The sequence below is a fragment of the Mesoplodon mirus genome, assembly GCF_964341445.2.
Source record: "Mesoplodon mirus genome assembly, chromosome: 1".
Lineage (NCBI taxonomy): Eukaryota > Metazoa > Chordata > Mammalia > Artiodactyla > Ziphiidae > Mesoplodon > Mesoplodon mirus.
In genome coordinates, this window is record NC_138976.1 from 50361684 (window position 1) to 50433772 (window position 72089).

A 72089-nucleotide genomic window follows, 5' to 3' on the forward strand; every position below is an offset into this window, starting at 1 on the left:
AACAGCACTATGACTATCTCAAGGCCCCTGGCTTACTGGGCATTGACTACCTCAAGGATTGTGGCTTACTGGGCATGGCTTCCTGGGCATTTGTATGATAGTTTTCTTTCTTCTTTCCCAGACATCAAAATTATCTTCCATACTTGGCTTTCTGAAGTGTAAGGGAAAGGTATTGGGCTTTGATAAACTTCAAGGAATTAGTGAAGATTTATAAGCTTAAATCATCATCACTATTCACTGATAGCTGGTTTGGGAGAGGAAAAGACTAGCTAGGTGATCTCTTTTCTCAATAGCTCTAGAGGTTAATATGACGAGAGAGAGGACCATCTTGAAAGCCCTAGGCTTTGGTGAACAAGGAAAGGAGAAAACTAGATTAATGGAACCAAAGCCAATATTTCCAACTTTATAATGTTGCCCATATCCCTAAATCAATTCTCATAATTCTTTTATGAATAAAACCCTTTTTTATTATATTAAATATATTTGAGAGAGGGGAAAATAGCTTTACAGTGTTAGCAATGAAAATTTAAACTGTTAAAAATGAATTTAGGGCTTCCCTCATGGTGCAGTGGTTGAGAGTCCGCCTGCCGATGCAGGGGACACGGGTTCGTACCCCGGTCCGGGAAGATCCCACATGCCACGGAGCGGCTAAGCCCGTGAGCCATGGCCACTGAGCCTGCGTGTCCGGAGCCCGTGCTCCGCAATGGGAGAGACCACAACAGTGAGAGGCCCGTGTACCAAAAAAAAAAAAAAAAAAAAAAAAAGAATTTACAGTGCCTGCCAGAGTTTACTATGCTGCCTTAACAAATTATAAAAGGATCTTCTGTGCCAAATATGTTATGTTTGTCCTCTAGAACCCCTCTTTATTCTTCCCTACCTTTCTATAAACCCTAGAAGTCTGACGTGTGGTTCCCTTTCCCTTTGACTTTCTGAGTTTAGACAATGAAGAAACCATCAAGATATGAAAAGGGAGGAGAAGAGTGAGGTTGGGATATTTAATCCCCAGTTCACTTTCTGCCAGGCCTTCACAGAGTGGATTTATCTCTTTACTAAAGGCTACAGCTCCTATCAAGTGGCCCTGTTCATAGAGGCACCTATGCTTTCAACGTCTCAATAACCATTTCTTAACCTTTGCCTTTGGGAAAAGTTTTGTACAGTAAGGAATTCCTGCTCTTGCTAGCCCTGAAGTGCTGCACTATCCCTTGTTTGTTCCTCACACCTTGTCACACATCTATAAATATTTTTTCTTATTTATTTCTCCCATCAGACCATCATGCCTGTTTCCTGCCAGGGGCCTGACTAATCCAGTCACTATCCAGGTGTTATGACATATGTTTAGATCCAAAGCTAATAATCAAAACTACTAGGTTACAAAGGTCTTGGCAGAAATGAATCTCCATTAAAATTTCATATTCTTAGGCTCCCAAAAGTTCCTATAGAGATCAAGATGATGAGAGACAGGGTCATCATGAATAGGGATCATCACTATTACTTCAAGACTGAATTTAAGTCCTGACTTTACAAAATTAAATAAGAAATATTTGAAGTCCTTGCAATTGCAGGTTGTTTATATGGATAATTCATTCAGAAGTTTCTGAGATACCATAAAGTGGGCTATTTATTATGTTAAGAACAGAAAGAGGAACTAAGCATTAATAAAACTCCAAGTTGAGAAACTTGGTAGCTGTTCTCTATGGTGGATCACTGCTGACAGACACAGACAGAATCCCTCAGGATAAAATAAGTGGCAAGAATGTTAAACAACCTGTCAGTCAGTCACTAAGTATTTACTCCTCTGAAACCTCACATGCTCCCAGTCCACTACTTCTATTGATTTATCCAGAACTTTTCCAAGTTTTGTTCCTTCTATTACCTTTTATATTGATTTTTATTACTCTCTATTGACCCTATTGCACATAATAACTGCAATATTACTGGTCTTTTGTTGTATTTTCTCCTTAGTCATTGCTCCATTCTCCAAGGAGTGAGCCATTCCATGCACAAAAGTTCATTAGTCTTCTGCAGAAATCTTTTTTTTTTCTTTGCGGTACGTGGGACTCTCACTGTTGTGGCCTCTCCCGTTGCGGAGCACAGGCTCCAGAGGCGCAGGCTCAGCGGCCATGGCTCACGAGCCCAGCCGCTCTGCGGCATGTGGGATCTTCCTGGATCGGGGCACGAACCCGTGTCCCCTGCATCGGCAGGCGGACTCTCAACCACTGCGCCACCAGGGAAGCCCCTGCAGAAATCTTGAAGTGAGTTGGAATGACAGCTGGACATCAAACTTCATGACTGAGCTCATCAGAACATTTGTGGACGACTTGTGTTTTATCTGTTGTCTCATTTAGCATTTCATTAGACTTGGAAGATGTGGCATCACAACTTTTGCTAATTTAGGGATTTTCTTGGCTAGCAAAGCACAATAGCCCTTCTTCTTATGTATAATGATATCCCTGTTGTAGATGTGATAGGTTCTTAGGTTATATAGGTTCTTAGGTTATATAGTTCTAAAAGTTCAAGATCACCAAATTATGACATGGTTAAAGTAATTTATGATAAACAATAGTTGAGTTATTTTACAATAAAAGTAAAAGTTTTTCCTTTAATTAATAGCTTTTAGTGCTTATACCCTGTAGAATTTCGTCTCTAGTGCCTAACTCTTTTCCTTAGTGACTTTGTTTTAATATTTATGTATTGAATGCTCACTCTGTGTTTTTTACTATAAAAAAAATCTCCATGTGATATGCTTCTTTTTGCCAAAAGTTAAATCTGCCAACGGGAAAAAAAAGTGGGCATTTATAATGGGAAATATTTTTTTAAATGAATGGAAGTATGAGAAAAGAAAAATGTAGAGGTCATATTGGCTCAGGAGAGAGCATGGGGTAGGTCTAAGCTATCCACAGGATAGTAAAATATATTCTTGGTGGGTTAGCTCAATGATTTTCCCCCCTTATTTTTCTTTTTTTCTTTCATGTAAATGTTCTATTCTTTATAGAACATTTGCATACAAAAAAGCCATTAAATGTTTCAAAAAGGAAAGAGAAGAATGGATATCAAAGCTATGAATGAAAGTAGAGAATAAAATAGAGATAGCTTCAAATGATGGATTAGAGAAGGAAGAGAAGAGAAACATTCATATCTGTTGTAGTTTTCTCATTTGAAGAAATTATGATGATAATTTTGGACCAAAGAGCAGAAGAGAATATGACATTTATGGAGAATGTTGAAACCAAAGACCTCCAGCTTGAAGAAACCCAATGCAGGAAGGAAAAAATGGCATTTCTCAGGTCTCTATTTGAGATTTTCCTATCCCCTTTAGAAATATGTCTCAAATCTCTTCCCTCCTTTTCATCAGCATGATTCTAGGCTTAATGAGATCTGTCTACTCATACTGGGTCATAAGACCTTAGGTAAAAGGGCCATTTTTTATTCATCTGCTTTTCTGACATATAGAAACTTTGCAAATGGTATCTGTGAAATGATTAAGAAAGGAAGTGACTTTAGAGACTAGTCTCTATCCTGTGGTCTGGATCTTCCCATTTATATAGGTGTGGAGGATGGTAGCTGGGAGGGGAGGAGAGGGATTCCTAGCTTGGATTTTTTTAATTGAGGAAGTCTGTCTTCTAGATCATATGTTATATACTTTCCCAACTCTAAATTGTAGGTAGTGATGCCTTTTCACCACACCATCCCTCCTCTTACTTATTCCACCTTTTTTATAATCCACCTCTTTTCAGAGAGATGATAGCCATTTTGAATGCTAAAAAGTTATGCCTAAGAATGCTAAATTATATCTAGTCTTTTTGACACCAGATTATTTCAAGAAAACCCAGGATTGGAATTTTTAAAAATGCATATTTTAATTGGGTTATATAATGTCATTTCACACTCATTCCAATTCTCCCTAGAAATTAAAATAAGACTTCATACAACATTTGTTTTCTATGGATGGAATTGTGACTAATTTTCAGTATATTTGGTTGATAATAAATTGAAAATATAGTTAAGCTGAAGTTAATGTTTTTTTAACTGCAATGTTCTATTATGGAAATTAATCAGAATTAAATACAAACGTCAGAATCTTTTATCTTAAAAGTGCAATTAATACAGTCAAAGTGTATCATATAACAACATTTTTTCTATTCTAAGTTCATGATTAATGTGGCCATAAATGCAAAGAAAATGGAAACAGAATTCAGGTCTGAAAGCATTCAAACTGTCCTTTATTAGTTCTGAACCTGCAGTCAAATTAACTCATGTGAATAAATTTATTGTTTGTACATTTTAATGCCACAAAATCAATCACAGTTAAGCTGAACTAGAAACTATTGAATATTACAGTTGCCTCTCTCAGAAGTGACAGGGAAAGTTTTGCTTTGTGATTCTTCCATCACTGCTTCCTTTTCTTTTTCTTGAAATTGCAGTTGAAATGCTCCTAATCTATTTTGTTATTTTAAAAATTAAATTGATGCTCATTAGAACAGAATAATTTATTGAAATCCTATACAACTTCAGGTCAAATGATGTCTTTTAATGTCAAAGTGGGCTGTTAGTAAAATTAAATAAATAAGTTTCAAGAAGTCTGACCTGTAAATTATCTTCCTCCTATGACTTGTTTCTTTTAAAAAATATGGCAAACCATTGCCTATTTTCTATCTTATCATTAAAAGTCTATATCATATCTCATCTGTTACCTTCTGACCTCTTCCAGACAAAGCTGATCACTCCTTTCCTCTGATCCTGCAGTATTTTGAATATTACATTCACATTATAGTATATTCACATTATATAATGGTTATTTCACACTGTATTATGGTTATTTGATTGCATGCCAAACTGTATGTACATACACTGGATTCTGAGAGCAGGAACCAGATTTTAATCACTTGTGTTTTCACCTACATGTTTAAGGAGAGAGCGAAGGAGGGAGGGAGGGATGGGCTGAGAGCTATATTTCAGAGAAAAAATATCATATGAAGTATTTTAAAGCAAGAGACTTGGCACTTCTCCATTTTACATTTGAGGAGAAATCAGCCTAAATTAGAGTTTGCTTTGGATACAGCACTTAAGAGAGCCCATTTAAGATAATTGAACTTCTGTTTATTACATAAAACTGCATCCATAAATGTCAGTGTTTCAGCTATAGGGCCTTTTGGTCACAAAATATACCACAAGGAGCCTCCATGAACTAGGAGAATGAATAAAATTGGTCTTTATATTTCTAACTTCAGAAATTCTTTTCCAGACCTATATAACAGTATTAAGCTACAAATTCTTTTTGTTAAATGTCACAATCAAAGACCACATTGCTAGAAATTCCATGTAATTTCAGTCTTGGCTAAGATATTAAAATTGTGTTTATTTCTTCCAAACAATAGTTTTATAAATTGGCCATTTCCAGTTGTTTAAGGGATTTAATTTATAATTTGACTTTGATGGCTCTTACCTTTTCTTTCTCCTCCCTCTCTTCTTCCTTTCTTCAGTGTTTACTGAGCCAGATACTAGGCAGATGATAGGGAAACACAGAGCAATTAATTGTGGTTTCAACCCAGTTAGGGAAGATACTGAATATGATAGGCTGACTGTTAGATGATTTGCAGTGATTCCTGACTCAGTATTCATGCCCTCGTGGAATCTCTTCCCCGTAAGTATGGGCTGAACTTACTGACTTGCTTCTAGTAAATAGAATCTGACAGATATGATGAGATGTCACTTCTGAGACTGGGTTATTAAAAAGACTGTGGCTTCTGCCTTGGGGTTTCTCTCTTTCTCTTGCATCACTTGTACTGAGGTAATCAAGTTGCCAGTTGTTTGAGCCAGAACAATCAACTGAGCCAGTCCTAGGTTCCTGACATAAAGAACATTTGTTGTTTTAAACTCTTTAGGGCAATGTGTTGCCTAGAAATAGATCACTAATATGATATTGAATGTAAACAAACCCCTTTATTATACCAGTTTGCTGAAGTCCTCTATGGGATAATATGGGGAAACAAAAGAAGTCAGATCTATTTAGGATGTAGTGATGTCAGAAGTCTTTTGAGTTCAAACTTGAAAGATAAAGAGATTTTCTCTAGGAGAAAGATCTTAGAATGAAAGGTAAATTATTCCAGGAAAAGGGAGTTGTGTGAATAGAGGCTCCAAGATGTGAAACAGTACGGCACATAAACTGCAAGTACTTTGTCGTTCTTGTGTGCTATGCCAGAACATATGATGCAATATGGAATATGCATCTTTTATGCCATACTAGTAAGCTTGAATTTTATCCTGTGGGCCCTGAGATGATACACTGAAAACACAGTTGGTGCTTTTCACCCACCTTGTTTATATGGCTGACCCTCTGACCAGGGCCCTCTTCTGTCAAGCCTACAAACAACCTCAGGGACTTATTTTTACCCTGTGCTCCAGGCAGCTGTTATCAATCGATCAGCACTGGAATAAAACACGTGCATATGAGTCTTTGAGAATTGCAACAAACTACCTAAAATCTCTCTCTCTCACACACACACACACACATAGAGGCACTGGAGGAAACCACCTTCCCTCCTCTCCCACCTTGGAGACAATTTACTCAAGGTCCTTTCTGGTGGTTTTTGGAAATCAGACATATATATCTAACTCAGTGTGAACAATTTGAAGATATATTTACCTCATCTTTGTAGGTACCTCAGCGGGTTGGAAAAGCAGTGATTCAATACATATTTGTTGAACTGCAAATCTTGTTCAACCCCATCTAGGCTATTCTCAGTTTTTTGCTTCTCTCCCTCTTTATTTCACTTCTCAACTTAAAAGCATGAACTCAGGGACAGTTGAACACCATGAGCAGCATCTTTGGTAAGCTTAAGAAGCCACCAAAGGACAGAGAGAGAAATGAAAAAGTGGAAGGCCTTTAGTGATGGTGGGAGTAGTAATTACCAAGTTTTGTGTAAGAACTTGAAGACTATTTTTACAACCAATTTCTACTCTAAAGCTAAAGGATTCCTTGGGTTATTGCAAATTTCTAACATTTCAAAGCTCCTAACTGAAAAAGGTAGGGAACATTGGCCTACTGAGGCATCTCCAAATAATGTTATCCATTATGCAGTACTCCATATTATTAGTTTGCCACTGCATATTACAGAATGGTTAAGGGGAGGTGTATCTCATCCACCCAAGTGAGAATGTTGTTTCTTGATGCAACTTCTTCATCTGATTCATAACTCAAGGTCATATCTTTGGAACTAATACATTGCCCTTAGGCCATAGTGGGAAGAAATGGCTTTATTATTACTCTATCACATTTTTGGTCTAACATTTAAATCTTCTGTAAGGTTTTGGGAAGAAAAAATCCAGGGTAGATTCTTAATTCACAGTGCCTTTGCAGTACGTTCTGCAAGCTTGCAGAGGCAGGATAATAGCAGAGTACTCTCTATTTCTATCTCATTTTTCTTTAAACAGATAAAAGTGCTAACGCAACATTAAAAACTTACTGAGCTGTTAAGATGATTTATTAGAATAGTACTGTTTCCATTTTCCACTGTTGTGATACAATTGTCAGTAAGGTATGTAAGTAAACAGTGTGCTTTATTTCAACCAAAGTTATTTAACAAGTTAGACAGAAAGTTAAGGGAAGATAAAGAGTCATGTTCTCTCCAGCTACCTGTTCATATTGCCTTTATATCGCAAGGATAACAGAACAGAACTAGGATGTACTAATAGTTTACTACTTAATACTACTTTACATTCTCCCTATATGCAGTAGATATTAATTTCATTACTATGCAGATGAGGGAACACATCCTTGAAAAATTCAAGTAAGTTGTCAAAAGTCATTCATAGATGACAGAGGTGGTTTCAAATCCACATCTGATTCCAAAGATTGTGTTCCTTTTACTATAACCAATGGCAACTACATTTGAGTCCATTGTGACCCCAATGAAAAGCAGAGTCAAGCTTTGTAATAGCCTCACTGCTCTGATTAAAGCTGAATAAATCACTCATTTTTGAGTCAATTGAGGTTGATAACTGAAAACCCTTCTGCACTGCCAGGTAGTTGGTGAGGTCCAGTGATTTTGATCAGATGACTTTCTCAGCAATTAACCATTCGGATGAAACAGAGAATTGATTAGAAACCTACTTTTGGAAAATGAAAACACTAAAACAACCTCATAGTTTCCTTCTTCTACAGAGAAGCAGAAGTTCTGCTTTATCAACCAGAGGGTGAACGCAAACAAGATCCCCATTCCTCCCTCGCTTACTATTCACATTGTGATTTTCTTAAACACTTTTCTCAAAGATTATCCAAAGAATCCTCTCAAATATCAGAAATCCTTGTTCCTGATCCAGAGGTGAAATATAAAAACAAAATAGAGGGCTGTTTTGTTTATTGTTCTGTGAAATTACATTATTAAGAGAGGCATCATTTTAAATTAAGAAGTGATGCATGGCTATGACTGGTTTCAACCCATTACCTTTTTATGATTAAGGAATATTTTGCCATGTTAAAAAATCCTGGGGAAACGATAGTATATGTTTCTTGCTGCTCCTGTCCTGGGTGTACCTGATTATATTACACACACAGAGTCAGTGCAAAGGAAGCACAGATGTAATATTGTTTTGGGGAATGTAGAATAAGGTCTAGAATGTATTATTTATGATACTTATCTTGGACTGATTTTGCATTCACGTAAAAAAAATCTGTGGAATAGGATCATGATATGCTTGGCAAGAAAGAAACTTTAGGGTAGAAACTCATAACAGAGGCTTTAAGAATGAAACAAACCTTTGCAAAATCCATCTCTGCCTCTTATTAGTTGTATGAATTTAAGCAAATGACTTCATAAATAAGCAGTCTCAGTTTCCTAATATGCAAAATGAAGATTATTACCTCATGGGGTTATGGGGAGGATTAAGAAGAGAGTCTGTATCAAGTGCAAAGTACATAATGGATGTTCCATAAACACTAGTAGCTCTGTGCCTGAGTGGTGAAGAGATCTTATTCACTCACATCAGCCTACGTATCTCCTAAGAAGGAACATGTATGATAGCAGCTGGGCTACCTGACTTGCAAGAAACCCACCCAAGGTTCCTGCTATTCACCAATAGCAGAGCCCTGAGAAGAAGGGAGTTCTTGGTGAGTTTGTCTTCTCCTCTTGACTATGTATGTCTTTTGGTATCTTTGTATCCCTTAAGTATCTAGCATAGTGTCTGGCATATAGGAAGGATTCTTTTGTAGTTTTTTTTAAATGAAAGAGAAATAAATACAAATGTGAAAGAAGATTCCTTTGAAACCCAAAGCATCTGAGAGATAAGGAATCACAGAGCAGTTTTTCTAAAGTGCCTCTTGTGTGCTGTGTCCCAGTCTTTGGTTACTTATTGCAATATGTGATAGCTCAAAAGACTGCTGATAGGCTATTCTGGACCCTACTCCCCTGCAGACAGAGCATACTTTGACGTATCACTGAAAGTCTTTGCTAGTTAACATTGTTGGGCTGGATGGTGGCAAGAGGCAGACTCTAAACTCACTTGCTGATATTCTTTTTCTCCAACTCCTAGGATCACGTAAACTGATGCCCCATTTTGTAGATCCGTCAACCATGCAGCCTTGTCCTCAGAGTTTTCCTCAGTCTTTATTCAGCATTTACTGAGGTCCTACTACATAAAACATTCTGTGTTAAAATAATAGGCATGACATTCACTCAGCACTTCAGTCATGGTGATTTTTTTTCCTATTTTCTGATTATGCTCTATCTCACCAGTAAGCCTTTAAACACATTTTTTTCCTCCCATTCATCCTATAAACCTCACATGAAGTGTCCCTTCTTCCAAGAAACCTTTCTTGAACCCTCTAATTTCATATTAAGGGTTCTCCCTTTTATGACCTCTTAGCACTTTACTCTTCATAGCATATGTAAGGTAATGCAGTAATCATATATGTACTAGTCAGTGTTCCCAACTAGATACAATGGCTCTTTATAGTAGAAGTTGTGCTTTTTTAAATTTTTGTGTCATTAGTCACTGGTATATCATCTGGTTTATAGTAGGTGCTCAACAAATATTTGTTGACTAAATGGATGAATCACTGAGGTGAAAATTTGATGACCTTTCCCTTTGAAAGGATACTAATATTGAAGAGAGAGTGAGAGTGAAAGAGCAAGAGCTAGGATACCTTTTAAAAGATAATTATAGCAAAACATAAGAGTTCCGATAAAAATCTGGACCTCATGCTCTTAGGTCATAGAGGAGGGAGGGGCAAAGTAACACTGAGCTGGATCTTGATTGTTAAAGAGGAGTTTGGCAGGTCAGTGGTGGTCTGTGTGCTTCTTGTTGCAATTAACAGAAACAGTCCAGGAATGAAAGCAAGGAAAAAATGCTTGGTACATTTTCCCTTCGTTCAAACACCTTCAGACTTCATCTTTGAGCCTCATCCTTTTGGATGGACCTTAAACCTCCATTTAAGTCCCATGCCTCTCAGGAGCAGCTTCTCTGCTCTCATCTTTTATGAATATGTCAAAGGATATAAAAACATCATTACAATATACTATATATTTTTAAACTTCTATTGATAGCACTGCTTCAGAACTAACACACAACAAAAACAAAGCTAAATATTATCTGGAATTATTTTTCTAGCAATGGTGGAAGAATTGTGCTATTCCATACAAAATATTTGCCATCTTTTCCACTTTCCAAATTAATGTGGTTGTAAATGCAACATTTGACTCACTGAACTTACTATTTTATTTAAAAACATCAATTAAAAAGTTACTTATTTTTCAGATATATGAGATCAGTCCTGGTATTATAAATCCCATGTATATTTCAAATGATTTTTTAAAATAAACTAGGCAGTTACTTATCTACCAGAAATATAGAGTAAATAGACTTTATTCTTAGATTTCAAAACTGTCACTTATCTGATTTTTAATAGCCCTCACACACCACTGTAATTGACCGTCTGAATTTAAGAACAACTGTGGTTGCAAAGTTCAGTTTTAAAAATTAGGAGGAGGTGCTTTGAATCCCGGAGTTGAGCCAGCTTTTCAGGTATATTTTCTATCTAGCTAGCTAGTTACCTATCCACTATTTTATAATAAATATTCACATGTATCACATGTTTTAAGATGCATTATGTGTTCATATATAGTCATATAAGTATAGACACTTTGGGGAGGATGTTTTATTTAGTTTTTTAAATGTTTATTGATAGGATAAATTTTTATTATTGTATTACAGTGTTTGTGTATTAATCTTCCGTTTGACCTTAATAATGGCAAAATGAAGAATTTTGTTTTAAGTAGTTGATTCAGTGATACAGTTCAAAGTACCTTAAATGTGTTCAACTTCAAAACAAATGATTTTATCTCCTCTAAAGTAAAGCAAATTATACTTATAGATGAATTTAATCTTGAAATGAAAATAAGGCTAAAGTGTATCTCAAAAAGAAACAGGCTGAATAGTCATTTCAAAAAGAAAGTAATTTATCTGCATTTAACAATAACAAAAAAACATAGTCAGACTCTAAAGAAATTGCTCTTTGAAGGAGTTCCTGTTTTGACTTCTCTGTCCAGCCCTCATGTTGTGAAAATACATTTGATTAACACAGGTTGTAGGCAGCTGGTACACTGGGTATTAAGACATTACTACTACCACCCCCATTCCAAAAAGTAAAAAAAAACAAATAAAAAGGCTATAATTACACCCATATCAATATGATCACATGATGGGAATGTTCCAGATCATGATAAAAGGAAAAAGACCTGCAGTCTCACACAGTATTGAGAGCATATATAATAGTTTCTTTCACATAGTGGGCTATGTGAGGTTTTTTTTTTTTTCATTATAAAGATACAGAATATAAAGACATTTAAAAAACAGCTATGGGAATTAAAGGGCTTGGAATAATATATTAATTATACATTAATCAAAAAACATCAAGGTCACTTCAGTGTGCTAGAAAATTTTAAAATAAATATCCATTAAATACCTACTACTCGTGAAACATTAAATATGCTATTTTCTCCTCACTACAGCTTTATAAGGTAAATGTTATTATCCTTATAAGAAAAACTGGAGAAATTTATTTATTCATCTAAAATCAAAGAATCAGTATGTGGTGGGAAGGGGTCAGAAGAAAGTGCTAGGACCTGAACACTTAACTACTGTATTATGCTGCCTGTTGTGTAACCCCAGTCTTTACACGTGGGACACATTAACATGAGTATAGGTATATTTAGTGCTTGATTTTACAAAGCATGTAAAAGAGAAATCTAGCCTGGTTTTAATAACTGGGATACTAGTTGAAATTATCGTACAAAAATATAGTAATTAGTTTGGTAGCACACAGATGTGCTAAAATGACATGGAGTTCAGGGTCAGTTATTTATTGTTCCATAAAATACTACTCCAAAATGTTGTGGTTTAAAAGCAGCTACCATTAATGTAGTTCACAATTCTTCTGAGTAGTTCTGTCGATCTTGGCTGGTCTCTGCTGATCTTAGTGGGATTGATCATATGTGTACAGTCAGTTTGTATGTTAAATGGGGGCTTACTAGTCTCAGATGATTATCATTCTCATATATGACAGTTGGCTGGCTGATGGCTGGGGGGCCTTGGTTCTCTTACACTTGGTCTCTTTTCCAGCAGTCTAACCTGGGCTTATTCACCTGGTGGCAGCAATCCAAGAAAGGGCTGTTGAGGTCTAGGGTCAGGATTCTTACAACTTCAGTTCCTTCACCTTCTTTTAGATAAACTAAGTTACAAAGCCAGCCCAGTTTCAATGGTGAGGCAAGACATGCCTCTTCTTGATGAGAGGAGCTGTATAAAATATTGTCATTCTTTTTGCCATCTAACCATGGCTTATATGGAGGTGATAGTACAAAGTGGCTTAATTTCTTTAGAAGTTAGCATGGTAGACAATGTGGAAAAGAGGAAAGCAATCGATGAAAATTAGTGGCATGAGTCCATGGTACCAACCTTAACACTACTGCCAGAGATCTAGAAAAGAGAGTCCCTCTCTGACCAAGGTTCTCTATATTTCCATTGAAACCTAACGTGGGAAATAGGGCAGTTGATAAACCTGCTTTTGAAATTAAAACTTGGAAGACAAGGGAGAAAAAAAGTACATTATGCCATTTCTGTGAATTATATCCTGAAAAGGAACAAATAAGTAACTATTCTACACCTTCTTTGCCCAACCCAAGAACAACTATTAAGCACTTAAATTTTAGTCAAGTGAGATTAGTCCTCTAAAACAGATACCCTATGTTTGTAAAAAACAATAGAAAAAAATGAAATATTGCCTAATTCAGCTTTCTTCACATGTGACTGTTTTATAAATATGCATTATTATTACCAGATTTATCTCCTCTCAGAATTATCTCTGGGAATTTTAAACCATGCCACTAGTCATCCTAGAAATTTTATTCTAAACAGTGTGTCAATTAATTTAGTGACAGAGAGCATCATTAATTGATTTAATTGTCAAAATGCATATGGAATTATTTAAACATAGCTGAAAAACAACAAAAAAAAGTATTCACTGATAGTTCAGTTTCATGAAATTTTTTTCCTTTAAAAATTTTTTTAGATTGTCAATGATTAACTTAATATTTTATTTCTTTTCCATTGTCTCAAGACAAGTTGGAAAATATGGAATCTGTTCTGACATTTAGAATCTTAGGATATTTTATTAATATTGCAGGATATACTTTATTTCAAGCTGTACTCAGAAAGGTAAGCTTTTACAAAGATTTTATAGGCTGCTAATCATCTCCAAATTTTCTTGAAATTCTGCACTTTTCTATATCCATAATTGCCTTTACTCCACAGTGATCTAGAAAATTGGAACAGAGGAAGAGACATTTGACATTTGCCCTGAGAAATCTTAAATTTTAATTTGTTGAGGTATACTACCACCAACTGTATCATCTTCAAACATTACAGAACCTTTGAGACATGCTTAGTGCTTTTAGTCTTTTTCTAGCATTCATATCACAGCATCTTGTGATGCAGTTCACAGCATCACAAGAATGATAAACCATCTGAGGGTGAGGATGTGGATTTGTTATTTTTTTTAATTTTTTATAGTAGGTCCTTTTTGGTTATCTATATTAAATATAGCAGTATTTTTAAGAAAGTCTTGAAGTTGACATTTGAGTAGGGTTTCTGGAGGTCAGTTAGAGTTCACCATGAAGAATGAAATAGCTTAGCAATTTTTTCTGGGAACTATAAACCATTGGTTAGATAATTAAGAGAATTTTTTCTTACCTTACAGAATCATCCCTTAATAATCTTGTAATATATACATTTCTACATTATAAATAATCATTTTTCAGGCCAATACCACATTACAGATATAATTAATTATCACTGATAGAAAACACAAATAAAATGCATTAAAGTGACCTGCTTTTATTTTATTCATTGTGACATTTAACTATAGCACCACATTTAAAATAAAACATGTTCTACAATATTAAATATAAATAACTAGATCACTAATGTCTTCAATTGCCATTGAATATAATTATTGAATTTAAGATTTGTAAGGGATATAGAAAGATGTCATTGATTTTCTTGATTATGGGTAGATAACAAGTTGCTAAAAGTCATTCAATCAAGAAATAAGCAGAGGAACTTGAAGTCAAATCTTTTTGTTCCCTTTTATCTCTTCTTTTTCTTTGGTAATACCTAACCCTAGCTCTTATATTTAATAAAATTTAGGATTATAATATACAGGAATATTATAAAAACATAATCCAAGAAGAAAATAATGGAGAATGCTTTTAAAATACATAATTAATGCTTCAGCACTTTATCATTTTATATGTAATATACATGTAATTAATGCTTCAGCACTTTATCATTTTATGTTAAAGAGAGAAGATTTAGCAAGCTACAAGTGCAATAGACACAGTCTGTAATAGTAGAGATGACTTTCCCCTTACAAATGTTTGCCACTAAACTGGTATACTTAGAAAAGCTAAGTGAGGGAAGAGAGCAGTGTTTAAGTGTGGTCTGTGGACTATTACATCAGAATCACCTGAGCTGATGCCTGTCCTACCTAGGGTCCACTTAATAATTTCTGAGAATGGAACCTGAGGATTTTAATGTCTACAGAACCATTGGGATGGATCTTTCCTTTGAAATCTTCATTTACTTTAGTTTGCTTTGTGTCAACTGTATATAAATGTGTCCACTTTCTGGGTATGTACTGTATCACTTGGTGATGTCTCCATAAGCTCAGCTGGAAGTTACTCTGAGCCATGTAGGTGGACCTTGGCAAAACCATCTCTATCTTTTCAAGTATATTCATTCTTTTTTCAAGTACCTTACTCTTCTCTTTATATCAAATTCCCTATTGTACATTTCCATTTGAAGGCATTGAGCCATTTACTATACATAATAAATAGTCATTAAAAGGATGGTGATGAGGACTATGGTTCTCTAGAGCCTTCCATTTCATTTCTTTTCATCTTGTCCACAAATGAACTGGTCCACTATCAAATCATTACTCATGCTTTCCTCCATGTAGAACTTAAACGAAGTATTCGTTTCTTTTTCAGTTTCTCTTGTGGCTAATCTTCAAGTTAATCTCACTATTTACTCTCCTCCATTTATTTGGATCTCTTTTTATCAATTTACCCCCTCTTCTACTTGGGAAGGAAAAAAGAGGGTGGAGAGGGGAAGGATAATACATGAAAAATATGAATGCCAGAAATCTCTGCATATTGGTGATTTAGCTACTTCTTAGATCAGTCTGGGAGTTTTACATCTGAAATCTGTATTTTACAGTCAAAGCCTTAGGATACCAACTATATTTTATTTATTATCTTATATGGTACCAAACTCCAAAATAGCTGAGTCGAGTGTTGGTTCACTGGCACTTGTAAACCACCACCAAGTCTTGAAGATGTCAGTGAGGATGCTGTGACATCTCTGTGAGCTCCATGACAATAAGAGTTAACTATTTTAAAAATTATAAATTTCTTTACTAATGGCGAAATCCAAAGAAGAGGAAAGATATGAGAGTATCATATCAGAAATTTTATTTTGTCCTCTATTATTCTTGGAATCACTGAAAAGGGATAGCATCCCAGTCCTTGGCAGTCCTCCTTCTCTAACTTTCTTCCTTGCTTGGGATGAATACTGAGAAAGTGGAAGTGTTTCTTCACCAAGTGTGTAATTGCATGGATACATCTTTGCTATCACCTCAACTAATACTGTTTGCCCCTTTAAGGACCTTGCATAAATGACTTTATGCAGAGCAACCCTATGGGAACATTTAAACTCTTTTCTCCCTCCATTGCTGATAACCTACTTCTTAGTTCTAAGTTTATACCTGAAATTCATCTTTCCAAACTAATTCCAGATTCCACTTCACTACCTCATTATGTGGTACCCTGAACTATAATTATCTTTTTATATTTACATCTCTTCCTGTGAGACTGGAAACTCCTACAGACCAGAGTTGGAGACTTATTTGTCTCTATAGACCAAAGCCTAGGACTATGTGACTTTCATGGTTTGTCTTTTAAAGGAGTGGGGTCAAACTCCACTGAGCTACAGCCATTCCTAATAGAGCTTAGTTTAACCTACCCCGCTGACCTGAAATTTCCTTCCCTAACCATTCCATGCCCTAGAAAATCAAGAACAATTTGGCCTTGCCAGAGCCTCACAAACTGATCATTTTCCCAACTGCCTCTTTTCTATAAATCTTACATCAGTACATAATTGAAACACTCTGTTTATCTGAACCTTTTACTATATTGCAAAAGAAAATTTCTTTCAGCAATGATTACTTTCCCTGCTAGGTCAGAGTTACAGTTGCAACCTACCCACTTATATACTCGATACTTGTAATGAATTGTGTGCTCGTAAAGTGCTATTGGGGTATATAAATACATATGTGTATGTCCATGTATTTCTTTTATCAGTACAACTGATTGAGTACATGCATATTATCCCAATCTCTGAAGGGATAGTAGGAAAATGTGTACATTAAATTTAAAATACAAAGAACTTTATGGTATACTACCTGCCTTTATCTTAACATTCACAGCTTAAATATACTGTAATAAAAGCAAATTTGTAGACTGTACAGGTCTCTGAGCAAAACCATTCCACTGTTCATTGCTTTCCAGACAGGTTCTGACGTTTTCTAAGATACTTACAGCAAAGAGATAACATGTCAACTTTTTTTTCTTGATACACATGTTGAGGGTCTCTTATATGGGATATGGAGCTGCATATGCTGGGATAGGAAGCATCTGCTCATTATAATTCATCTGGAACACTTTGTAATCTTGAGTTTCCCTATCTCTCTTTAAAAATAATTAATACTTCACAAAAGGTAATATCTCTTGAAGCAAATTTATTTTAAAAATCTGTTTTAAGTGATAGTGAGGTGATAACACTTTAGTAAATGGTGGATGTTCAAAATGTTCTGAGAAACGGTGTGTGTGTGTGTGTGTGTGTGTGTGTGTGTGTGTGTGAATGTTTTAAATTCAAGAACAACCACAAAGGAAAGAAACCATAGCAACTCTGTTCTTTTTCAGGAATACTGTTGATTATAATGAAAACTCCTGTCCAAGCTTATTAATCTAGAATCTTTAATTAAAGTGGATAATGATGAAGTATATTTATTTAACAGGAAATGTTTAATTTTACTAAAACGAATATAATTTTATGGCTTTACTTTTGCAAACAGAGAAGCCACATTTTTTATATATTTGCCATAGTTCCTGAGAGCATTGTGATAAGCATTTTGCCTATGATTTTGATAAACTCATTGAACAACATGAAAAATCCTCAATATTTAAAATCACTTTTTTGGATAAAGTAAAAGCTATACAGATAAAAGGGGCTAATTTTGTTTAAGCCTTTGAATTAATAGGGTGTATTGTATTCTCCAAAAATTAAAACCTGAACAGTGTCTTAAACTATTGTTGATCTTTCTGATTGTAATAGAAGTCACAACCATAGTTCATGTAACTGTACCAAACATGATAAGATTTTTCTTCATGCATTCATGTAACAGTTGTTTTTGTTTTTTTATAACCCCACCCCAGGGGAAATGTTTATTCTCCTTTGTGAAATAGGCACAATTAGTTTACTCCTTTTTTTTTTCCAATGCAATCCGTTCTGTTTTTTTTTTTTAACACCTTTATTGGACTATAATTGCTTTACAACGGTGTGTTAGTTTCTGCTTTATAACAAAGTGAATCAGTTATACATATACATATGTCCCCATATCTCTTCCCTCTTGCATCTCCCTCCCTCCCACCGTCCCTATCCCACCCCTCTAGGAGGTCACAAAGCACCAAGCTGATCTCCCTGTGCCATGTGGCTGTTTCCCACTAGTTATCTATTTTACATTTGGTAGTGTATATATGTCTATGCCACTCTTTCACTTCGTCCCAGCTTACCCTTCCGCCTCCCCGTGTCCTCAAGTCCATTCTCTATATCTATGTCTTTATTGCTGTCCTGCCCCTAAGTTCTTCAGAACCATTTGTTGGGTTTTTAAAATTTTTTAGATTCCATATATATGTGTTAGCATGCGGTATTTGTTTTTCTGTTTCTGACTTACTTCACTCTGTATGACAGACTCTAGGTCCATCCACCTCACTACAGATAACTCAGTTTCATTCCTTTTTATGGCTGAGTGATATTCCATTGTATATATGTGCCACATCTTCTTTATCCATTCATCTGTTGATGGACACTTCGGTTGCTTCCATGTCGTGGCTATTGTAAATAGAGCTGCAATGAACATTGTGCTGCATGACTCTTTTTGAATTATGGTTTTGTCAGGGTATATGCCCAGTAGTGGGATTGCTGGGTCGAATGGTAGTTCTATTTTTAGTTTTTTAAGGAATGTTGTACTGTTCTCCATAGTGGCTGTATCAATTTACATTCCCACCAACAGTGCAAGAGGGTACCCTTTTCTCCACACCCTCTCCAGCATTTATTGTTTGTAGGTTTTTGCTGATGGCCATTCTGACCAGTGTGAGATGATATCTCATTGTAGTTTTGATTTGCATTTCTCAAATGATTAATGATGTTGAGCATTCTTTCATGTGTTTGTTGGCAATCTGTGTATCTTCTTTGGAGAAATGTCTGTTTAGGTCTTCTGCCCCTTTTTGGGTTGGGTTGTTTGTTTTTTTAATGTTGAGCTGCATGAGCTGCTTGTAAGTTTTGGAGATTAACCTTTGTCAGTTGCTTCATTTGCAAAGATTTTCTCCCTTGCTGAGGGTTGTCTTTTCATCTTGTTTATGGTTTCCTTTGCTGTGCAAAAGCTTTTAAGTTTCACTAGGTCCCATTTGTTTAGTTTTGTTTTTATTTCCATTTCTGTATGGGTGGGTCAAAAAGGATCTTGCTGTGATTTATGTCATAGAGTGTTCTGCCTATGTTTTCCTCTAAGAGTTTGATGGTGTCTGGACTTACACTTAGAGCTTTAATCCATTTTGAGTTGATTTTTGTGTATGGTATTAGGGAGCGTTCTAATTTCATTCTTTTACATGTAGCTGTCCAGTTTTCCCAGCACCACTTATTGAAGAGGCTGTCTTTTCTCCACTGTATATTCTTGCCTCCTTTATCAAAGATAAGGTGACCATATGTGTGTGTGTGTTTATCTCTGGGTTCTCTATCCTGTTCCCCTGACCTATATTTCTGTTTCTGTGCCAGTACCATACTCTCTTGATTACTATAGCTTTGTAGTGTAGTCTGAAGTCAGGGAGCCTGATTCCTCCATCTCTGTTTTTCCTTCTCAAGATTTCTTTGGCTATTCGGGGTCTTTTGTGTTTCCATACAAATTGTGAAATGTTTTGTTCTAGTTCTGTGAAAAATTCCAGTGGTAGTTTCATAGGGATTGCATTGACTTTGTAGATTGCTTTGGGTAGTAGAATCATTTTCACAATGTTGATTCTTCCAATCCAAAAACATGGTATATCTCTCCATCTACTTGTATCATCCTTAATATTTTTCCTCAGTGTCTTATAATTTTCTGCATACAGGTCTTTTGTCTCCTTAGGTAGGTTTATTCCTAGATATTTTATTCTTTTTGTTGCAATAGTAAATGGGAGTGCTTTCTTAATTTCACTTTCAGACTTTTCATCATTAGTGTATAGGAATGCAAGAGATTTCTGGGCATTAATTTTGTATCCTGCTACTTTACCACATTCATTGATTAGCTCTAGTAGTTTTCTGGTAGCATCTTTAGGATTCTCTATGTATAGTATCATGTCATCTGCAAACAGTGACAGCTTTACTACTTCTTTTCCAATTTGGATTCCTTCTATTTCATTTTCTTCTCTGATTGCTATGGCTAAAAGTTCCAAATCTATGTTGAATAATAGTGGTGAGAGTGCGCAACCTTGTCTTCTTACTGATCTTAGTGGAAATGGTTTCAGTTTTTTTACCATTGAGGATGATGTTGGCTGTTGGTTTGTCATATATGGCCTTTATTATGCTGAGGAAAGTTCCTTCTATGCCTACTTTCTGGAGGATTTATATCATAAATTGGTGTTGAATTTTGTCGAAAGCTTTCTCTGCATCTATTGAGATGATCATATGATTGATTTGCATATATTGAAGAATCCTTGCATTCCTGGGATAAACCCCACTTGATCATTTTATATGATCCTTTTAATGTGCTGTTGGATTCTGGTTGCTAGCATTTTGTTGAGGATTTTTGCATCTATGTTCATCAGTGATATTGGCCTGTAGTTTTCTTTCTTTGTGACATCTTTGTCTGGTTTTGGTATCAGAGTGATGGTGGCCTCGTAGAATGAGTTTGGGAGTGTTCCTCCCTCTGCTATATTTTGGAAGAGTTTGAGAAGCATAGGTGTTAGCTCTTCTCTAAATGCTTGATAGAATTATTCTGTGAAACCATCTGGTCCTGAGCTTTTGTTTGTTGGAAGATTTTCAATCACAGTTTCAATTTCAGCGCTTGTGATTGCTCTGTTCCTATTTTCTATTTCTTCCTTGTTCAGTCTCAGAAGGTTGTGCATTTCTACTAATTTTTCCATTGCTTCCAGGTTGTCCATTTTACTGGCATATAGTTGCTTGTAGTAATTTCTCATGATCGTTTGTATTTCTTTTTTTTTAATATTTTATTTTATTTTATTTATTTATTTTTATTAGTTTCTGCTTTATAACAAAGTGAATCAGTCATACATATACATCTGTTCCCACATCCCTTCCCTCTTGCATCTCTCTCCCTCCCACCCTCCCTATCCTACCCCTCCAGGCGGTCACAAAGCACCGAGCTGTTCTCCCTGTGCTATGCGCTGCTTCCCACTATCTATCTACCTTACGTTTGGTACTATATATATGTCCATGCCTCTCTTTTGCTTTGTCACAGCTTACCCTTCCCCCTCCCCATATCCTCAAGTCCATTCTCAAGTAGGTCTGTGTCTTTATTCCTGTTTTACCCCTAGGTTCTTCATGACATTTTTTTTCTTACATTCCATATATATGTGTTAGCATACGGTATTTGTCTTTCTCTTTCTGACTTACTTCACTTTGTATGACAGACTCTAGTTCTATCCACCTCATTACAAATAACTCAGTCTCGTTTCTTTTTATGGCTGAGTAATATTCCATTATATATATGTGCCACATCTTCTTTATCCATTCATCTGTTGATGGACACTTCAGTTGCTTCCATGTCGTGGCTATTGTAAATAGAGCTGCAGTGAACATTGTGCTGCATGACTCTTTTTGAATTATGGTTTTCTCAGGGTATATGCCCAGTAGTGGGATTGCTGGGTCGAATGGTAGTTCTATTTTTAGTTTTTTAAGGAACCTCCATACTGTTCTCCATAGAGGCTGTATCAGTTTACATTCCCACCAACAGTGCAAGAGGGTACCCTTTTCTCCACACTCTCTCCAGCATTTATTGTTTGTAGGTTTGCAGTGTCATTTGTTATTTCTCCTTTTTCATTTCTAATTCTATTGATTTGTGTCTTCTCCCTTTTTTTCTTGATGAGTCTGGCTAATGGTTTTACAATTTTGTTTATCTTCTCAAAGAACCAGCTTTTAGTTTTATTGATCTTTGCTATTGTTTCTTTCATTTCTTTTTCATTCATTTCTGATCTGATATTTATGATTTCTTTCCTTCTGCTAACTTTGGGGGTTTTTTGTTCTTCCTTCTCTAATTGCTTTAGGTGTAAGTTTAGGTTGTTTGAGATATTTCTTGTTTCTTAAGGTAGATTGTATTGCTGTAAACTTCCCTCTTAAAACTGCTTTTGTTGTATCCCATAGGTTTTGGGTCGTCGTGTTTTCATTATCATTTGTTTCTAGGTATTTTTTGATTTCCTCTCTGATTCCTTCAGTGATCTCTTGGTTATTTAGTAGTGTGTTGTTTAGCCTCCATGTGTTTGTTTTTCTTACAGATTTTTTCCTGTAATTGATATCTAGTCTCATAGCGTTGTTGTCGGAAAAGATACTTGATACAATTTCAATTTTCTTAAATTTACCAAGGCTTGATTTGTGACCCAAGATATGATCTATCCTGGAGAATGTTCCATGAGCACTTGAGAAGAATGTGTATTCTGTTGTTTTTGGATGGAATGTCCTATAAATATCAAATAAGTCCATCTTGTTTAATGTATCATTTAAAGCTTGTGTTTCCTTATTTATTTTCATTTTGGATGATCTGTCCATTGGTGAAAGTGGGGTGTTAAAGTCCCCTACTGTGATTGTGTTACTGTTGATTTCCCCTTTTATTGCTGTTTGTATTTGCCTTATGTATTAAGGTTCTCCTATGTTGGGTGCATAAATATTTACAATTGTTATATCTTCTTCTTGGATTGATCCCTTGATTATTATGTAGTGTCCTTCTTTGTCTCTTATAGTAGTCTTTGTTTTAAAGTCTATTTTGCCTGATATGAGAATTGCTACTCCAGCTTTCTTTTGATTTCCATTTGCAGGGAATATTTTTTCCATCCTCCCAGTTTCAATCTGTATGTGTCTCTAGGTCTGAAGTGGGTCTCTTGTAGACAGCATATATATATGGGTCTTGTTTTTGATCCATTCAGCCAATCTATGTCTTTTGGTTGGAGCATTTAATCCATTTACATTTAAGGTAATTATCAATATGTATGTTCCTATTACCATTTTCTTAATTGTTTTTGGTTTATTATTGTAGGTCTTTTCCTTCTCTTGTGTTTTCTGCCAAGAGAAATTCCTTTAGCATTTGTTGTAAAGCTGGTTTGTTTGTGCTGAATTCTCTTAGCTTTTGCTTGTCTGTAAATGTTTTAATTTTTCCGTCAAGTCTCAATGAGATCCTTGCCGGGTAGAGTAATCTTGGTTGTAGATTTTCTCCCTTCATCACTTTAAATATGTCCTGCCACTCCCTTCTGGCTTGCACAGTTTCTGCTGAAAGATCAGCTGTTAACCTTATGAGGATTCCCTTATGTGTTATTTGTTCTTTTTCCCTTGCTGTTTTTAATATTTGTTCTTTGAATTTAATTTTTGATAGTTTGATTAATATGTGTCTTGGTGTGTTTCTCCTTGGATTTATCCTGTATGGCACTCTCTGTGCTTCCTGGACTTGATTATCTATTTCCTTTCCCATATTAGGGAAGTTTTCAACTATAATCTCTTCAAATATTCTCTCAGTCCCTTTCTTTTTCTCTTCTTCTTCTGGGACCCTTATAATTCGAATGTTGGTCCATTTAATGTTGTCCCAGAGGTCTCTGAGATTGTCCTCAATTGTTTTCATTCTTTTTCTTTATTCTGCTCTGCAGTAGTTATTTCCACTATTTTATCTTCCAGGTCACTTATCCGTTCTTCTGCCTCAGTTATTCTGCTATTGATCCCTTCTAGTGAATTTTTAATTTCACTTATTGTGTTGTTCATCACTGTTTGTTTGCTCTTTATTTCTTCTAGGTCCTTGTTAAATGTTTCTTGTATTTTTTCCATTCTATTGCCAAAATTTTAGATCATCCTTACTGTCATTATTCTGAATTCTTTTTCAGGTAGACTGCCTATTACCTCTTCATTTGTTAGGTCTGGTGGGTTTTTGCCTTGCTCCTTCATCTGCTGTGTGTTTCTCTGTCTTCTCATTTTGCTTAACTTACTGTGTTTGGGGTCTCCTTTTCACAGGCTGAAGGTTCGTAGTGCCCCTTGTTTTTGGTCTGTCCCCAGTGACTAAGGTTGGTTCAGCAGGTTGTGTAGGCTTCCTGGTGGAGGGGACTAGTGCCTGTGTTCTGGTGGATGAGGCTGGATCTTGTCTTTCTGTTGGGCGGGTGCATGTCTGGTGGTGTGTTTTGCAGTGTCTGTGGCCTTATTATGATTTTAGGCAGCCTCTGGGCTAATGGATGGGGTTTTGTTACTGTCTTGCTTGTTGTTTGGCATAGGGTGTCCAGCACTGTAGCTTGCTGGTTGTTGAGTGAAGCTGGGTCTTGGTGTTGAGATGGAGTTCTCTGGGAGATTTTCACCGTTTGATATTATGTGGAGCTGGGAGGTCTCTTGTGGACCAGTGTCCTGATCTTGGATCTCCCACCTCAGTGGCACAGACCTGATACCTGGCTGGAGCACCAAAAGCCTGTCCTCCACACGGCTCAGAATAAAAGGGAGGAAAAAAAGAGAGAAGAAGATAAAATAAAATAAAGTAAAATAAAATAAAAAAAAGTTATTAAAGTAAGAACTAATTATTAAGAGAAAAAATTTTTAAATAATTAAAACAAATACCAAAAAAACGGACAAACAGAACCTTAGGACAAATAGTAATAGAAAAGCTATACAGACAAAATCACACACAGAAGTATACACATACACACTCACAAAAACAGAAAAAGGGGAAAAAATATATATATATGTAATATATAATATATAATGTATAATATATATATATATATCTATTTCATTGCTCCAAAAGTCCACCTCCTTAATTTGGGATGATTCGTTGTCTGTTCAGGTATTCCACAGATGCAGGGTACATCAAGTTGATTGTGGAGATTTAATCCTTTGCTCCTGAGGCTCCTGGGAGAGATTTCCCTTTCTCTTCTTTATTCGCACAGCTCCTGGGGTTCAGCTTCGGATTTGGACCCGCCTCTGCATGTAGGTTGCCTGAGGGCATCTGTTCTTCGCTCAGACAGGACGGGGTTAAAGGAGCCGCTGATTCAGAATCTCTGACTCACTCAGGCTGGGGGGAGGGAGCGGGTATGCATGCGGGGCGAGCCTGCAGCGTCAGACGCCGGCGTGACGTTGCACCAGCCGGAGGCGCGCCGTGGCGTGCCATGCGTTTTCCCGGGGAAGTTGTCCCTGGATCACGGGACCCTGGCAGTAGCGGGCAGCACAGGCTCTCAGGAGGGGAGGTGTGGAGAGTGACCTGTGCTTGCACACAGGCTTCTTGGTGGTGGCAGCAGCAGCCTTAGCGTCTCATGTCCGTCTCTGGGCTCTGTGCTGTTAGCCGTGGCTCGCGCCCGTCTCTGGAGCTCATTTAAGCGGAGCTCTTCATCCCCTCTCCTCATGCACCAGGAAACAAAGAGGCAAGAAAAAGTCTCTGGCCTCTTCGGCAGCTCCAGACTTTTCCTAGACTCCCTCCCGGCTAGCCGCGGTGCACTAGCCCCCTGCAGGCTGTGTTCACGCAGCCAACCCCAGTCCTCTCCCTGAGATCAGACCGAAGCCCGAGCCTCAGCTCCCAGCCCCCGCCCGCCCCGGCAGGTGAGCAGACAAGCCTCTCGGGCTGGTGAGTGCTGGTCGGCACCAGTCCTCTGTGCGGGAATCTCTCCGCTTTGCCCTCCGCACCCCTGTTGCTGCGCTCTCCTTCGTGGCTCCGAAGCTTCTCCTCCATGGCTCCGAAGCTACCCGCCTCCGTCACCTGCAGTCTCCGCCTGCGAAGGGGCTTCCTAGTGTGTGGAAACCTTTCCTCCTTCACAGCTCCCTCCCACTGGTGCAGGTACCGTCCCTATTCTTTTGTCTCTGTGTTTTCTTTTTTCTTTTGCCCTACCCAGGTACGTGGGGGAGTTTCTTGCCTTTTGGGAGGTCTGAGGTCTTTTGCCAGCGTTCAGTGGGTGTTCTATAGGAGTTGTTCCACATGTAGATGTATTGCTGATGTATTTTGGGGGAGGAAGGTGATCTCTACACCTTACTCTTCTGCCACTTTGAAGCTCTCTTCATGTAACAGTTATTTTTAGCACCTAGTATGTGCCCGCCACCATATCATAATGAGTAAAAGAGGCATGATTACGACTCTCATGGAACTTACTGTCTCGTACTTTTTCTCCAAAGGCTAGACAGACAAGTAAAATTAAAACCAATTAAGGTGTTGTTATAGAAAATGATATAGGCTATAGCATGGCCTGCTTTTGCTGAGATTGTATGTCTGAGGAAATGTCATGTAAGCTGGAACTTGAAGAATGAGAAACTAGAGAATATTTCAGGGAATGGACAGCATATTCAGAGACACTGAGTTGGGGAAAACTTGGACAAATGTTAGTGTGACAGGAGCTGAGTGAGCTCCAGGGAGAGCATCGTGAAATGAAAGAGCAGACAGGTGCAATGGTGTTTCATGCAGGGCCTTGCAGTCCATGATAAATTGATGGGATTTACCATCAATGTAATGGGATGCCATTTTGGGAAATGTTAACATCCAAATTTCATTTTAAATGCATCATCCTGGCTGCTATCTTCAATAAAGTTTTTAGTATGTTAAAGTGGAAACAGACAGGCTGGAGGCTAAAAACAGAAAGAATTAGCATGTGAATTGATGTATATTCTAAATGCATTTTGAAGAACTTGCTATTATGAGGGATTTTGGTGCATATTTAGATTTTCTTCTGTTCTCTGTTTATCACTATCTCCTGTTATATGTAGTGTGCTGTTGACACTTAACAGTAAAATTAATGCCTAACCTCCATGTCATTAAATGGCATCCTACAATGTCATATTTAAAACACAGATTTTCAGTTTAGACATACTATACATTTATTTAAATAGCTCCTTATTCTGGGACTCTGGAGTTGTTTCCAAAGCTATGCTATAGTAAGTAACTTTTCAATAATCCTCTACTCACAAAATCTTAATGCATATTTTTAATGACCTTCTATGGATATATTATTGGTGTAAACCCATCTCTTTCTCAGAGATAAGCATTCATCATTTCTGTGGCAAACCCCACAAAACAGTGAGGCTGAGCAGAGATGAGGCTGTAGTACAGTCACCTTGGTTCACTCATTAATAAATGGCTCACTATCATGCATCAGGGATGCCCCCACCCTCTTCTCCCTCCACCTCCATCAAAAGATGATTCCAATTCATCAGTCTAATAGATTGTTACATGTCAGGGACTTTCAGGGTTTTTAGCAGATAGTTAGAACTGCAGATATCAAATCCACAGTTGTTAAGGTGCACTTTCTCTAATCTTATTCTAAACTAGCTCATGGTTTGGAAAAACATTACCAAACACCAGCCCCTTTGTTGCTGCAATGTACTGAATATTTGTGTTCCCCCCCTCCAAGTTCATATGTTGAAACCCTAATCCTAACATGATGCTATTTGGAGGTGGGATTTGGGGGGTGGTGGTAATTAGATCATGAGGGTGGAGCCCTCATGAATAGGATTAGTGCCTTTATAAGAAGAGGTCAGAGAGCTAGCTAGCACTCTTTCCACCATGTGAAGACACAGCAAGAAGACAGCCCTCTATAAACCAGAAATTCGTCATTAACTAAGAACCTGACCAAGCTGGCACCCTGATCTTGGACTTCTACCTTCCAGAACTGTGAGAAATAAATGTTTGTTTTTAAACCACCCAATCTCTGGTAAATTGTTATAGCAACCCAAACTGCCTAAGACAGTTGCAGCAGATTTTAAAAGCTAGAAAGAATATGGCAAGGGAAATAATTTTGAAACATCTCTATATATTTATCTATAAATGTGTGTGTTTAAACACACACTCATGCACACACACACATAAATATAAATACATATATAAAAGATGTTTCAGCTCATCAGTTGTTTTATGAGTTTCTATCTGCTTCAAGGGCTAGATCAGAATAAATAAGGGTTAACTAAACAGCCTTGTGGACCTTAGACATAAATAAAATTCTAAAAAATCAGGGACTGTCCCCCGCCCCAAAATATAAACAAAACATACTTTTGAAAGTCATTATTTTTAATTTTGATAGCTGGAAGTCTAGAATGGAAAACTGTGGGGTAAAAGTTTATGGAGTCTGTTCCCCTCACTTGGAAAAATATATTGTGTAAAAAAAGACAAGATGCTCCTTTGCTTATGTGTAACTCTGATTTAGTACTAATATATGTCTTGGAGGAGGCAGTTTTGTGATTCACTTTATTAAGAGACACATTTAATATTGGGCTCAAATAATTATTATTAAGTTAATGCTGATTAAATTATAATATTAATACCTCTTACATTTTTAAAAGCCTCTGTTCAAAGCACTAGTCCTTTTGATCATCGTAATAATCAACAGTGGCAGAATCCTGACTTCAAATGAATCTTATAATTGAGTATCAATTTATAACCCAGACATAAGCTTAGCCTCTGCAATGAAGTATATGGAAATAAGAAGGGGCAGTCCAAGCTCTACCTTCATATTAATTGCCACCCAAATCCTACCCACATCTGAGCCCTCAGTTCTCAATTATTGTCCCTGAAGTAATCTTCTGAACTATTCAGCATAGTGGGGCAAGTGAAGACTTGGGCAAGTCACTTTCCAGTCATAAAATGGAGGCTCAAATTGCAGAGAAACCCTAACATATCTAAAATTAAATTATTGTATTTATCATTTTAAGAAAAAGACAAAAATGAATTAAAAGTTTATTATGAAATTTATATTTTAAATGACAAATCAAAATTTCTAATGCATATTTTGATGTTATTTCCTCATTTTTGCCTCCAAATATATTTTTGACGTAAATTCTTAAAAAGCCAAGAAGCTGTTTTCTTAATTTCCTTTTTGGATTGTTCATTGTTAGAATGTAGAAATGTAACTGATTTTTTTGTATGTTGACTTTGTATCCTTCTACTTTGAATTCACTTCAAGCTGAATTCACTTATTAGTTCTAAAAGTTTTTTTGTGGAATCTTTAGGGTTTTCTACATATAAAATATCAACATAAAATCATGAGCAGAGACAATTTTACTTCTTCCTTTCCAGTGTGTATGTTATTTTTTCTTTTCTTTTTTTTTTTTTTTTGTCTAGTTGCTCTAGCTGAGAATTCAATACTTTGTTGAAAGGAAGGCAAAATTGAGCATCCTTGATTTTTTCCTGATCTTAGAGGAAAAGCTTTCAGTCTGTCATCTTTGAGTGTGATATTTGTGGTGGTTTTCTTGTATATAGCCTTTATTATATTGAGGTAGTTTCTTCTATTACTACTGTGTTGAGTGTTTTTATCACGAAGGGGTATTAAATTTGTCAAATGCTTTTTCTGCAACAGTTGAAATTATCATAAATCTGTTTTTCCTTCATTCTGTCAATGTGGATTATTTTACTGATTTTTTTCATATGTTGAACCATTCTTGAATTCCAGGAATACAGCCCATTTGGTCATGGTGTGTAATCCTTTTAATATGTTACTGAATTCAGTTTTCTTGAGGATTTTGCATTGATGTTCATAAAGGATATTAGTCTATAGTTTCTTATAGTGTCTTTATCTGGCTCTGGTATTGGGGAAAGGCTGGACTCATGGAATGTGTTAGGAAGTGTTCCCTTCTTTTCATTTTTTTGGAAGATTGATGTTAGTTGTTCTTTAAGTGTTTGGAAAATTCACCAATTAAGCCATCGGGTGCAGGGCTTTCCTTTGTTGGGAGATTTCTGTTTACTGAGTTAGAAAAGTTTCATTTATAATAGCATCAAAAAATAATAAAATACTTAGGAATTAACTTAACCAAGGAAGAAAGACTTATACAATTAAAACTACAAAGCATTCCTAAAAGAAATTAAAGAAGACAAAAATGAAGACATCCCATGTGCATGTATTGTTAGAATTAAAATTGTTAAAACGCCAATACTATTCAAAGTAATCAGCAGATTCAGTACAATCCCTATCAAAATCCCAATGGCACATTTTGCAGAAATTTAAAAATTCATCCTAAAATTCAAGAGACTTCAAATAGCCAAAACAATGTTGAAAAACAAGAACAAAGTTGGAGGACTCACTCACACTTCCTCATTTCAAAACTTACTACAAACTATGGTAACCAAACAGTGTGGTACTAGCATAAAAACAGACATATATATGGATGGAATAGAATAGAGACCCCAGAAGCAACCCCTTGCATATATGGCCAAATGAATTTTGACAAAGATGCTAAGACCAATCAGTAGGGAAAGAACAGTTTTTTCCACAAATGGCACTGGTAAAACTGTATATCTGTATGTAGAAGAATGAAGTTGGACCCTTACCAAACACCATATATAAAAATTAACTGAAGTTGGATCAAGAACCTAAATGTAAGACCTAAAACAAAATTCTTAGAAGAAAACATAGGACAAAAGCTTCACAATGTTGAATTTGGCAATGATTTCTTGGATATGACAAAAAAGCACAGGTAACAAAAGAAAAAATATACAAATTGGACTTCATGAGAACTAAAAAATTTTGTGTATCAAAGGCTACTATCAATAGAGTAAAAGGCAAGCCACAGAATGGGAGAAGATATTGCAAATCACATATCTGATAAGGGATTATTATACAGAATATATAGAGTACTCCTAAAACTCAACAACAAAAAGTCAACCTGATTCAAAAATGGGCAAAGGACTCAATAGACATTTCTCCAGAGAAGATATACAAATGGCCAATGAGCAAATGAAAAGATGCTCAACATCACTAATCATTAGATAAATGCAAATCAAATCCACAATGAGATACCATCTCACACCCATTAAGATGGCTACTATCAGAGAAACAAAATAACGAGTGTTTGTGAGGACATGGAGACATTAGAACTAGACATTGTAGACTATTGTTGGTGATGTAAAAGGTACAGCCACTGTGGAGAACAGTATGGCAGTTTCTCAAAAAATTGAAAATAGATTTACCATATAATCCAGCAATTCCACTTCTGGGTATATATCCAAAAGTATTGAAAGTAGGGTCTCAAAGAGACCTACCCAACACTCATCATCACACCATTATTCACGATAGCTAAAATATGGAGGCAACCCATGTGTCCACGGACAGATGACTGGATAAGCAAAATTTGGTTTATACATACAATGGAGTATTATTCAGCTTTAAAAATGAAGGAACTTCTGACAACTGTTACAGTATGGATGAACTTTTAGGACATTATGCTTAAGTGAATTAATCCAATCATAAAAGATAAACACTATGTGATTCCATTTAAATGAAGTACTTAGAGGAATAAAAATCATAGAAACAAAAAGTAGGATGGTGATTGCTGTGGCTGTGGAGTAGGGAAAATGGGAAGTTGTTTAATGTGTAGAGTTTCACTTTTGCAAGATGACAGAAATTATGGAGGTGGTAGGTAGGGATGCTTGCACAACAATATGAATTAATTGGTATCACTGAACTGTACACTTAAAAATAGTAATATGGGGCTTCCCTGGTGACGCAGTGGTTGAGAGTCCGCCTGCCGATGCAGGGGACACGGGTTCGTGCCCCGGTCCGGGAAGATCCCACATGCCACGGAGCGGCTGGGCCTGTGAGCCATGGCTGCTGAGCCTGTGCGTCTGGAGCCCGTGCTCCGCAACGGGAGAGGCCACAAGAGTGAGAGGCCCGCGTACCGCAAAAAAAAAAAAAAAAAAAAATTAGTAATATGTAATTAAAATTTACTGAGGGTAGCTCTTACGTTAAATCTTAACACACATGTACAGACACAGACACACACATACACACGCACACACACAAAGAGTAATAAAGGGAGCAGGAGGAAACTTTGGGAGGTGATGGATAAGTTATGGTCTTGATGATGGTGATGATTTCACAGGTATATACTTATCCCCACACTCACTGAGTTGTTGTATACATTAAATATGTACAGCATTTTACATATCAATCATATTTCAATAAAGTGGTTTAAAAAATACCTGAGATGGTCAACTTTACATTATATGTATTTTATCACAATAAAAAATCTGGGGAAAGGAAGCCAAGGAGAAAATTCTTTTGCCCCTTTGGGTCCTTGTTAGGTTTTGAAATAAAACCTAAAAAGGGCATGTAGTTCATTAAGGAAAGTCTGGTCTTTAAATAACGGAATTTAGCATGTTTCTACATAGCCAGTTATAAAATTCATACATTTTTTTAGAACGCTCTCCTCAAACACCTGACTTATAATGATGTGTTTGCATATTTAAATAAAAAAAAGAAAATTCCCAGAGATAAGCAGCTTGCATTGAGAATTTGTTTTCTCAGCTAGCAGCCTTCAGAGGTGTGTGTCTGTGAACTCTCTCTTAGCAACTTGTTGAATCACAGCCAGTTTTGGTTGTCCTGCATGTGACACTGAGGGGAAAGCTATTTGTAAGAGAACCAGACCTGTTTCATCAATTAATTACTTGTGAAGCAGTGCACATTTACCTCATTTTCAAAAGTGTTCTATGACAAATGTTGAAATTGTTGCCAAACAATTGACTTTTCAGGTTTGTATCAGAAGGAAAAATAATTGGAATTTCAAGATACCTGAGTAAATTGTCAGAGCTTATGCTCCAAGAAAAAGCAAGTAAAACATACACCATGCATTTTCCACTTATTGTGTTTGTTGTTCAGAATTTTCAAGTGTAGATTCTAGTCAAGAACAAATTTTCCATTACTATATTTTGTTGGTCTTCGTCTTGGAAATAATGAGCCACTGACAGTCACGAAGCAGCAGCCTCATGCTCTCATTAATGCCAGGGCTTAAGTCATAGGAAATCTCATGGGACTCTTAGCTCTGGCACTCCTTTTTGTTTTTTATTGTATGCTTGTTTTCTTAGTTGAGCAAAAAATCTAAATAGGCTTTCAGCTGGTTTGGGGGAATACTCTTATCTTTAGGCCTGTGCAGTCCTTCTAATGACTCTCAGCATTTTTATTTTAATATGAGAGGTGTCTTATTATTGTTTTTATCAGGAACCCCCATAAAACAAACAGCTGTTCAACTCTGAGTGGTTCTTATGACTCCTAGCTTGCCTGGTTAGTAATTTAAATTATATACATATTATAAAATAAATGAAGGATAAAATTTTAAGACAGCTGAATCAAGTTCTAACCTCTTTTCTATTCTATGTTTTCTTCCTTCCTTCCTCCCTTCTTTTCTCCTCCTTTTCCTCCCCTTCTCTCTCTCTCTCCCTCTCTCCCTCCCTCCCTCCCTCCCTCTATCCCTCCCTCCCTCCCTCCCTCTCTCCCTCCCTCTCTCCCTCCCTCTCTCAATAGCAAAATGTATGATTTTCATCTCCCTGGACCTCAGTTTCACCATTAGTACAATAAAATTCATGGCCCAGATGAAGTCTGATGTCGCTTCCACTCTAGCATGTGATGATCCTGATTCTAGTGGTCAGTTAGGAGGAGGGTAACAAGTGTACCAGCATGCTCTGTTGTTCATGGTATCCTGGACTCTCTTACTGTGTGATCATCAGTGCCGTTTCCCTTTACAATGGCTTTAAAATATAACACACACACACACACACACACACACTTGCACGTCTGTTGAGTCAGGTTTGAAATAAGAAATCTGAATTTTAAGCTTTCTTAATAATCTGAATTTTATATATCAGAATATCATCTAGGAAATATGGTTAACCATTTGACACTATTCAAGAAAACCACATCAGGTTCAATTCAAATGACTCAGCAACACCACTATCAACAGCAAAGCTCAATACGAATTGTAACATTGTGCACATGTGCATGCTATCACAAGAAATGAGTGGGATAGGTCTGATTTCTTCTTTCCGAAAGGAAAGCTGATATGGGTATTAAAATTATGTTGGCTTGCTTTTCTGAAAGATGAAATGGCTGAACTCTATGTAAAAGTCATTTGAGTGAAAACTTGGGCAAGGAAATTATCTCATAACGGAAGCACAGAAAATAAATACCATCAGTAACTGGGCACACAACATGAAATTTTCCTGCTTGTTCTCAGAAAGTTTTAATTTGAACACATGAACCATGATTTCTATAAAAACGCCTACATGAAAAGCATTTTGCTGACAGGTGCCTAGTGGGAGTTAAGGTGGTATGAGGGAGGGGCTGATTATTGGAAACCTGTCCTGTGTTCCTGATGTCATTCATACAGTAATGAGGCAGATGTGACATTAAAGAAGATGAAATTAACTTCTAATAATATTTACAGAATCTTTTGGAGGAAATGTTAGAAATTCAGTCACCATCCATGAGGCAAATGCTCTAAATTCTTTATGAGTTTCAAAGCAGGCTGTTCTCTTTTGTCGTATACAAGGGCTGTGGACTGTGGAACGAAAAACCATCTTCCTATTTGGGTGACTTTCAGAAAGTTGGAAAACATCCCTGAGCCCAAGTCCCCTCATCTATAAAGAAGGCTTTTCCAAACCTACCAGTCCATGTTCCAAATAACAAGAATGGTAATACTCAAGATGTTTTGAGTATTTCTGATTTGCCAGGCACTGTACAAAGTGCTTGATAAAATGATCTCAGCAACCATATAGAGGTAAGTATTTATAATATTCCTGTGCTGTACATATGAAGAAACTGAAAAGTAAAGGGGATAAACGATGTATCCAAGGTTTCCCCATGCATTACTGACCAGATCTGAACCTAGGCTGTCTACTTCCAAAGACAAATGCTGGTCTTGCCCAACAGTCACTCAGCACTTCTTCCCTTCATAGACCACAAGGCTGTTGAATTTTAAGCAAGCTTGTGAAGTAATCAGATTGCCTCTCTTTCCTGTCTTTCTTCCCTCTTCTTGCCTACTTCTGTGTCTCACACTACTCCATCATGATTTATTTTGCCCAATCAAGGTTTGGACTGTCTGTACACTATTTCAAATGCAAGTTGTTTTACAAGTTGTTCTGGTGGATGCCTTGGCCAACTAAGAGGGCTTCATTGGAGTGAATCTTATGGTCTTCTTGCTTCCACAGGGGTTTATGGGTGAAACTCAAACAACCACTTATTTTACTTTTTTTTAAGTTATAAATTTACTTAGTTAGTTTTGGCTGCATTGGGTCTTTGTTGCTGCGTGCGGACTTTCTCAAGTTGCGGTGAGCCGGGGCTACTCTTCCTTGCGGTACGCGGGCTTCTCATTGCGGTGGCTTCTCTTGTTGCGGTGCAGGGGCTCTAGGTGCACGGGCTTCAGTAGTTGTGGCACGTGGGCTCAGTAGTTGTGGCTCACAGGCTCTAGAGCACAGGCTCAGTAGTTGTGGTGCACGGACTTAGCTGCTCCGCAGCATGTGGGATCTTCCCGGACCAGGGATTGAACCTGTGTCCTCTGCATTGGCAGGCAGATTCTTATCCACTGCGCCACCAGGGAAGCCCAAGCACCCACTTATTCAATAAACAATAATGTAAGGAAAAGGCTAACAGTTAATTATAAAGAAATTAAGCATCCTCTTAAAATAGGACCATTCTCCACTTCCCCTCTCCCAGTTTCCACCCTTTCCTCTAGCATGTGTCCTTTCACACTTGTATGCTTGTTTAGCTATCTGCTGCAAATTAGCAGGAACCCTTAAGAAAATTTGCAAGCGTTAGCACCAAATCCAAGTTTCATTTCTCAAGTTGTTTGCTGTGCTATGGCCCTAGAAACCTCTTCTCTCTGATGAGCATGTCTTTGTACAGGGAACTAGGTGAGTTGCAAAACCTGAGTCCTTGCCTTTAATTCTGTTTAATCATCTGTCCCCAAATAGAGTCATTCATTAAGGAGTAATAATAACTTTTGAATAGCACCTTTATGCATGGGTGCTTCCCCTTTCTGCCACAACTTGCTGAGGTACAAAGAAATTGATTTTCTATATCATAAGTGATTTGTTTTACAACCTCACTTTGGCTGTGACTCTTAACTTTTTTTTTTATCTTTGCCTCAATTTTCATTCCTTCTATCCCTCCTTCTTTGCCTCAATTTTCATTCCTTCTATCCCTCCTTCTTTCTCTTTTCTTTCTTTTTTCCTTCTCTCCTTATTTTTTCCTTCTTTCTTTACTATTTATCTTATGTTGATAGTTTAAAAATCATTACAAACCATAATAAATACATTTTAGAATAAAAATATATAAACATATATATATATATATATATATATACACACACACACATCCCTAGAAACAAAAAATGTGGTAAGTACCATATCCTCTTACTTATAATACTTAGCCCCTGTAACTGGGGATTAATTGAGTAACCTGCACTCAGTGCAGAGATGAAGAGATTAATTGAGGTTGTTGCTAGTGGTAATCCTGATTGGCTGGACTGTAGAGCCATCATGAACTCCACGAGCCAAGTTTCAGTAGAACAATGCAGTTGGAAGGTCATTATTTAACAGAGTTCTAGCCAGTCGGGTATCTTTCACCTAGACTGATGTGGTTAGGAAGAAAGGATTAAAATAGCTCCTTCTCAGTGCCTTTTTATTTGCAAGCATGTTTGTACTGGTTGTATATTTAATTTAAACCTTAAAGAATAAATAAGACATAACAAGAAGAAAAATTTGCTTGGGGTATGCTGCAGATAGCCTCATGTTTGTTGAGAAATGCTAAATCAAATTTTCTTAAAGTATAGAAGAGTAAGAACCTGGGTGAAGACAGAATATGGAGTGTTGTTTTCACCTGTTGTTTTAATTGATTTGAAAATATGGCTTTATTGTTTAGAGGTGAGGAAATAGAGAGTGCACACAGAGAATAGCAAGCTAATATACCTGGCTAGAAATGATCATAGATTAAGTATATTTGGCAATTATGGAAGGCAGAGTTGGACAGGTAGGTAGTAGAAGTCTAAGTTACATACTAGAAATCTTAAATGTAAATCAGAACTGATGGGCGATGGTACATGACTGAAATTCTGGAAACAAAGAGATAAAAAAGATAAGACATTTTAATGAACTGCAAGTGCAGGAGGAACTAGAGCCACAGAGAATAATTAGAAAGCTGTTGGCTTATTAGAAATTAAAGTACCACGATGCTTTGCCAATAGCAGTCATTTAATAAATTCTTTTAGGTTAAATGAGTAAACGAATGAGTTGACCTTTAGTCTCCACATTGTTGGTAAAATAAAAAATGAAATGGAAAGGTGAAAGAGAGATCATATAACAAAATGAGAGAGACTTAAATATTGATAGGGATGTAGAAAGGGACAGGAGGAGTCTGAAACATCCTGAAGCCAATGGCTGAAAACTTGATAGAAAGAGAAATATCTTGTATTCTAAAAATAATTGTCTCTAAAACTGTTTTCCATGGATACTTAAAACAAGCATAATGATGCAGTAGTTATACTTTATTTTTACCCTTTTCTTTCTTGAATGGGAGAGAGAGTTTGTGTTTCTACTATGCGGTCAGTGCTGCAAAGAAAGCTAATTGTGATAGAGATAAATCTGATAGATTTTCAATTCTTTTTTTTTTTTTTTTTGCGGTACGTGGGCCTCTCACTGTTGTGGCTTCTCCCGTTGTGGAGCACAGGCTCTGGACACGCAGGCTCAGCGGCCATGGCTCACGGGCCCAGCCGCTCCGCGGCATGTGGGATATTCCCAGACTGGGGCACAAACCTGTGTCCCATGAATCGGCAGGTGGACTCTCAACCACTGCGCCATCAGGGAAGCACCTCAATTCAATTCATTTTTTTTTACATCTTTATTGGAATATAATTGCTTTTCAATGGTGTGTTAGTTTCTGCCTTATAACAAAGTGAATTAGTTGTACATATACATATATCGCCTTATCTCCTCCCTCTTGCGTCCCCCTCCTACTCTCCCTATCCCACCCCACTAGGTGGTCACGAAGCACCAAGCTGATCTCCCTGTGCCATGCAGCTGTTTCCCACTAGCTATCTATTTTACATTTGGTAGTGTATATATGTCTATGTCACTCTCTCACTTCATCCCAGCTTACCCTTCCACCTGCCTGTGTCCTCAGGTACATTCTCTATGTCCGCGTCTTTATTCCTGTCCTGCCCCTAGGTTCTTCAGAACCATTATTTTTTTTTAGATTCCATATATATGTGTTAGCATGTGGTATTTGTTTTTCTCTTTCTGACTTACTTCACTCTGTATGACAGACTCCAGGTCCATCCACCTCACTACAAATAACTCAGTTGCGTTTCTTGTTATGGCTGAGTAATATTCCATTGTATATATGTGCCACATCTTCTTTATCCATTCATCTGTCGATGGACACTTAGGTTGCTTCCATGTCCTGGTTATTGTAAATAGAGCTGCAATGAACATTGTGGTACATGACTTTTTTTGAATTATGGTTTTCTCAGGGTATATGCCCAGTAGTGGGATTGCTGGGTCATATGGTAGTTCTATTTTTAGTTTTCTGGGGAAGCTCCATACTGTTCTCCATAGTGGCTGTATCAATTTACATTCCCACCAACAGTACAAGAGGGTTCCTTTTAGTCCACAACCTCTCCAACATTTATTGTTTGTAGATTTTTTGATGATAGCCATTCTAATTGGTGTGATACCTCACTGTAGTTTTGATTTGCATTTCTCTAATGATTAGTGATGTTGAGCATCCTTTCATGTGTTTGTTGGCAGTCTGTATATCTTCTTTGGAGAAATGTCTATTTAGGTCTTCTGCCCATTTTTGGATTGGGTTGTTTGTTTTTTTGTTATTGAGCTGCATGAGCTGCTTATAAATTTTGGAGATTAATCCTTTGTCAGTTGCTTCATTTGCAAATATTTTCTCCCATTCTGAGGGTTGTCTTTTGGTCTTGTTTATGGTTTCCTTTGCTGTGCAAAAGCTTTTAAGTTTCATTAGGTCCCATGTGTTTATTTTTGTCTTTATTTCCATTTCTCTAGGAGGTGGGTCAAAAAGGATCTTGCTGTGATTTATGTCATAGAGTGTTCTGCCTATGTTTTCCTCTAAGAGTTTGATAGTGTCTGGCCTTACATTTAGGTCTTTAATCCACTTTGAGCTTATTTTTGTGTATGGTGTTACGGAGTGATCTAATCTCATACTTTTACATGTCCCTATCCAGTTTTCCCAGCACCACTTCTTGAAGAGACTGTCCTTTCTCCACTGTACATTCCTGCCTCCTTTATCAAAGGTAAGGTGACCATATGTCCGTGGGTTTATCTCTGGGCTTTCTATCCTGTTCCATTGATCTATCTTTCTGTTTTTGTGCCAGTACCATACTGTCTTGATTACTGTAGCTTTGTAGTATAGTCTGAAGTCAGGGAGCCTGATTCCTCCAGCTCCATTTTTCGTTCTCAAGATTGCTTTGGCTATTCGGGATCTTTTGTGTTTCCATACAAATTTTGAAAGTTTTTGTTCTAGTTCTGTGAAAAATGCCAGTGGTAGTTTGATAGGGATTTCATTGAATCTGTAGATTGCTTTGGGTAGTAGAGTCATTTTCACAATGTTGATTCTTCCAATCCAAGAACATGGTACATCTCTCCATCTATTTGTATCATCTTTAATTTCTTTCATCAGTGTCTTATAATTTTCTGCATACAGGTCTTTTGTCTCCTTAGGTAGGTTTATTCCTAGATATTTTATTCTTTTTGTTACAATGGTAAATGGGAGTGTTTCCTTGATTTCCCTTTCAGATTTTTCATCATTAGTATATAGGAATGCCAGAGATTTCTGTGCATTAATTTTGTATCCTGCACTTTACCAAATTCATTGATTAGCTCTAGTAGTTTTCTGGTAGCATCTTTAGGATTCTCTCTGTAGAGTATCATGTCATCTGCAAGCAGTGACAGCTTTAATTCTTCTTTTCCGATTTGGATTCCTTTTATTTCCTTTTCTTCTCTGATTGCTTTGGCTAAAACTTCCAAAACTATGTTGAATAAGAGTGGTGAGAGTGGGCAGCCTTGTCTTGTTCCTGATCTTAGTGGAAATGGTTTCAGTTTTTCACCATTGAGGACGATGCTGGCTGTGGGTTTGTCATATATGGCCTTTATTATGTTGAGGAAAGTTCCCTCTATGCCTACTTTCTGCAGGGTTTTTATCATAAATGGGTGTTGAATTTTGTCGAAAGCTTTCTCTGCATCTATTGAGATGATCATATGGTTTTTCTCCTTCAGATTGTTAATATGGTGTATCACGTTGATTGATTTGCATATATTGAAGAATCCTTGCATTCCTGGAATAAACCCACTTGATCATGGTGTATGATCCTTTTAATGTGCTGTTGGATTCTGTTTGCTAGTATTTTGTTGAGGATTTTTGCATCTATGTTCATCAGTGTTATTGGCCTGTAGTTTTCTTTCTTTGTGACATCCTTGTCTGGTTTTGGTATCAAGGTGATGGTGGCCTCGTAGAATGAGTTTGGGAGTGTTCCTCCCTCTGCTATATTTTGGAAGAGTTTGAGAAGGATAGGTGTTAGCTCTTCTCTAAATGCTTGATAGAATTCACTTGTGAAGCCATCTGGTCCTGGGCTTTTGTTTGTTGGAAGATTTTTTATCACAGTTTCAATTTCAGTGCTTGTGATTGGTCTGTTCATATTTTCTATTTCTTCCTGATTCAGTCTTGGCAGGTTGTGCATTTCTAAGAATTTGTCCATTTCTTCCAGGTTGTCCATTTTATTGGCATAGAGTTGCTTGTAGTAATCTCTCATGATCTTTTGTATTTCTGCAGTGTCAGTTGTTACTTCTTTTTCATTTCTAATTCTATTGATTTGAGTCTTCTCCCTTTTTATCTTGATGAGTCTGGCTAATGGTTTATCAATTTTGTTTATCTTCTCAAAGAACCAGCTTTTAGTTTTATTGATCTTTGCTATCGTTTCCTTCATTTCTTTTTCATTTATTTCTGATCTGATTTTTATGATTTCTTTCTTTCTGCTAACTTTAGGATGTTTTTGTTCTTCTTTCTCTAATTGCTTTAGGTGCAAGGTCAGGTTGTTTATTCGAGATGTTTCTTGTTTCTTAAGGTGGGATTGTATTGCTATAAACTTCCCTCTTAAAACTGCTTTTGCTGCATCCCATAGGTTTTGTGTCGTCGTGTCTCCATTGTCATCTGTTTCTAGGTATTTTTTAATTTCCTCTTTGATTTCTTCAGTGATCACTTCGTTATTAAGTAGTGTATTGTTTAGCCTCCATGTGTTTGTATTTTTTACAGCTCTTTTCCTGTAATTAATATCTAGTCTCATAGCATTGTGGTCGGAAAAGATACTTGATACAATTTCAATTTTCTTAAATTTACCAAGGCTTGATTTGTGACCCAAGATATGATCTATCCTGGAGAATGTTCCATGAGCACTTGAGAAAAATGTGTATTCTGTTGTTTTTGGATGGAATGTCCTATAAATATCAATTAAGTCCATCTTGTTTAATGTATCATTTAAAGCTTGTGTTTCCTTATTTAGTTTCATTTTGGATGATCTGTCCATTGGTGAAAGTGGGGTGTTAAAGTCCCCTACTATGATTGTGTTACTGTCGATTTCTCCTTTTATGGCTGTTAGTATTTGCCTTATGTATTGAGGTGCTCCTATGTTGGGTGCATAAATATTTACAATTGTTATATCTTCTTCTTGGATCGATGCCTTGATCATTATGTAGTGTCCTTCTTTGTCTCTTCTAGTAGTCTTTATTTTAAAGTCTATTTTGTCTGATATGAGAATTGCTACTCCAGCTTTCTTTTGGTTTACATTTGCATGGAATATCTTTTTCCATCCCCTTACTTTCAGTCTGTATGTGTCTCTAGGTCTGAAGTGGGTCTCTTGTAGGCAGCATATATATGGGTCTTGTTTTTGTATCCATTCAGCCAATCTGTGTCTTTTGGTGGGAGCATTTAGTCCAGTTACATTTCAGGTAATTATTGATATGTGTGTTCCTATTCCCATTTTCTTAATTGTTTTGGGTTCGTTATTGTAGGTGTTTTCTTTCTGTTGTGTTTCTTGCCTAGAGGAGTTCCTTTAGCATTTGTTGTAAAGCTGGTTTGGTGGTGCTGAACTCTCTCAGCTTTTGCTTGTCTGTAAACGTTTTAATTTCTCCATCAAATCTGAATGAGATCCTTGCTGGGTAGAGTAATGTTGGTTGCAGGTTTTTCTCCTTCATCACTTTAATTATGTCCTGCCACTCCCTTCTGGCTTGTAGAGTTTCTGCTGAGAGATCAGCTGTTAGCCTGATGGGGATTCCCTTGTGTGTTATTTTTGCCTTGCTGCTTTTAATATGATTTCTTAGTGTTTAATTTTTGACAGTTTGATTAATATGTGTCTTGGCGTATTTCTCCTTGGATTTATTCTGTATGGGACTCTCTGTGCCTCCTGGACTTGATTAACTATTTCCTTTCCCATATTTGGGAAGTTTTCAACTATAATCTCTTCAAATATTTTCTCAGTCCCCTTCTTTTTCTCTTCTTCTTCTGGAACCCCTATAATTCGAATGTTGGTGCGTTTAATGTTGTCCCAGAGGTCTCTGAGACTGTCCTCTGTTCTTTTCATTCTTTTTTCTTTATTTTGCTCTGCATCAGTTATTTCCACTATTTTATCTTCCACCTCACTTATCCGTTCTTCTGCCTCAGTTATTCTGCTATTGATCCCATCTAGAGTATTTTTTATTTCATTTATTGTGTTTTTAATCGATGCTTGATTCATCTTTAGTTCTTCTAGGTCCTTGTTAACTGTTTCTTGCATTTTGTCTATTCTATTTAAAAGATTTTGGATCTTGGAAATAGAATCTTGGATCATCTTTACTATCATTATTCTGAATTCTTTTTCAGATAGACTGCCTATTACCTCTTCATTTGTTAGGTCTGGTGGGTTTTTATCTTGCTCCTTCTCCTGCTGTGTGTTTTTCTGTCTTCTCATTTTGCTTATCTTACTGTGTTTGGGGTCTCCTTTTTGCAGGCTGCAGGTTCGTAGTTCCCGTTGTTTTTGGTGTCTGTCCCCAGTGGCTAAGGTTGGTTTAGTGGGTTGTGTAGGCTTCCTGGTGGAGGGGACTAGTACCTGTGTTCTGGTGGATGAGGCTGGATCTTGTCTTTCTGGTGGGCAGGTCCACGTCTGGTGGTGTGTTTTGGGGTGTCTGCAGAGTTTTTATGATTTTAGGCCACCTCTCTGCTAATGGGTGGCGTTGTGTTCCTGTCTTGCTAGTTGTTTGGCATAGGGTGTCCAGCACTGTAGCTTGCTGGTCGTTGAGTGAAGCTGGGTGCTGTTGTTGAGATGGAGATCTCTGGAAGATGTTCTCCGTTTGATATTATGTGGAGCTGGGAGGTCTCTTGTGGACCAGTGTCCTGAAGTTGGCTCTCCCAACTCAGAGGCACAGCACTGACTCCTGGCTCCTCAATTTGGGATGATTTGTTGTCTATTCATGTATTCCACAGATGCAGGGTACATCAAGTTGATTGTGGAGCTTTAATCCGCTGCTTCTGAGGCTGCTGGGAGATGTTTCCCTTTCTCTTCTTTGTTCTCACAGCTCCTGTGTCTCAGCTTTGGATTTGGCCCTGCCTCTGCGTGTAGGTCGCCGGAGGGCGTCTGTTCTTCGCTCAGACAGGACAGGGTTAAAGGAGCAGCCTCTTCGGGGACTCTGGCTCACTCAGGCCAGGCGGGAGGGAGGGGCACGGAGTGCGGGGCGAGCCTGCAGTGGCAGAGGCCGGCGTGACGTTGCACCAGCCCGAGGCGCGCCGTGCGTTCTCCCATGGAAGCTGCCCCTGGATGCCGGGACCCCGGCAGTGGCGGGCTGCACAGGCTCCTGGAAGCGCGGTGTGGACAGTGACCTGCGCTCGCACACAGGCTTCTTGGCGGCGGCAGCAACAGCCCCAGCGTCCCACGCCCGTCACTGGGCTCCGTGCTTTCAGCCGCGACTCGCGCCCGTCTCTGGAGCTCCTTTAAGCAGCGCTCTTAATCCCCTCTCCTTGCGCACCAGGAAACCAAGAGGGAAGAAAAAGCCTCTTGCCTCTTCGGCAGCTCCAGAGTTTTCCCGGACTCCCTCCCGGCTAGCTGTGGCACATTAGCCCCCTTCAGGCTGAGTTCTTGCCGCCAGCCCCGGTCCTCTCCCTGTGCTCTGACCGAAGCCCGAGCCTCAGCTTCCAGCGCCGCCCACCCCGGCGGGCGAGCAGACAAGCCTCTCGGGCTGGTGAGTGCCGCTCGGCACCGATTCTCTCTGAGGGAATCTCTCCACTTTGCCCTACCCAGGTATGTGGGGAGTTTCTTGCCTTTTGGGAGGTCTGGGGTCTTCTGCCAGCGTTCAGTAGGTGTTCTGTAGGAGTTGTTCCACGTGTAGCTGTATTTCTGGTGTATCCGTGGGGAGGAGGGTGATCTCCGCGTCTTACTCTTCTGCCATCTTCTAGACGAATTCTTCTGTTTTTCTGACAGTACCATTTCTGACTTATTTACTGTAGCTCTGTAGTATAGTTGAAATCCAGGAGCCTGATTCCTCCATCTCCTTTTTTCTTTCTCAAGATTGCTTTGGCTATTTGGGGTCTTTTAGTTTCCAAACAGATTGTGAAATTTTTTGTTCTAGTTCTGTGAAAAGTGCCAGTGGTAGTTTGATAGGGATTGCATTGAATCTGTAGATTGCTTTGGGTAGTAGAGTCATTTTCACAAGGTTGATTCTTTCAATCCAAGAACATGGTATATCTCTCCACCTGTTTGTATCATCTTTAATTTCTTTCAGCAGTGTCTTAGAGTTTTCTGCATACATGCCTTCTCCTTAGGTAGGTTTATTCCTAGATATTTTATTCTTTTTGTTGCAATGGTAAATGGGAGTGTTTCCTAATTTCTCTTTCAGATTTTTCATCATTAGTGTATAGGAATGCAAGAGATTTCTGTGCATTAATTTTGTATCCTGCTACTTTACCAAATTCATTGATTAGCTCTAGTAGTTTTCTGGTAGCATTTTTAGGATTCTCTATGTATATTATCATGTCATCTGCAAACAGTGACAGCTTTACTTCTTCTTTTCCAATTTGGATTCCTTTTATTTCTTTTTCTTCTCTGATTGCTGTGTCTAAAACTTCTATTCAACTTCTATCTATGTTGAATAATAGTTGTGAGAGCAGAGCACCTTTTCTTGTTCCTGATCTTAGAGGAAATGGTTTCTGTTTTTCACCATTGAGAACGATGTTGGCTCTGGGTTTGTCATATATGGCCTTTATTATCTTGGTGTTAGTTCCCTCTATGCTTACTTTCTGGAGGGTTTTATCATAAATGGGTGTTGAATTTTGTCAAAAGCTTTTTCTGCATCTATTGAGATGATCATAGGTTTTTCTCCTTCAATTTGTTAATATGATTTTTCACATTGATTGCTTCGCATATATTGAAGAATCCTTGCATTCCTGGGATAAACCCCACTTGATCATAGTGTATGATCCTGCTGTTGGAGTCTGTTTGCCAGTATTTTGTTGAGGATTTTTGCATCTATGTTCATCAGTGATATTGGTCTGTAATTTTTTTTTTGTAGTATCTTTGTCTGGTTTAGTATCAGGGTGATGGTGGCCTCGTAGAATGAGTTTGGGAGTGTTCCTCCCTCTGCTATATCTTGGAAGAGTTTGAGAAGGATAGATGTTAGCTCTTCTCTAAATGTTTGAGAGAATTCGCCTGTGAAGCCATCTGGTCCTGGGCTTTGTTTGTTGGAAGATTTTTAATCATAGTCTCAATCTCAGTGCTTGTGATTGGTCTGTTTATATTTTCTATTTCTTCCTGGTTCAGTCTTGGAAGGGTGTGCTTTTCTAAGAATTTGTCCATTTTTTCCAGGTTGTCCATTTTTTTGGCATAGAGTTGCTTGTAGTAATCTCTCATGATTCTTTGTATTTCCACAGTCTCAGTTGTTACTTGTCCTTTTTCATTTCTAATTCTATTGATTTGAGTCTTCTCCCTTTTTTTCTTGATGAGTCTGGCTAATGGTTTGTCAATTTTGTTTATCTTCTCAAAGAACCAGCTTTTAGTTTTATTGATCTTTGCTACTGTTTTCTTCATTTCTTTTTCATTCATTTCTGATCTGATCTTTATGATTTCTTTCCTTGTGCTAACTTTGGGGGTTTTTGTTCTTCCTTCTCCAATTGCTTTAGATGTAGGTTAGGTTGTTTCTTTGAGATGTTTGATGTTTCTTGTTTCTTGGGTTAGGATTGTACTGCTATAAACTTTCCTCTTAGAACTGCTTTTGCTGCATCTAGATTTTCAACTCTTAAGAGGAAAATCTAGTACAGTGAAGGAGTTCGTGAGTGTAGTACTAGAAATAAGAGTTAAATTGAGTTAGAGGTGACAGTGAGACCTGCAGGTGGAGGTGATAGCCCTAAATTCCCCAGAGAAAACAAGAAAGGACACATAGCTTTAGAGTTAAATACAATAGATGTTTCAGAAAGATCACTCTTTTTGAAGGGCTAACTTGTATTTCAATTAAGGGGACACCTATTAATATAACAATTAAACACAATAGATGTTTCAGAAGGATCACTCTTTTTGAAGGGTTAACTTGTATTTCAAATAAGGGGACACCTATTAATATAACAATGTTGAAAAACAATGCAGTATTTCTAAAGCCCAAGGGAGAATAAAAAATAAAATAGCGTAAATGAAAATGCGAGTTACTTTAATATACATTGGTGTCTTTAGAAAGGTTTAAGCTTGTACAGTATTAAAATACCGACGAACCTAATCAAGAGATTCTGTATAATATTCTTAGGCAGGGATTTGTTTCAGAAGACCTTTGTATGCCTCCTGAAGAGAAAGTCACATTCCTCCTCTTGGAGTTAATCTCTTAATCTAATTGAAAATTCAGTGTCCTCTGCCCAGCTCCATATGAAGTTCCCCAATTCAAGGGTTCCTATGCCAAAGTGAAAGGTGTGGTCCTCCTGGAATTGTGCAATGAAAACAAGGGCAGCTCATCTTCTTGTATTAGCAGTTATGTTCCTGCATACATTTCAACAGCTATAACTTTGTACTCCAGATGTCACTGCAAGTCACTGTGGATGAATTGATTCAGCCTTGTCATATTTACAGTGGCAAAATGTCAATACACAAAGTGAGATTATGATAAAGAGCTGATTGTCAAAGTTTTACCTGAATACAGGAACTCAGATGAAAAATATACCTCTGGGGTATTTGTCAAAAGAATCAGGTCCTTTCTAATTATGCATCCTGAGATGACAACATTTAGCTTCTCAAGCCAAGTTTGAAATAACTCAACAAGGTAGTGGTATTGGTCCTCATACTTAATATCCTTTTTTTTTCATTTAAATATAGTTGCATTCATTTTTCTGTGACTGACAAATGTAAAATAATCCTTTGTGGGAATTTGTTCTTGACACTTTGGATAGTCTTTTTCAGTAACACAGTTTAGAAGAAATAATATCTATGAGATTTCTAGTTTTGAGATATTTGAAATAGAGTACCTGTTAGGCTTGATAATTAAAAAAATATATGTGTATATAAGTTAATAAATAAGTCAGCTGATTTGTCCTTTAAATTCCTACCACAGATTGTTTGGAGAATATATGTATTCCTTTGTGATACAAAATAGGATGAATAATCAAGCAATGAAAGAAAGTTCAGTTATTATCATGGGCTGAAAGAGAAAAAAAGATACTATGGGAAAAGTATATTGAGTAATATGAGCACTTCTTTAGAGATGTGGTGGGCAAAAGTTATGAATGTTTATCAGCAAGAAAAAAGTTATTCCTACATGACTGTCACACATATTCACTTGTTCATTAAGGAGGAAAGATGTTGGCCCTAAGTCAGCTTCTGGACTCTCCTTTGTCTGTCTGTCTGTCTATCTCTCTATATATACAAATCTAGGTAAAAAGATTATCAGAGAGATAACTAGAGAAAGCAGGAAGAGTAAATTAATCTCTACTATGAAGAGCTAGGAGAAGAAAAGCCCCTAGCTTTTCTCATGCCCAGAAAAAATGTTCAATTTAATTTAAAAAGTCTTACCTCCACACTCTATGTGGAATCACTGTGCCAAGTGCTTAGAGGGTGTAAAATTGAGTAATACCCAGTCCCTGATCTCCAACAGGCTCACAGTTTTATAGGCAAGAACCAGATCACTATTATGCAAACTCTGCTACTTTCCAAATAGATTAAAATACAAGTATATTGCTTTGGGATTCCAGGAGAAGAAGACTTATGATCACTCTTTTTTCTTTTTATAAAGGAGGGGCACTTTGGGAATAATTCTTCAAAATAAGGCATTTTTGTTATTCTTTAAACATGAGGTAGGGTGTCAATTTGTTTACAAGAGGTTAAATAATGGCTTTTAAGGCCAAAACAGCACCATTATCATTAGGTATCAGTCAGAATCCTGGTAGGACAGGAGGTGCTCAGATGATGTGAGGTGCTACTCTTAGCCAGAAGCAAATAACAGAGGAGCTGTCAGATGTTGGAGAGGATAGCTGTAGCCATGAAAGTGGGCTGCTTTATAGGAGGTGTAGCTTTTGGTGGAGTAATGTTACCCTTTAGGGTAGCAGGGAGGGAGCACTGGGGATAAATACTCCCAGGTCCCTCTCCTCCCTCTAGTCCATCTCCTGCAGGAACTTCCATTTGGCCTGATCCAACAGGAAGCCAGAGGGAAAAGAGACCATTGATTAAGTCCATGAATGTCAGCCTCCTAGAGTATAGATCCAGTAGGGAAAGGAAGGAGCAGATCTGGAGGGGCAAAGGGGGTGATCGTTTTTATCATCACTAAAGTTAACAAAATATCAAAGCTATCTTAATAGACAGTTCACATATGCCATCTCATTTATTTCTCATAATAATCTTAGGGAGGGTTACATCTCTATTTTATACATTAACAATTTGAGGCATTAAAAAATTTCCCCTTCATACTGCAACTGTTAAGTGCTAGAGATCAGATATGAATTTTTGTCAAAGCCGTGCTCTTTCTACTACATGTCCTGCCTTCTTTTCACTGGAGGCTAGAAGTGTAAGACATGTGGAACTATCTTGCCCATTTGTTGCTGAAGCTTAGTGTACACTGAGAAAGAGGAAGGGAGAAATGTGACAGGAAACATAGCCTGGGATATAGTTGGGAGAGTATTGGCTCTTACTGTGTATGTAATATAACACTTTCAATCAAGAGTGTTATAATCACATCTGTGCCTTAAAGGAACCCTTATAAAGGTGATCCTGAACTAAACAGAGATGATGAGTTGGAGAGGAGAGTGGAGGAGAGCAAGGGCCTAAGGGGAAAAGAAAGAAAGAAGGAGGGAATGGAGGAACAGAGAGAGCAGGGAGGAAGAAGAGGGACAGGAAGGATGAGAGGAAGGAAGTCAAGGGATTTACTGGTAAGGTTGTTCATAACAAAAATTTGTAAAATCAGCAATGATGATGATTTTTGTTGCACTTACCATTTACTATTTTTTGATACCTTGATGATTTCAATACTTTCTAATCTACTTTTTAAAAAATGTTTTATCTTCTGCACTTCATTATATTTATATATAATGTGAAGTTGTCCTGTAACTATCCCTCTTTTCACATACTTTCTTTTTTTTTAATAAATGGGGAGGGGATGAAAGAATTATAAATAAATGAAATAGAATTTGGTCGGCATTTTATAATGCTGATATCAAGGGTTTTTTTCTTTTATTGTGCAGTTATAAGTGCTCATAAAATGAGAAAATAGACAGGGTGGTGGTACCAGGCTGCATTATGACACTGACTCCATCCACGTGGGTGGGGTTTTATTTTATTTTATTTTTAACATCTTTATTGGAGTATAATTGCTTTACAATGGTGTGTTAGTTTTTGCTGTATAACAAAGTGAATCAGCTATACCTATACATATATCCCCATATCTCCTCCCTCTTGCATCTCCCTCCGGGTGGGGTTTTAGACTTACTTATGCTGCTCTAGTAAGGCCCTTGGTCCCTGAAGTGCCAAAAAATTTGTCTTCCCCTTTGAACCTCACCATGTTTTATCTGTTTAAAGAACACTTTACAGTCTTAATTTGTCATTACATGCCCTTTACATGCAGAATTATTTATAAAATTGCCCAATATTACATTTTATCTTTTCATGTATAAATATTGTGTATATGACTGTTCATAATGCGAACACATTTCTATGTATTTATTTTATTGGTAAGAGCAGTCACTTTGATTCAGTATCAATGAAAGAAATAGAAAGGGAAAAATGATTTCAAAAGATCTCATCTGACCTTTCTAGAACATTAAACAAAAGATATCTTTTATATTATTTGCAGTTCTGCCTAAAATTTAATTGCTATCATATTATGGCCTAATTTATTTTTCAGAATGCTTTTATGTTCCCTTTACCTAATTCAGATTGTTCTTTTACCTTCCACTCTTCGTTCGTGTTTTCCTGCACCCTCACAAAGTTTTAAGTTCTAGAAAGCCTATTTCAGTGTCAGTAATTACCCTCTTCTCTCAACTATATTTTTTCCATTAGAAATAAAGGATGCCGTTGATATCTCTTTGTTCTAGGTTTGCACTATCAAACCAGTATGCACAGAAGAATATTATTAACAAAACCTCACAATACATGCTGTTTTACAAGGTGCTTTTAAATCCCTTAGTCATATTATTTGTAATTTTTTTAATTAATTTTTATTGAGGTAACATAGGCTTATAGCATTACATTAGTTTCATGTGTACAATGTTATGTTTCTACATCTGTGTCCACTCCACCGTCAAAAATGTAGTTTCCATCAGTCACCACAGAGTTGACTTCTTTAACCATTTTGCCCTCCCTGTTCCCCTTTCTCTGTGGTAACCACTATTCTTGCCATTTACGACAACGTGAATGGACCTTGAGAATATTACGCAAAGTGAAATAAGTAAGACTGAGAAAGACACTGACCATATAAATCATTTGTATGCAGAATATAAAAAACAAAAGAATAAACAAACAAAATAAATGAACAGACCACATAAACACATAGATACAAAGAAGAGAGCAGTCATTCATAATTATTCAACAACCCATTGTTTAAACCAGTGGTATACTGGAAATGTTTTACAACTGACTTATCTGGGTGGGAGGAACCCTGGTTGATGATGTTTGCTAGTTTCCTTGATAGAAACACACCCATCATGCTTAATTTCAAGCGACTAATGTAACATCACTGAACAGGGGACTGGGAGGAGATATTCATGATTGGTTCCCACAGCCAGTATGAGCCAGTTTCTGCACACCATTGTAACTGAAATTCAGGAAAATTCATGAGTTTTGTAAGCTCTCACAGATGATAAAAGAAAGAGCTGGCATTTGGACCTAGGTCTTCTGACTCCAAATAAATTATCTTCCCAGTATAGACTGTCATTCAAAGATATGATTATATCTTAGGTTGGTCTTTCTGCTGCCAAAGGGTTACAATAGAGCCACTCTGTTTTAGCTGCCCCCATCGCATTCTGCAGTCCAGCTGTTGTGTCCACATAGAGGGACCTGCCACTACTACTCACTTCCAACAAAATAAGGCCGCACAATTAAACTTACTGCTTTTTGTTGAGCCATAGACCACTTGTTTCAATTTTATTTTATTTTATTTATTTATTTTAACATCTTTATTGGAGTATAATTGCTTTACAATGGTGTGTTATTTCTGCTCTATAACAACGTGAATCAGCTATACACATACACACATTCCCATATCTCTTCCCTCTTGCGTCTCCCTCCCTCCCACCCTCCCTATCCCACCCCTCTAGATGGTCACAAAGCACCGAGCTGATCTCCCTGTGCTATGTGGCTGCTTCCTACTAGCTATCTATTTTACGTTTGGTAGTGTATATATGTCCATGTCACTCTCTCACTTTGTCACAGCTTACCCTTCCCCCTCCCCATATCCTCAAGTCCATTCTCTAGTAGGTCTGTGTCTTTATTCCTATCTTACCCCTAGGTTCTTCATGACCTTTTTTTTTTTCTTTTTTCTTAGATTCGATATATATGTGTTAGCATACAGTATTTGTTTTTCTCTTTCTGACTTACTTCACTCTGTATGACAGACTCTAGGTCCATCCACCTCACTACAAATATCTCAATTTCGTTTCTTTTTATGGCTGAGTAATATTCCATTGTATATATGTGCCACATCTTCTTTATCCATTCATCCGATGATGGAGACATGTTGCTTCCATGTTCTGGCTATTGTAAATAGAGCTGCAATGAACATTTTGGTACATGACAATTTTATAAACTAAGTTCTAATCCAAGTATGGTATTGGTTAAATCATTACTCATATTAATGATTCTTCAATAGATACCATTAGTATGTTCATTACAGAGATTATTTTTAAAACATTCCCACTGCAAATATATCTAAAGAACTATCTTAGATACTTAGAAAATAGAGTGAATCTTAAGTGCCTTAAGTGCCTTTAGGTCAAATTCCATAATTTAACATGCTAATTAGCATAATTCCCCCCTCTGCCTTCCTGTGAACTCTATAATATTCTGGGCCAGCTCCAGTCAGAAACATTTCCTGACCATCACAAGTAACACTAACCCTTTAGTATAACATAGTCAATATTGGGGTGGAAATGATATCACTTATGGTTTCAATGCACATTTCTTCAATTACTCTGAAGCTAAACACTTATTAATGTTTTCTGGTCATTGGTATCTTTCGTCTTTAATGAAGTTTTCTAATCATGTTTTTCTCCATATTTCTATTTGTAATTGTTCTCAACAGTTATAGGAATTTTTCTTTTATTAATTGCATTATATTTCATTATGAAAGTCTATAAGTCAGCCGTAATTTATTTAACCAGCCTACCACTGTTGATATTTACATTCTTTCCAGTTTTTCACTTTCATAATTAATGTTGTGATAGAAAATGTGCACACATTTTTTTTATTATTTCTCTAGAATAAATTCCTAGAATTTTACTTTGGTTAAATGTTATGTGAACATCTAAGACTATTGCTCTGTATTGCCCAAGTTTCCAGCAGAAAGGCTGTCCAGTTTATGTGTCCATCTTCTTGGGCTCCTCATCTTTGCAGAAGAATACATATGTAGTCACTGTTTGGGGTCCAGTCTTCGGAAATTTGCTCTGACACAGGTTCTTCTTGGGTAGGATATCTGAATGAACTAATCCTGTTGACAGTGAAGGAGGTGAGAAGATGCTACCAAGCTCTCCAAAGTTCAGGCAAATGCCTTTGAACAATAATTATCCTACTTATTATACAAGGGCAGGAGTATTTCTATGATTGCTACTTTGAATGCTGGACCATGACTGAAAGAACTGAGATGGAATTAGAGTTTTCTTGAGTTTTGTGCTTTAGGGAATTTGAATTTGAGAGAGGAGGTTTACAAGTAATATCACCATGATCTGATCATGAGAGCATGGGAAGTGATAGTTCTTGAAATACTTAACTTAATCAACTTCCTAGATATCATTTGCATGCTTCCTTCAAAAAAGGAAATTTCCTAAATGAATAAAAATACTTTAAAAACTCAGGTTGTAGAAGCAGAGAATTATTCAAGGTATGTGGCCTTTCTTAGGCCTTCTGTCTCTCAATCTGGCCCTCACTTATCTTCTTACCTGTTCTAACAAACTGACAGCGTGGATTTCTGCTTCTTCTCAGCTTGCTCGGAGATTTATAATAGTCTTTTGGCCCCAGTTGCATATTCAATACACTACATTTTCTTTCTACCTTTATAGCTTAACTCTTTTCTGAATAGATTTTAATCCCTGTTAGCAAACTACCTTACTTTCCCTTTTAGCCAAACTATACCTAAGACAGTTCTTACTCCAAATTATCTAAGCAAGATTTCTGGAAAAGAGAACAAAAGAAAGGAAATGACTACAGAAAGATTTATTTATAAAAAGATTAAGAAAAGAATTTCTGCTAAACTTGTACTAGAAAGTAAAATGTCTGGATTTGGATATTAAAGTACCGCTAGCACTTTTCAAATGATAAAACTGACCCATTTATTAAACACCTTCTAAATCCAAGTACTAATGAGCTAGATAACACAGTCCCTGTATATATCACTTATCCTGTAATAAGCTATAGATTCAATAGTCTGACCTCCACATAACATGGGTCATGTAAATAATCCCCTTACAGCTCCTGACCAGCCTTTGTGAATAATCATAACGCTTGCTGACCTTTTCCTCCTCAGCCCTCAACCTGCATTTAGAGCAGCATTCTTTTAACATGCAAATTTAACTCCAACAATAATTTTCTCTTTTTCTCAATTTATAACTTTTGTCACTCAATTTAAATGGCATTTATTAAAGCCTAGAGTGAGTACATGTGTAACAGCACTCCATGCTGTGAAGGAGTACAAAGGTTATGGCGTTTGGTGAGATGAGAGCTTTTATGCGAACCATGAAGAAAATACACGTAAAATAGACATAGATGATGATGATGTTGATGATGATAATAACAATAGCAACCAGTTATTGAGTGGCCTGCTAGGTGTCAGACAAAATTTCAGGTAATTTACATGTCTTTTTTCTATTTTTCATAATAATTTAACAAGGCATATATTCTATTTCCACTTTGTAGTAAGAAGGTCAGAGAAGTTAAGTGATGCCTCCAAGTTCACCAGTGAACAAGTGGTAGAGCCACGTAGAGCTGCTTTTTTTTTTTTTTTTTTTTTTGCGGTATGTGGGCCTCTCACTGCTGTGGCCTCTCCCGTTGCGGAGCACAGGCTCCGGACGCGCAGGCTCAATGGCCACGGCCCACGGGCCCAGCCGCTCCGTGGCATGTGGGACCCTCCCAGACCAGGGCATGAACCCGCGTCCCCTGCATCAGCAGGCAGACTCCCAACCACTGTGCCGCCAAGGAAGCCCCTAGAGCTGCTTTAAGATGTAACAGATCTTAACACTCTTCATTTTGAAGGGCCTATCCACATTATAAGTATGTAAATTAAAATGCATTCACATCTCAGATTAAATATCATTTTTCCTATAAAAATTTTAAAACTGTTTTCAAGTTTTATTTTTTAAATTACTTAGTTACAAATATTACACTCAATTTATGATTGGTTGTGACTTCTCACAGATATTGGATATACTTAGGAATTAGTGCCAAATTTATTTTGGGGTATAATAATTTTTATGGGTGTCAAAGTTAACCCTTATATAGGTCTGCATAATACATTTTGGAAAAACTGAATTGCGTACATATAACTTTTAATTTTTTACATTGGAGCCATTTTTTGTCTGGTCTTAAGATACCTTTTGACCTTGGCATTCACGTTAGTGCCTACCAGAAGAAATGACCTTGCAGCTGGGACTGGAATCCAGTTTTGTCACAAATCAAAATTTATACATTTTATCTGTTCTGTTTCTTAGGGAAAAAAAATGGTCAAAGGCAACGTGAGCTAGCACATAGAGTATACTATAGAGTATATCTATAAGTGCTGAAGCTGCTCTAAGTAATGAAGTGTATTATGTTACTGTGGTTTAAGCTAGGTAATACGGTAATGTCTTCTATGTTATACTTATATTCTGTATCACACAGATGTAAAGTTTTTATTTTCATATATTTTACCCTCCCAAGAAGATCTTGAAGGAGATGCCTCCTATTCTTCCTTTGCTGCCTCTTCCATAGTAGTTAGTATGAATTATGTACATTATAAAGACTCACTAGATGCCAAATGGTAGAATTCTTCTTAGAAAGTTAAGTCTGGGCTTGTGAAGAAGGATGTACTGATGAGGTTGCTGGAGGGACACATTCCCAAGAAAAAATGTGTAAACAAAGATAATAGGCTCAGGACATTGTTTAAAAATTGAGGGTGTATATTCATATGAAGAAACTAAAAATTAAAGGGGATAAACGATGTGTCCAAGGTCTCCCCGTGCGTTACTGACCAGATCTGAACCCAGGCTGTCTGCTTGCAAAGACAAATGCTGGTCTTACCCCAAAGTCACTCAGCACTGCCTCCCATTGTAGACCACAAGGCTGTTAAATTTTAAGCAAGCTAGCGAAGTAATCGGATTGCCTCTCTTTCCTGTCTTTCTTCCCTCTTCTTCCCTACTTCTGTGTCTCACACTACTCCATCACGATTTATTTTGCCCAGGATTGAGCTGCCTGTACATTATTTTCAAATGCATATATGTAAGCATCCAGGAGTAGGCTAGATTAGAAAAGTACTTGCAGAATCAGCTTGGAAGGATGGCAAATCATTTTGCTTCCACCAGCTATAAAGTAAACCCAAGCTCTTTTCCCCTCTGATCTCCCCTATAGTCTCTGCTAGCTGGTCTCTCTGCTAGCTCCTCTCTGGGAAGCTGACCAGCTTGCTAGTTCTCTACACCTCAAGCATATTTTCATCTCTGAGCCTCTGCACTTGGTGGTCTGCCTGCTTGAAACATTGCTCTTGCAGACAGATACATGGCTGGCCCTTTGATTTAGTCAGAACTGTTGAAATGTCACTTCTTATGTAGTCAACTCCAAATATATCATATAAAATACTAAATAAAATAATAACATATCGTGATAAGACTCTTTAGAATAGTCCACTCCCATCTATCTCTCTTTCCTTATTTGGATTTACTTTGCACATTACTCATGGCACTTATAACTCAAGACCTTTGTGATAAGATTAAATGAGTCAATACATGAAAAGTGCTTAGAGCGGCACTTGGCATGCAGTAATTTCTATGTAAGTGTCTGTTGAATAAATAGTCTACCACATTTTTCAGAGAGGAAATGGAGTCTCAGAAGTGAAGTGCCATATACCTAGTTGGATGGGATCCTCAGTTTTCTGTTATGTTACCAAGGGCTCAGTGTGAATTATGGTGGTCAACTGACCCTTTCCTCAGTCTCCTGCTGCCCAATGAACTTTCTAATTTTTAATGTATTTTTTGACTGAGACAAACTGATAGGGAAGTGATGCAGGGCACATTTCTGGCTTTACCAAATGAATCTACATATCAAAGACCAAAGGGCCAAATTTAAGGTCTAATATTAATTTTTATGTGCAAAGAGGAAAGGTTTGCTGGAATTCCTACAACCACTAATAACCAAGCTTAATAAGTGCTTTTCAGGATTTTCCAAAAAAACTTCCTTAGTGCAGGAGCAGTGAACTTGCCCTACAGAGGTCTGGACCAAATCCAAAATGGATGACCTGCAATTGTAAAACTTATCTGAATGCTAATGTTTTATCTCAAGAAGTCATACAATTTTTGCATTCAACTTTACCCTGTATCTATGTGGTTATTTTTTTGCAGAAAAAAATTTTATTTTGTTTTTACTGTAGCCTAGTTTACTGGCTACAGTAACAATAGAGAAATTAGTATCAGAAGTGGAGTGTGCCATAACATGTCATTTTGTGTTTATATATATATATATATATATATATATATATATATATATATGTAATACTCTGAGTCACCTACCACTGAGCCAGAGCCATGTGCCAGTTTTGTCCATTGTCTTGGTATGAGCCCTGCCATACTGATGTACATGCAGGGGACCAGGCTCCCCACTCTGAGCAGCAAGAACCCCAATATTGTTTCACTTCTGTTATTGTGGAGATGGCTTTATTTCCATATCTTTGGCTTTTACTTCAATATCACAGTGGAAATGCTTTTGAAATATACTTTACACAACAATATCCACATTCTTGGCAATGAGTACCTATTCTTTCTTGTAAGCATCTAATATATTGACATTGAAAAGAGAAATAATGCCAATTTGGAGTAATATCACAATTAAGAAAGTGACATTTTCCAATATACCTCACATTGAACTTCTTGAATGAAGTTTGCCATTAATAAATTATTTACATATTTTACTTTTGTTATCGCCTTTATTTCTTATGAGCACATAATTGACCTAGTTTAGTTTGTGATGACAGAGCCTACTTTGGGGAGTAGAATGAAAGGGCTGTCATCTGTTTGCTTCAAGTGTGGACAGTTATCCGTCGTGATGACAGGCTGGGGCTGATTTGCCAGCAGAACCTTTATGAAGTACACGTTAATATTGTTTCCTGTGTCAATGATTCTATGTGTTTTAATAAAATAAGAAAGTCTGTCTGTTCCCAAGTGCCAAGATAGGTGGTGGTTTGAGTTCTGATAATTTAATGAATGAGATAGCAATAGCCTCATGCCAAATGGGAGTTAAATACAAAAAAGATGGGATGAGTTTAGTTCTTCTACCTTGTAATGAAATTAATACATTCTCAACCTGTGTTCATTTTACTAAAGGAAATGACAAGGGGTTTGGGCTGAGAATTCTATTGTTAATTCTGTTCTTTCTTTTAGCTATGCCCTGCTCATTTGGAAAATGAACTGGATTATTTCCTTCACAGAGGCTTTTCTTTCATAATAAGAATCTATGTGTATTGTATTGGGTAATAAAAAAGAGCTTTAGGTGCAGCTCAGGACATAGAATTTTTTTTTTTCTTACTTAGTACCTCTACCTACCTCCATAAATCTTCTGAGAGGTTTAGAAAACAAAAGATATCAAGGGAGTAAAGGTGATATTAATCAGTTACCTTGCATCTGCCTGCCTTCTTAACTAAAGAAATGTCTCTTTTCAAAAAGGCTATGATTTAGGTAAGGTTATACATGCTGTATGATGAAAGGAAGGAGGGAATAAGGTGAGAGAGGAAGTCATGGATGGAGGCAGGAAGGTGGGAAGGAAGAGGTGGAGGAGAGAGAGAAAACATTGGCAGTAGGGTCAGTGGGGAAAAAAGAAAGGGCAGGAATCTTCCTTGTGATCTGTTTTGGTGAAGGAAGAATCAATTGCTATTTGATTTGTAAGCAGGAACTACATTTCATATCCCTGACAGCATTCAGAATTAGAGAATATTGCAGTGAATTCCTCAAAGGGAAAATTCATCAACTCTATGCAGAGTGAAACACTCCAAGAGATTTTTGGATTTGTCAATATGGCTTTGATACTCCATTGATTCTAAGGGTACTGGCTGGGTGCCCTCACTTTGGTGAATCAATTGATATCTTAGTCTTGGTTCCCCCAGAGAGAGACTCTGGGGCAAAGGTAATATATTCGGGAGTTAACCCTAAGAATCACTGGTGAGGAGTGAGACAAGGAATAGAAAGGAGGCAGTAAAGGATGTAACCTCAACCAACTTAGCCTTCCTGGTAACTGGAGCTGAATTCTGGTGAGCTGAACTCTGGCAGCCAGCATGGGAAGACTTCTCTCAGAGTTATCCACCTAAGGGGCAAAGAATATGTATATACCAACGCCCACTAGTCCTTATCCGACAGTTGCTTGGGAGGAGGGAATCAGTGCTAATTCTCTGTCGCCTCTGACCTGCCTGCTACACGGGCCCAGCAATCTCCAAATAAAGCCATCGAGCAGAGGGATGGAAGTTGCTGGAAGATGGAAATCAGGCTGTGTTCCACGTGGTAAGGCTCCATATTAACATCTGACAATCAATCTTGCTTGGCATTCCACTCTATAGCTATTTATCTGCCTTTTGTTACAAACCACCACCCCTTCCCGTCTTAAGGATAAATGGTTGGTCTTGCCTTGTATTTCACTCTATTGCTGTTAATATGATCACCATGTCTTCCACGTTAAGGGTAAAATTTGGACTTTTCATTGATTTGGCAATCAGCAAAACATCAGGTTGGAGCCAGAAGATGTAGGCTCCAGTCCTGGCTGTTCAGCTTCAGTTTCCTTGTCTATGAAAAGAGGATAATGTGATTTGCCCTGCTGAATTCCCAGGGTACCATAAGGACTTTGTGAGCTAACAGAGAGAAAGTTTGCTCCACCAAATATCAGTAAATATCAGTTTTCTTATCCTATGCTCTAGGATGTGAGCTCCCTGAGGGCAATGTTTGTGCTTTGTTTATTGTGGTGTCCTCAGGGCCTAGAAGAGTGTCTCCTACCTAGTAGGTGCAGCATGGATATTAGAAATACTCATTAGAAGAAGGTAAACATTGGAGTAGATTGTCTTGAGTTCAAGTGTTAGCTACTTGCTGGCTGCTTTATTTCAGGCAAGGTTTTATTCTAAGAGACTTTTTCTGAGACTCATCACTCAGATATCTTTCTCAGAAAGTTGTCTTAAGAATTAAGATGGGCCCTAATTATAGATTCTCCCTCAACATGATTTAGTTTCACCCTTGGGGTAAGTATACCCTCTAACTAGAGTTGCAAAAACATCATAACTTGTTAAACTACTCATTCAAATTCTAATAATCAAATCCACATTTTATCGTTGAAAACAGTTGCAATCACTCTATTGTGTTGATATTCTGCTCTGAGTTAATGGAAAATAACTCACTATAGAATTTTGTATTTGATTCCCAAATTTACATTTTTTCAACAAAGCTTTGAATAATTAAAAATGTATTAGATTAGGCTTATCTGTGGCTACTTTTGAAATATTCTCAAATTAATATTCATCAAGTACCTCACCTAGTACCATGCATACAGTGGGAACATAGTGATAATAATGACTAAACATGAGAAAAGCTGAGGTGTTGTTTTATAGACACATAATTGTGGATTCAATGTAAGTAGGGCCTGCTTATTAAAATTCGTTTTCACCCTTAGATCTCCAGTACAGTGCAGTCCACCTGCCTACAGTAGGTACTTAATAAATAGTGTATAACTTAATTAGCTGTTTATTAGTATATTCAAAAATACTTATTGAGCACCTCCCTGTGCCAGGAAAGTGGCAGGCATCAGTTAAGAACATATCAGCAATAGGAAAAAAAAAAATGATTCCTAATTTTGGAAGGTTTCAAGTCTAGTGAGTGGTATAGACATTAAATAAACACATACTCTCACACACACACACTCGCACACACATAAATAAATAGGGAATTATGAGTTGCAGTGAAAAGGACAAAGGAAAAGAACAAGGTGCAACAAGAGAGAAAAATAAGGCCCTTAGATGGAGAAGGCCTTTCTGAGGAAATGATAACTCAGAAATAAAAGGAAAACAGATGATTCCCAACTGCCCCAATGCTCATCCCCCAGGCAGGAACCCAGGAACTGGATTTTTGAATCCAAGATAGTATCATCAACTTAAAAACAGACCTGATTTCTAATGAGTAAAAACTGGGTCTATGCAAAGAGGCGTGAGGGAAATTTCTGATGAGATGAAAACATCCTATATCTTGATCAGTGTAGTAGTTATTATTTGAATTTATAAATTTGTCACAGTTCACTGATTTTACAGTTAAACTGTGTGAATTGTATTATACATACATTATACCAATATAAAGTTGATTTTAAAATAAATCTAGACTTAAGTTAATGGGTCAATAAGCAAGCAAGCTAAAGATGAATTAGAATTATAAATAAATCTAGACTTAAGTTAATGGGTCAATAAGCAAGCAAACTAAAGATGAATTAGAATTATTCTGACAATTACCTGTATTTGTGTTTTAGTGGTTTTACATGTCTGAGAGTCGTATATTATTAGATCAGTACCTGCATATAGATTACTTTTCCATCTGCAACAATAGTTCTTTCTGACTTGTCAAGTAATTCAGGCGTCTTTTAAACTAATGCTGCCAAGATAGAAGAGCAAAGAAAAAAGCCTTTTTAAATGATGTGCTTAGCTTGGATTTTTTTAATACTTTGGCTGCATTTCTGAGGTTTTTATAGTGCAAGTGAATAATAACAAGAACATCAATGATAATGCCTTTTGTTTATAAAATTCTTAGCTCTGAAGAACTAAATTGCTTTGCATTCATGTCTTCATTAAATCATTTCTACCTGAGAGAAGTCAAACAGGTATTATCCCCATTTTACAGGAAACTGGAGCACAGGAAGATTTAGGAGATGGCAGATGCATGATTATATCAAAGTCTACCAGGCTATGATCATAAACTCCTTTGTGAAGGGTTTTCTTTTTTTTTTTTTTTTAATTTATGTAACATTCAGAGGAAACCTTTTTCTATTCTGGTGTGCGTATGTCAACATTTTAATAGCAGGAGACCAACGGAAGCTGTTCATAAACACCAAAGCTGGAAAAATCTGCTGTGCCATTTTTTTATTACATACTTAGTAGATTAGTACATAAAGTGATTAACTAGATAATTATTAAATATATAAGCCTTCAGGGTAAACACCTATTATGCACGGATGTGAATTAAGATTTCACAGTAAAAAGGTTCTTCCATTGTTATCTGCCAAACAATTTGAAACCTGTTTGTGCTGAAAGAAATAGTTTAATTTTGTAGCCACCTGCTGGATTTGAACAATAAGGAGGCTGTTCCTCACGATGTGTGGCAGGTTGTAGAGTGTAAGGCAGAGACTATGGAAGCAGTGACCTGAGGTAGAATACAGCTCAGGCATTTACTAGCTTGGCAGTCTTGGGTCATCATGGAGAGCTGTAAGGATTAAATAAATGTATGTAAAACACTAACATATTGTCTGGCAGATAGTAGACACTCAAAAAACTTGGTAGCTAATATTAGTCAAATAGCTCATCAAGCTATAAAAACTGAGCTTGATTCTAATAAAAATAGAAAACAGATTGCTCAGTTACAAGAGACACAAATTTGTCCAGAACCCAAAAACATTTTTGATTGATTTATCAAATTAACTCAGGGCCTTTTACAACGGCAACGTTCCAAATCCTGACATAGGGAGAAAGGGGAATATGGAATTGGGAGCATGGTGCCAGGGATAAATTAAGACTTTGTTTCATCTCGACTCAGAAATTTCTAGTGCCCTCCACAGGTAATTCAAAATAAAAAATTTATTCAACTGCACAATAAAATCTTAGACCTCTGTTGAATTTAAAATAGCTTCTAGATTTTTCTAATTGCAAAGTTCTGGATGTATTTATCACAGTGTTTTTTTGGAGGTGGGGAGCTGAGATGCTTGTTCTCTAGAAAGATGAATACGCTCCCTGTTGGATGATGCATCACTGAGTGAGGTTGACTGTGGAATCTTCTAGGAGATGGGGCAAAAGTTGGGGGTGATGATGTCTAGAGGTGCTGAGGAAGTGAAAATGATGCCTCTGTGCCATGGGTGTCATGCCCAGGAATCTGGGAACCTAAAGGGCTGTGCCTTTGCTTTAATATAAATTACCAATAGGTCATCTACGCTCCAGAGAATGGCAAGAATAATTGCCATCCTTGAACCTTGACATTGAGTGTAGAAAGAAAAAATCCCCAGGAAATTTGGTAACCATAAGCTGGTTCTCATGTATATTTTGCAGCCTAAATTCATTCTACCTGGGGGATCCAAACAAGCCCTCAAGCCTAATGTTTAGTTTAAAGTTGCTGAGCTTGATAAAGCATCTAAGTGAATGGCAGGAAAGAAATGTAAATTATATTTGGGTGAATCAACATTTGGCTCAACCATCAAAAATTTATTGCATCAAAGAATTATTCAAGGAGTGTTAGTTTGGAGTAAAAAAATCACAAAACACACCAAAAATACCTTGAATAGCCATGTCCCACATGAGAAATCATGTATCATGAACCTCAATAATAACTAAAAGATATACATTAAAATCAAGAGTGAGATACAAGAGTGGCAAAAATTAAAAGATGTGGAACAAATGGAATATTTAAAAGTCCATGGTTCAGCTTAACAGATTTGGAAAACAGTTTGGCATATGAGAGTAAATGTGAACATAGGCATCCCTATTTTTCAGCAACTCTACTCCCCGTGCTATAAATCTAAGGGAAGCTATTCTTTATATGTCCCAGGACTCCTGAACCTGAATACTCATGCATGAATGTTAAGAGCAGCAATGTTTATAATGGCAAAATGCTGGGGAAATCCCAAGTGCCCATCAACAGTGAAATAGAGGGAAAATGTTGTATATTCACATAATGTAATATTCTCCAGCAATAAGAGTGAGTAAAATACAGCTGCACAAGGCAACATGAATCTATCTTAGGGACATAACCCTGAGAGAAAAAAAATCAAGTCTGGTTTCATAACCTTGAAAAACATGCAAAGTAGGATACTATGTTTGAGGATATTGACCAGTGTGGTAAACCGTAAAGAAGAATGAGGGAATGACAGAACATAAATTTGGTGTTTACAGTTGTCTTTGGAGTCAGGAGGGACAGTAGCTGGTATCTGTGATGGACATGTGAGGGCCTTAAAGGTCAAGGATGTGTCCTATTGCTTATACTGGGCGGTAGGTACACAGTGCTCATTATATTGTAAATCTTTATCCCTAACACAGTGTTTATAAACATTCTTACTGTATATTCAAGACTTAATTTTTTTCTAATTTATAAACTCTGTAGATTCAAAACTTGCTTGATATCCTTCTTATTCCCATATAAAATATAAAAGCTTCATGTTTCCCTTTATCTTTGTTGAAATCAAAAATAATTATTTTGTGAAAGATTATTTTCACGTTCATGAATTAGTCTAAGAAACCCCTATCATATAAAAAGACTATGTAGAATAGTTTGTTTTTAAAATGAGAAGCCTCATCTTGCAGAATACATGACATAAATTCTCATATACCACACAAGGTTTTGCTGTCTTAGCTGAGGTGACTAGCTATGATTATTCCCAAACACAGGGTTTTTATGTCTTACTAGTTGAAGATGTTGCAGGCATTTTTATTAAAGACATTATGTCTTAATTGAAATGACATTGATCAATAAAAAGTTTCCTTCAGCTTTAGAATTATTCATTGGTTTACATATGTATCTGATCTTCCTTCAATATTATTTAAAATATACCTTTTCAATTGCTGTGATGGGGAAGAAGATATGTGGAGTTCTAAGGAACTATGAAGCAGAAGAAAATGGGGTAAACACACACATGCATTCAAGTCCCCCTTCTCGGGTAGTTAGTGTCTTTTAGCGCAAATGAAGGTGCTAGCTAGAAAACTAGCCTTTGTCACATGCTTATCACTCTCAAAGGGCACATCCAGATTCAGCAGGATAAATGTGGGCAGTCCTTGATCTCTGTGAGAACATTGTGTGTCCTTCCCCTTTAAGTGAGAGATACAATGTATCTGATAACATCTTGCTAACAGTAATCCTCAGGCAAGCAGAGGGAAATATGTCAGTGATGTGTTATGTGCAAGGTTTCCAATATTGAGGTGGGAAGAAAAGACACTTTATAATTGTTGATATTCCTCTCGAAGACAAATTATCTGTTAATATCATGTTGGAGTTCCCAGAAGGCCTAGCACTGTAGTATTTTATTAGTGATGTTCTGTAAGAAGATATATATTGAATTGTATTATTTCACTAAAAATAAAGTCCACACAGTTGCCAGAGATATGCAGGTTTCCCTAATAAATCCAAACTGTCCCTTTTTTTCTCCCTGGTCCATTTTCTTTTGACTTTTCTGAATCTGTGGCTAAGCCTTGTTGCCATTATCCAGAAAGGTATGTTAATGAAACATGTGCATATATATTTGTTTATGATCAATCTTGTTTTTTTTTTTTGGAAAGAAATACAATTCATAGAGGATTTAGTACATTTGAGACTTCCAGGGAAGGATTATATTTTGAATATTTATCTTTTGCTCGCTTCATTTCCTCTGCTTCATAATTTTCCCTAAGCTGCACATAGCTTCTTCCCAGCCACAAAACCTAATTTTGTTTGTCTAGAAAGAGGAAAACAGCATCATGAAGAGTAACGGTATTTGTGCTTTCTCTACACTTCTCAATTCAGAGTAGAGGCATGAAATGGACTATAGCAATCCCTGCCCCTCAACCCTCGTTTATGGGTTCCGCTTACATAAAATTAACCTCTGTGTGAATTTACTCCTGTGTAACTTTTTAACAGCTGTGAGAAAACTGAATCTAGTCTAGGCAAGGCAAGTGAATTTGGATTCACTTCAGGTAAAGTTAATTATGATCCAGAGGGAACTTGGAGCTGGGGGTATCAAATCAGGTGAAGCAATGGTATGGGCCTAGAGATTCTGAATGCTGAGTCTTGAAGAGAATGGAAGGAAGGTAATGCTTCCTGTAAAATTGGCCTTAAAAACATGTTCTTGAACATGTGAAATGTACTTCAATAGAGGACAACCTCCTAGAATTATTGTAGATGTGCCTCTCTATACACTTATGTACACCAGCGCCTAACATAGTGCATCTAGTATATATTAATTGGATAAAAGAAGAATGAATAGAATAAAATGGATCATATAAAAGAAATAAAAATCAGACCAACATCAGATTTTTCATATGCAACATTGGATACAATAAAACAGTGGAGTGCTTTTAAAGTATTAAAAGCACTGAAGACCTAGTACTTGATAGCCAACTAACTGTTATTTAAATGCAAGGATATGGTATTCTTTATCATACAAAGCCTCTGAAACTTTGCTAAAGACCCATGCCAGGAACAGTTTGCATAAATATTTATTTATTTATTTATTTATTTATTTATTTATTTATTTATTTATTTTATTTTTTTGTGGTACGCGGACCTCTCACTGTTGTGACCTCTCCCGTTGTGGAGCACAGGCTTCTGACGCGCAGGCTCAGTGGCCATGGCTCATGGGCCTAGCTGCTCCGCAGCATGTGGGATCTTCCCGGACCGGGGCACGAACCCGTGTCCCCTGCATTGGCAGGGGGACTCTCAACAACTGCGCCACCAGGGAAGCCCTGCGTAAATATTTAAATAAGGAAATAGGTAAATCTTAGGAGATGTTTTAAGAAATCTACGATGTTTTAAAAGTTATTTTATTCTTTGTTAAAAACTGTAGTTTTAAAAATTGCTAAGAGAAAAGAAAAAGAATAAACATATCTAAGCTGATACAAAATTAAAAGTCTGGTATGATAATACCATTATAACACCAAAATTAAAAGTCCAGAATGATAATACCAGATATGCTTGGGGAGTAGAAGTCAGTGAATGTGATATGTGCTGAAGTGTTTGTTTTAAAAATAATGGAAAAAATAGAGAGAATAATTATTTTTTAAAGTATAATAGAGAAGATCAAATTGAAGTGAAATAAAATGTGGAAACAGGTTCAAATATATCAATAACTACCATAAAAATTTAACTGAAAAAAATCAAGCCCAAATGATTAAATACAACATGATTATTTTTTAAGTTAAAAACATCATACACATATGCATATATAAACATATTTTTACATGAATGCTTAGAGATGCAATAAAACCATAAACTAGAAAGGAAAGGAAATGATAAGTGTGAACTTCAGAATGCCAGTTGCCTGAAGAGATAGTTCATATGTTTGGGGTTGAGGAAGAGCATATGGTCAATCCTCTATTTTTTGTGTTGACGGGGTTTGCTTATTACATTATTGAAAATTACTAATTATCTAAATATAGCTTTTGAATTATCTAACTACAGTTTACAATAGAAATCAGTAGTATAGTACTCTTTACTACTAATTTAATATTTGTACATTTCCACGTGATATTGTATAATGTTTTAGCGAATACGACAACATATGAAAAGCCTTTCATAGGTGTAATCCTGCTCTCGAGACTTATAAACATATTTTCTGCATTAGCACAAGATCATAGGATTTTCTACCCCAAATTCTTTTCCCACGAGAATTCTAGGCAAACCTAAACACCACAGGTGAGGTGGAAGAAAATGCATATACAAAACAGATGTATTTTCCAATTCAGAGCTTCCTTATATTAAAGTCCCTGTTTAATTAATTTCACACAGTATTATCTGGTTGACTTACTCCCTCTCTCTAAACACCTCTGGGAATATCTGAAATATTGTACAGATGCTCTTACCTAGAATTACATGACTAAGTATCATTAGCATAAACCAAGATTCAACATTAATTTAGTGGTTGGGGCTTAGAGCTGACAAACCCCCTTTTTTCACTCACCTCCAAATTCCTGTTTAATGGCTTCATGCACTGGGATATTCTCTGTAGGGCCTGCCTCCTTCCCAAGTGAGGACCCCCCTGAGGAGCTTGACTTCCCACTCTCTGGAATCCACAGGTCTCCCCATGAGTCTCTACTGCCTTGAACATGCTGGCCGTTTTTGAAGACCTTCTTCCAACAAGTCCACATACTTCCTTTCCTAAGCCTTTCCCACACTGCACGGTCGTTTTTGGGAGATTAAGGAAGGGAAGATGAAGCATTCCAGGTAGAGAAGGGGCAATATATAAAGACAAGAGGAATCCCAGAAATCTGGGATCTTATGCACAGAAAAGATTGGAGACCTATAGTACTTCAGCTTTAGAAATGAAAGGGTGAGTGCTGCATGTAAGGTGGAAAGAGGCCACCCACAAAGAGCCTGGAGTGCACACTAGAGTGAATAATCACCCCACAGGGGAAGAGGTGCAGATTAGGGTTTTAACCAGGGGACTTGGTTACGGATTGGGTTTGAGGAAGATCAGTCTTAAGGCAGAGTAGAAGACCCCACCTCCAAACTACTACCTTTTACCATAGGATTCCTTTTTTTTTTGTCGGGGGATGGGGGGTCCTTTTTGTTCTAATTGTCATGTATGTTATAAACCTCCACAAATCCTGTTTGGAAAAAAGGTGTGAAAAAAACCATGATAGTATTTATTTGGCGATTCCAAGGTATCAAGCACTTTAATTGCAGTTTCTCATTTAATCCTTACATTAGCCCAGTGAGGTAGATACTATTTTATTACTACCCCCATTTTACAGATCAAGAACATGAAGCATAGGGGTCAACTAACATGTCAAAGATCACACACCAGTTGAAGTGTCATGTCAAAGCTGTCTAAAAGCAGAGCAAGTGTTCTTAACCACTACACTTTAGTGCTTGCCACTGAAATGTGCAGTGTGGCTTGTAGAACTTAATTATACTATGCCTATATGAGGATTTCAGGTATTGAGGAGTTGCAGATTGCACACAAATGAGCCCTGGGAGATTCAGGGCTTTGCTCCGAATATTGCTGATGTACAGCAAAGGAAATATAAAATATGTTTACTTGGCTTTCAGCTAACTCTCCCTATGGATATTATTTCTGTCCTTAATATAAATGAACACCTATTAATGGTCTACAATGTGTTGTAGGTAGTTAGCTAAGCTCATTTAATATATAATATATTGATGCGATTGTTTTACAAAGACATATCTAATGAGTGAGTGGACAATTGGGTGGGCTCTGGGCAGAAGGTAACAATATCCTTTTAAAGCCATGGCTATAGTCTAAGACTAATGAGGACCTTTAAAATAGCTGACCTTCTTTGAAAAGATCATTGCCTTCTTTTCCTCTTAATGACACCCATTTGGACGTTAAGTATGGTCTTGTACATTTGATATATACGCATGTACTCTCAAGCCCAAATTGGAAATGACACATTTAAATTCCACACAAACATAGTTATAATTTTTCCCTGAGATCTGCTACCTACAAGCAGAGCCACACCCAGCTCCAGGTTACATAGCATATCAACAGCCTCAGACTCAGCAACCAGTGGGGCCTGGAATTATTCTTGCTGCCTTTGGCACATAAATACCCACAGACTCACATCTTTCCCCTATTTCTACCATGTTAATCAAAACTCTACAATTGAATTTCTAGTTGTTTTTTTTGGGGGGTGGGGGGTGGGTTTGGGTTTGAGTTTTTTTGTTTGTTTGTTTTGTTTTTTGTTTGTTTTTGCTCTGCAGTTTCCTCCCCGACTTGATACAATCCACTTCTCAGTTGTTCATTAACTAGGGCCCCAAGAAAGTTGAAGGCCTCGTCTCTGAAACTCCAAACACCATTCTATATTGTCATCACTGTCAGCAATCCTGTTCTAAATGACATCATTTTCTACCCACCAATGCTGGGCTTTCTTGGATATTGACTAAAATCAGGATGGAGTTTACCATGTTCCTTTGGGCCATGTATAGAGGAAGCCTCTGGCTCTGAGAAAGACATAATACACATCCAGGGGCAGAACCCTAGTCACACCTAGCCCCCGCTCCCTATTTTTTCTCATGACCCTGAGTTGCTGTGGAGCCAACATGCCTCATTCATATGAAACACACACACACATTCACTCCTGCTTCTCTCTTCCCACCCAATTCTTAGTATTTCATGCTTATTTTGAGCCTGTACTGCTCTCCTTTCATCTCCAATCCATCCTACATATCTCTGTCAAATTGATCTTCCCAGAATTTCACTTTGTTTATACTACCCCTTTTCAAAGAGACTTCGTAGCTTCCTGTTGTCTGAAATAAGCTAAAAAATTTTAAGTCTGACATAGAATACCCTTCACAATATAGTGTTTTTAGTCTGTCCAGATATTTCCTCTGTACTTCCTCACTCCTACCCCATATACTTATCCAACTTGACTGGTCTTTATTCTCTAATCACTCACCTTGACTCTTCTCCATAACCCCAACCCCCTATTTCTTCATCTGTTTCCACTTACCAGTGTTTCAAGGCCTTTTCCTCCAAGAGGATTCCTTTTTTAAAGAATCTTATGGTTGAAAGAAACCTTTGAGGTCATTGAGTCCAATAATTTGTTGCATGATTTGCTCCCTTCCAAAATATGCTTTCTTAATGGTCACCTAATTTCTGTCTGGTGACAGGGAAATTGGTACCAGGGCTAAGACTGTGTCCTACCTGTATATTGTCAGTGTCCGGTACATTTTAGAAACATTATATTTGCTTGAAACATATTTTCTAAATGAATGAATAAATGAATGAATGACTATCTCTTGAGGCAGGTGTCAGCAGACTTTTTCTGTAAGTGGTCATGTAGTAAATACATGTGGCTTGGTGGGTTGTGTAGTCTCTGTCACAACTACTTAACTCTGCTACTGTAGCAGTAAAACAGACATAAATAATGTGTAAATAAAGAGCATAGACTTGGTGGCCAGATTTGGCAGCCTGTAATTTGCTAACTTTTGTCTTAAGGCACAAGCCATCTTGACAGTTTTTAGTGTTCTTCCTCATGTTATCAATACTTAAAATATCTCTAGCTAAAATTTTATGATGCTTATTCAGATGTTCCAAAACAACTCGCATGCTTCCTCTGATCATGTTCAATTCTTTCAGCCATTTCCTATAATATTTTGTTTTTCCTCACTAACTTAGCCTTTCTCCCATATTGTGTTCCATTTGTTTGTGGATCTCATAAAATCTGGTATCCAAAACAAAAAGCAATACTCCATATTGAAATGACAATGGGAAAGTAATGCAGGCTTATTACCTACTTTCCTCTATATGCTACAGGTGTAATAATAAAGCTTGCCATGGTATTAGTGTATGGGGGAGACACATCACATTGCCTGTTGATTCAGAACTCATACTGCAGCTCTATACTCTTATCTAAACCATTCTATATTAAGTAGTGTTATCTAAACCATTCTATATTAAGTAGGAGAGGGAGTGGGGACTGAGTACAGAATCTCATATTTTTTATTATACTGCTTTCTTATTTTATTTAAAAAAATGATATTAAGGACTAGTTTATAAATAATAAAACACCTATAATGATCCTCATCAAATGCATTGTGTTACCTTTAGTTCATCACTCAGTTAATTGTGATCTATGTCCCATCCAGTTATCTCGCTCATTTTATCTTTCCACGTATGTACACATTTACTCATGCCAAGATATTTATCAGTTGTTTACCACATGCTGGTTACTATGCCAGGCACCAGAGACTCTTCCTCAAGGTATAGCAACCATTTCCTGCCTCACTGTGGCAGGTTAGTTACGTTTCTTGGAATTTTCTTGTCTCAGTTTATCTGATTTTGTCTTGTGTTTATTTACCACGCTAAGCACTTAATGCAGTATTACTGTGGAATAACATGAGTAAACCAATCATGCCAAGTATGTTTAAATAGAAGAGTGTAATGATGTCACCCAGAATTAAGAATAAGTGATGTGGAATTTCTTCAGGAACAGTTTCAAGAGATATAGTGATTTCCAGACAAGAGACTACAGAGAGATGATGACCACTGAGTTGAACCATTCACTGGTTGTAAAGTCCTAACTGCATTCTCTCAAAATTACATAGAATTAGGTAACTTCTGCATTCTGATTGTAAAGCTTGCCTGAAGTAAAATTTTACTGGACCGTAAATTGTTCTGACTACATTTCATGCCTGATAAAATCCTTACATTTATGGTAGAAAATGTAAGCCTTTGTTCTGTAACTAATCCTTTAAGTTTTCTGAAACGGAGCTGTTTTGAATTTTTTTCCTAGAAAATGGCATGATTAAAAGTGTACTGTTCTCTGCACATTAAAAGGATCATACACCATGATCAACTGGGGTTTATTCCAGGAATGCAAGGATTCTTCAATATACGCAAATCAATCAATGTGATACACCATATTAACAAGTTGAAGGAGAAAAACCATATGATCATCTCAATAGATGCAGAGAAAGCTTTCGACA